Source organism: Coregonus clupeaformis, chromosome 30 (genome assembly GCF_020615455.1).
Source record: "Coregonus clupeaformis isolate EN_2021a chromosome 30, ASM2061545v1, whole genome shotgun sequence".
Lineage (NCBI taxonomy): Eukaryota > Metazoa > Chordata > Actinopteri > Salmoniformes > Salmonidae > Coregonus > Coregonus clupeaformis.
Window position 1 is genome coordinate 11,976,611 of NC_059221.1, and position 67,500 is coordinate 12,044,110.

The 67,500-nt window shown below is 43.6% G+C and overlaps 1 protein-coding gene across 3 annotated transcripts; it reads right to left on the reverse strand.

Annotated features, from left to right (window-relative positions):
* Nucleotides 1–7,045: 7,045 nt before the first annotated feature.
* LOC121545896 (fidgetin-like protein 2) lies at nt 7,046–35,724 on the reverse strand. Of its 3 annotated transcripts, none has more exons than XM_041856794.2 (3): nt 35,579–35,724; nt 31,785–31,937; nt 7,046–12,886 (listed from the first exon to the last, which is right to left on the reverse strand). In XM_041856794.2, exons 2-3 carry the CDS (start codon nt 31,807–31,809, stop codon nt 10,737–10,739), a joined length of 2,175 nt encoding a protein of 724 aa, XP_041712728.2. In that variant the 5' UTR covers nt 31,810–31,937; nt 35,579–35,724; the 3' UTR covers nt 7,046–10,736. The 3 variants fall into 3 exon arrangements, 1 of the variants encoding a protein (XP_041712728.2); XR_006657656.1 differs by lacking the exon at nt 7,046–12,886 and adding an exon at nt 28,168–28,642; XR_006657657.1 differs by lacking the exon at nt 7,046–12,886 and adding an exon at nt 30,180–30,607.
* Between the last annotated feature and the right edge of the window lie 31,776 nt (nt 35,725–67,500).

Here is a 67,500-nt window from a genome sequence, read left to right on the forward strand (position 1 = left end):
CTCTCTGTGACCCCAGGATTGGGCCTGTGATGATGTCAGAGGTCAAGGGTTAGGGGTTGTATGAGGTCAGGTCTGGTCCCTGTCACATACCACAGGACTGCAGAAGGCCACACACTCCTCAGCAGTAATTGGGATATGAGTCAAGCCAGATGGCTGTGGTTTACCCACCTCTCTCACTGTGTGTGTGCTGTGTAGCCTACAGCATGAGAAATACCACAAACAGACAAAGACTCCAGGGTCCTATTTATTAGGCACCAAATTGAAGAAAACGGGAGGGACTACTTGGACTTAATCAATAAGAAACACACATTTCCGTTACCAAACGTTTTTAAAGGTTTTCTGTTGCATGCCCTTATGAATACGGCCACATCCTCCCCCTCTTCCTCCTCCCTTCCTCTCCTTCTCCACTTGTTTGGAGCCCCTTGCCCTTGGGTCTCATCCACTCTAGTACCAGCAGCTGAGACTATACTGAGTTTGTTTGTGAGTTTGTCGTACATCATTGTAGTGTAACCATGCTTGCTTCCCTCCTCTCTGCTCCCAGTACATGTAGTTCTAAGTATTCACCAACAGATGGCAGTATTACCCTCCGAGGCTTATACTGTACCTGTACAGCCTCCAGTGCTAGGGATTTATTTATTTAACCTTTATTTAACTAGGCAAGTCAGTTAAGAACAAATTCTTATTTACAATGACGGCCTACACTGGCCAAACCCGGACGACACTGGGCCAATTGTGCGCCGCCCTATGGGACTCCCAATCACGGCCGGTTGTGTTACAGCCTGGATTTAAAATGGATTACATTTAGATTTTGTGTCACTAGCCTACACACAATACCCCATAATGTCAAAGTGGAATAAAGTTTTTAGAAATGTTTACACATTAATACAAAATGAAAAGCTGAAATGTCTTGAGTCAATAAGTATTCAACTCCTTTGTAGTAAAAATGTGCTTAACAAGTCACATAATAAGTTGCATGGACTCACTCTTTGTGCAATAAAAGTGTTTAACATGATTTTTGAATGACTACCTCATCTCTGTACCCCACAAGTACAATTATCTGTAAGGTCCCTCTGTCGAGCAGTGAATTTCAAACACAGACTCAACCACAGAGACCAGGGAAATTTTCCAATGCCTCGCAAAGAAGGGCACCTATTGGTAGATGGGTAAAAATAAAAGAAACAGACATTGAATATCACCTTGAGCATGGTAAAGTTATTAATTAAACTGGATGGTGTATCAATGCACCCAGTCACTACAAGAAAACAGGCGTCCTTCCAAACTCAGTTGCCGGAGAGTAAGGAAACCGCTCACGGATTTCACCATGAGGCCAACGGTGACTTTAAAACAGTTACAGAGTTTAATGGCTGTGATAGGAGGAAACTGAGGATGGATCAACAACATTGTAGTTACTCCACAATACTAACCTAAATAACAGAGTGAAAAGAAGGAAGCCTGTGGTGGCTGCATCATATTATGAGTATGCTTGTCATCGGCAAGGACTAGGGAGTTTTTTTGTTGTTGGATAAAAAGAAACGGCATAGAGCTAAGCATAGGCAAAATCCTAAAGGAAAACCTGGTTCAGTCTGCTTTCCAATAGACACTGGGAGACAAATTCCCCTTTCAGCCAGTGCTTGACTTAGGCAAGAGCTCACCGGAGCTGAGTACCGGCACCTCAAATGTTCTACTGCTTGAGCTCCTGTTATTAGCTCAAAAGTATTGTGGAGCTCCTGCACCCAAATATAAACAGTACCGGCACCCATATTGAGTACCGGCACCTATTTCCGTTCAAGTCAAGCACTGCTTTCAGCAGGAAAATAACCTAAAACATCAGGCCAAATATAGACTGGAGATGCTTACCAAGACGACATTGAATGTTCCTGAGTAGCCTAGTTACAGTTTAGACTTAAATCATCTTGGAAATCTATGGTGAGACTGTCTAGCAATGATCAACAACCAACTAGACAGAGCTGTAATATTTTTTAAAATAATAATGTGTAAATATTGTACAATCCAGGTGTGCAAAGCTCTTAAAGACTTACCCAGAAAGACTTCACAGCTGTAATCGCTGCCAAAGTTGATTCTAACATGTATTGACTCAGGGATGTGAATACTTATGTAAATGAGATATTTCTGTATTTCAATTTCAATAAATTTGCTAAAATGTCTAAAAACATGTTTTCACTTTGTCATTATGGGGTATTGTGTGTATATGGGTGAGAACAAACATCTATTTAACCCTTTAACAGGCACAGCAATAAATAAATATCAGGGGGAAAAAATATCAGAAAAATATGTGTATTTAGCCTTAATATAGGCCATAAATGAATATGTGTTATTTGCATTACTTAAAATTTGATAGATAACTCATTGCAAACATCTCAACCAGCTGGTTGAGTTGCCCAATTAGGGTAAACTCATTTTGTATTGGAATTTGAAATAGACTTTATAAATCATTAAAAAAAGGATACATTAATTATCATTGTCTGCTTCAGTTACATATAAGCTTGGGTTAGTAGCTGACCTCTTAAATAGTGATGAGGCCTTATTTTCATAAACATTAATACAATTTGTCTGTAAATAAACAAAAAAACAGTAGTACTGTTCCTAAATATGATATCAACTGACTTTTACTTCCTAACTGTCAAAAGATTCCATCAGTCTACCAGAGCAGCCACCTGCCAGGGTTGTCGTTCAGGTTTCAGTCTTTAGTAGCCTACACATTGAAGACAAACATACCCCACCAACATGTCAATACATATAGGCTACCTTATGTTAATTGGAATTGATTACCTCGATTTTTAGGAGCACCTCACAGTCACAGCATCACAAATTCTGATTATATTTTCTTTCATTTACTGGGTGAAATAGAATGAAATATCGATGCTGCTCTATCAAGTACAAGATAGCTATAAAATATGAGAATATGAGATTTCTTTGGGGTAAAGTTTGCGACAGATATAGTCCTATGCTCACAACCTTTACATTCTATGTTAAACATCAATAGCATTTTGAAATGCCCTCTCCTTGCTCTCTCTTATGGTTCAGCCCCATTCTTTCAGAGAATTGATGTTTACATTGATGCTTGCAGGGCTTATTTTCTCCTCTCCGCTGCCAGTTAGTCTGTAATCATTTTCGGGGTGCTCCTAGGTAAATGCCCCTTCACTGCTGTTACTGCTGGACTGGTCTGGGCTGCACATCTGGAACCAATACAGCTGTGCAGGGTAGTAGGGGTAGGGTAAAGTATCTCATAGGGTGGGGGCCTCTGGGCTTGTGGGCCAGCTAGAGTGGGGGACAGGGTAGGTGGGGGCTACGGTAGGTGGGGGCCGGGGTAGAGTGAGGGCCAGAGTGTGGGGGCTGTCAGGGTTTGGTGGCAGCCAGTGTGGAAGCTACGATGCGGGCTATAGGTGTGGAGAGGGCCACGGTAGTGGTGGAGGCTATGGTGGGGGCTGTAGGGTGGGGGCTAGGATGGTGGGGACAAGGATTGTGGAGGCTGTAGGGTGGGGGCTGTAGGGGAAGGAGTAGTGTGGGGGATAAAGGGGTTGGGCTGGTTGCTGCTTTGGCCCTGGGGGTCCCTGCGTCCCTGACTTCAAAATAGACTTGATTGCTAGCAGCTGGCAGCTCTAACTCCCCCCGTGTCAGGTCTCTCCTCTGATGGGTTGGCTTCACCTTGTGTCCATGTGCCATGTGATTTAAGGAATTACCCTTTGTTTTATTTTAGTAGTTATTGTTGTCATCAAAATGTTTCATGTTTTTGTAAGCTTGTTATGGGGCCTTATTGTGACTCTCCTCCCCCTCCATTCTCCTCCCTTCTCCTCTCCTCTCCTCTCCTCCCTTGTCCTCTCCTCTGTCAGTATTATGAGTAAATATGATGGTGGATCATTAGCATATTTTATTATCTCATTATAAACGCTACTCGCCTAATTACTTCCAATTAACAACACTGACAGGAAGATGATTGACTTCCTGCTTCTTGTTGGCCGAGAACCAATCAGAAGACAACAACAACACTTAATTAGCAGAGTATGGGAGTATAGCTATTTAAGAGTAACTTTCCAAATTTGCTAGTAGTTATCACTATAACACTTTGCAACAAGGTATATAGAGTGTTTGAAATGATTGAATAAAGGTTTCTAATTAGTTTAACAACTATATATAAACACAGTCACTGTGGCCAGATTGCAGGGACAACAGGCAGTGTTTCTGGGTGTTGTCTGTTGTACCCATCAGACCACCAACACAACAGATCTCCCATGATCCTCTAACACATCCTGTTATACATCACCAGACATAGGCCTGTAGCCTCCATGGACTAATAGTAATAAGTGGATAAAGGGTAGATTAGTAAGTGATGTCTTATACATTCTTGGTATTCTTTGGTAGTCCTTGATCGGATGAAGAAAACCACATGTTAATGCAAGGATCAACCAGGCCTATAGGCTTCATGGTACAATTAGATAAAGGGGTAGATGAGCTTGTGCTGGCTTACACATTCTTGGTGTTCTTTGGTGTTTCTTAGTACTCCTGTCTGAAGTATTCACTCCACTCTTCTACAGGAAAAGGAACACTGTCTGTCGCTGCCTCGCTCTCCAACCAAGGTGCCATTGCTGCCTCGCTCTCCAACCAAGGTGCTATTACTGCCTCGCTCTCCAACCAAGGTGCTATTACTGCCTCGCTCTCCAACCAAGGTGCTATTACTGCCTCGCTCTCCAACCAAGGTGCTATTACTGCCTTGCTCTCCAACCAAGGTGCTATTACTGCCTCGCCCTCCAACCAAGGTGCTATTACTGCCTCGCTCTCCAACCAAGGTGCTATTACTGCCTCGCTCTCCAACCAAGGTGCCATTGCTGCCTCACTCTCCAAACAAGGTGACATTATATAGAAGGGAACTAATGAGAAGAGAACATTTATCCACTCTTGGAGGACAATGGGAAGTATAACTTTGTATTATTACAAATTATAATTATTAAAACCCACACGTTCTGTGTTTTACCGTCAGCACTCTTTCTCCCACTCACCAATCTCTCACTGCCTTTCCAAGGTTATGTTACGGTCTGTTGTTTGTAAGTGTGTTTATGCTTATGACGATAATTAAAAAAATAATTATAAAGATAATTTTCTAACAGCTGGGGAAACAATTATCCTTGATGACGGACTGAAGGACAGCCACTAACCACAAGGATGTGGGAAGAAAACAGCTATACGCCATTATTAGACTATTATTAATCACACAATCAACCCACCCCCCCCCCCCCCCACACACACACACACGTTCGATTCAATCCGTATCGCTGAAGTTCAGCACTATAGTGTGATTGAAATGTAAAGACAATGTTCCGGCGTTCGCACACTATAGTGCTGAACTTCGGCGAAACGGATTGAATCGAGCCCTTATACTGTTATTGTTACTGATTGTTCCTCTATGGAATTTCTTGCCATTCAGTTTGGATTGCAGGTTCTTGAGAGATGGCTACCAGTAGCATTAATTCACTATTTCAGAGTTAACTGTAGTTGTCACTGACAGTCCCTATACATAATTTGTCATATATTCACATTCAGTCTGTTTTCTGAAAGATGTCAAGGAAGCCTAGAAATAGCAAAGTTGAGACAGTATGGGACACGGTGTTGTTTACATGGTATGACAGGGATGGAGGAGCTCAGTGCTCTGGTGCTGCTGCTCTGGGTCCTCTGGGGTCCTCTGTAATTCTTCAGCTGTCTCTGGCCTGGGTCTGCTACTGCTGCTTCTGGATCTTTGCTCTAAGGAGGTGAAAAATATCCAGCAACTCTTTGGAGAACAGTGGAGGAAACCGAGGTTTATTTTAACAGTAAATCAGTATTTTTTGAAGCAAACTTCCATTGACAGTTGCTGGATAGTTTTTTCATGTTCATGCAGCTTGGTTTGAAAGCAGTATTCCCTTTTTTCTTTGCTGCCTCTGAACCCCGAGAGCACTGAGAGGATGACCACATTCCCAAAACACAAGCACCAATACAAAACACAACCACCAATACAATATACTGTATTTTAATCCTTCCTTTGTTCTTTGTACATCATTCATTTGTAGGCTAATCTATTTCACCAGAGATGCCTGTGTGAATCAGTGGAGGCTGCTCAGGGGAGGACGGCTCATAATAATGGCTGGAACGAAGCTAATGGAATGGTATCAAACACATAGAAACCATGTGTTTGATACCATTCCACCTATTCCACTCCAGCCTTACCATGAGAAATTAACATTATATTCTCTGGCAACAGCTCTGGTGGACATTCCTGCAGTCAGAATGCCCATTTCACGCTCCCTCAAAACTAGAGACATCTGTGGCATTGTGTTGTGTGACAAAACTGCACATTTTAGAGTGACCTTTTATTGTCCCCAGCACAAGGTGCACCTGTGTAATGATCATGCTGTTTAATCAGCTTCTTGATATGCCACACCTGTCAAGTGGATGGATTATCTTGGCAAAGGGGACTTGCTCACTAACAGCGATGTAAACAAATTTGCGCACAACATTTGAAAGAAATAAGCTTTTTGTGCATATGGAAAATGTTGGGATAATTTATTTCAGCTCATAGAACGTGGGACCAACACTTTACATGTTGCATTTATATTTGTTTAGTATACAAATCCATGTTACTGCTAGTGCGAAAACGCATTAGTGTTTCGATTCATTAAATGATTAGTTAATCAATTGGAGTGACTTAACTGACCTTAACATTGGGGTCAGCCCAGGATATGGATGTAGAGTGAGGTAAGATTAACCATGCTGTCATTCCAGCACTCTCTGGAATTGGAACTTTTTAACAACCTAATTGGAATCCGAAATCAGAACTCCTCAATCAAAACCCTAATGTTGTTCAAAGCCGTGGTTAAGTGGTAACACTTCTGGAACACGCATCAAGCTCCCCACCGTAGACTGAGGTTCAATCCCCACATCTATCCTTCCCACCTGCCTGTATCCTCTTCTCAGTTTAGAACTGTCAAAAAAAAAAAAAAAAAAAATAAACACACTGATGTCATTAAATAAAAGAATGACAGGGCCAACACTCCAATATTGACATATTTCTGTTTAATATTGTGTGATAATCTTCTCTTAAAATAGTCTTTTCTGAGGTAGACCATTATTACAGTTCAAGAACATTATTACCAGTTTGAAAACAGACATAAAAAAACAGACATGACATTAATACTTTCATGTACAATATGTTGCCGAATGAGGTAGAAATTGTTACATAAAATGTACAAGAACCAAGAACAAAGTTACTGTAATATTAGATTAAAAACAGCTAACAAAAGCCTATTTTGTTGAACAAACTGTTTTTGTTTTTTTTGTTTCCTTATTGGCTTTAAGAAGACACAACCCTGATTAAACAAAGGTGTATTGTAGACATGATGGACTTCAATGATATGCATGAGTCAGACATTGTGAGGTTGTTTGGCTTTCCTTTAGGAAGTACTACCTCACCCAATCATCAATAACTCTAATGATAAGACCTATTCCCACTCATTATCTCTGATTAATACATCAAGCAGTAACATATGTAGAGTGAGGTAATCCATCAACGAAAAACAACAAAACAACAACTGACAGAATAATGAACAAAATGAGTATGTTTTTCTGAATCTACATATTTGACAAACATGGACGATTTTGGGGAATTTGAGCTCGGGGAAATAGCTAAAAGATTTTTTATTAATCACATTAACTAATGATAGTATTGATATCGGCTGCTTTTCATGAACTAAACTCCCATGACTTTTATAAACTACGACAATTTGCCTCAAACCCCAGCCCCTGCCTGATATGTAACACCTCTATCTGAAAACTAATTATAACTGCCTCTAATGATCCTTATCAATTATGTATCTTAATGTTATTACACATAAATGATTACATATTTAAACCCATCTCTCAGAGGCTCCCTAAGGCTTATTTCTCATGCTTAGTTTGAAGATGTATTTTCAGTTTCGTAGATCTATCATGCGTCCCAAATGGCACCCTATTCCCTTTATAGTGCACTTCTTTTACGATATGTGCCTCAACCTTGGGGTCAGTGTGTTTGACCCGGCTGTATGGCATGACTGAAGCCACCAGCTGTACAGGGGAGACTGGAGAGAGGCCAAAGTGGTGATATTAGGTTGCTGGACATCAATCAGAGCAATGCCACTCCAAAAGGAGGAGGAGAGGAGGAGGGAAGGGATGGAGGGAGAGGGCAGAGGGGGGCCAGCCACATGGTCACTGGGGCCAGCAGCTAGGGCTATGGGGACGATACTACCTCTATAATGACTGCATTGGGTACAGATAAAGAGAGGTAAAGAGAAGGGGAGCGAGAGAGAGATGGTGAGAGATAAAGAGAGTCAGAGGAAGAGGAAGAAGAAGAAGATTACATCATCCTCCAGTGTAACCTCCAGTCTACACGCCATGGTAACAGTCCAATAAACATGACCTCATCGCAGTACCTGCAGCTGAACTGAATGACAACATTTTTCCAGGCTGTTGTTAAACAGAGTAGTAGCGATAGCACAACCCTGTGTGTATGATTTCCTCTGGATTGTCATGTTATATCTAGGATTGTATTGTATTGTACATAATGCATAATACTGATTAACAATATATTGTTATTGTTAGACATGATTAGCTGCCTACTGCATATAGCTGATTAATCTTTAGGTCCTTGACCATTTTCTATTTTCTTTCTGCTGTATATGACAATTAAATGTATATGACAATGGTTTTACTGCTTCTTGTCTGTGTCCAGGCTTGGAATATATGTGCACATAAATGTGCACCTTTTATTAATAGATATCAATTAAGAGTAACATTAATGCATGAATAGGACATGTTAACTCACAATGCTTTGAGTTGATTTGTAAACAGTTTGTCCAGCAAAAAATGAATATTTTCTGTGTTCTACATAACACTTCATAAAGACAACCATCATTCCACCAAAAACATCTACATTAAAAATAAAAGGATACGATTTTTTTTGTATTTATGTATTCATATATAATAATAAAAACATGGATTTGATGGGATCAAATATCCTTTGAAATACCTGAATTACATTCAATGTTACTCTTTGTAGCATTTTCAAGTTTCTCCCCCGAGGCATAGCACAGACAGCTGCAGTGTGTATACAACAGGACTGTGTGAGGTCTGTTCTCCTCTTTCTCATCAACCTCTTCCTCCCCTCTCTCCACTAAGACTGAAGATTACATACATTCTTTATTTTCTATTTTTGAGGTAAAGAAATTCTTCCTGAGCATTTCAAACAAGACTACATACATACATACTAATAAAACAAGCAGATAGGTGAAAGAGACAAACAGACATCAAAGGAGCCGCCATCTTGCCTTGCTGTGCTTGTCTGTGTTATAGGGCTGTATTAAAGCAGCGTTCTCAGGAAAAACTGCACTAAATGAGGAATGTGTGATAAACCACAGTTCAAATATATGTGGATGTTATGCTCATGGCTTTGAATGATAGTGTTGTATATTCAACCACAACCCAGTCTCATGACCTTTATGTTCCATTTCAACGCTTTTGTAAAAGTTGCATATTAACGTTTTATTTTTTTGTATGTACAGTACCATTCAGGATGTACACAATTGATGAGCTATTGTAGTGGTTTTGTCTCCAAAACAGCTATGAATGAGGTGATACTGTACTATAGGGGAAAGAGGGAATATTAATTCAAAGTGATCACTATAAGACCAGATCAAATGATGATGATGCTTTTTGTTTAATTATTTCAGCACAATGACAATAGTTTACAGTAATTGTCATGATTTTGGTGAGAAGCTAAAAGTTGTGTTTTAAGTTAATAACCCATAATGCTAAGAGACAATGAGGTATTGTTGATAATTTTTGGTAAAAAAAAAACGATATAGTTGTTCAAAAAGATTCTAAGCTGTTTTCACACACCAAATGACCAATGAAAACTAAAACTGGTAATAAATAGGGTCCTGAGAGTAGCAGTCAGTCGACAGCGGTATCTCTCAAACAATCCCTGGATCATGTTCATTAGGGAACAAATGTTTGAAAATGTTTTGCGACGAAAAACGAAAAGTCCTGGTAGTCCTGCCCCATTTCAATCTGTTTTGCAACGGAAAGCAAAAAAAAGTGTTTCTTATTGGACAAGTCCAGGTTGTTCCTAATGACCCTGATGATCCATCATCTTGGACTACATCACCTTGACAACACATTACTGATTTATGTCCTGGAACATGAAAAATCTGGATCTTTGGGTGGAATCCTAACTGACTAGAGATGCACGTTGCACTCAACTCGACTTTCGCGTGATTCATGCATTGATGTCAAGAAGATTTGAGAGACAAGTTATACACATGGATCTCAAGTTAGGATTTGAACCTTTGAGAAGTAATCTCCAATGCTGCAGTTATCCCACCACATAGGTTAAACTACTATTGTAATACACTGCCCCGTCCACAAAGGCCTCATCTATCTTTTTCTTTGGGAAAAATAAAGTATATTTATATTTAATAGCAAAAACAGCACACCATGGCATGCTAACCAGGTAAAACTAATTTAAATCTGCTTCTCAGCTCTCCCAAACCTTCAATCTTGACAATCTAACTATTTTGGCTGCATAATAATAAGTAATTACAAAAAAAAAAAAAAAAAACATTCCCAAGACTTGTCATCATGTCAAAAGTGAAGACAGGGTTAAGATTCACAGTCCCCTACATTACATTACATACAGTGGCTGTCTTGCTGCCTTCTCAGTGGCTGTACACCTTGCTCCACTCCATACAAGTGTCCAGTTCTTTCGGGGTGTTGTGTGACTGCGGACGCACCTTGCAGAAGGCGTTCTCAAAGTCTTTGAGGGCTGGGGGCCCCGTAGCCTGTCCTGAGAGGCCGTGTAGGGGCCCCTGGGGGCCCGAGGAGGATGCTGATGATAGGGCCTGCTGACAGAGCTGCAGCAGCTCCCACACAGAGAAGCCCTCTGACCGCTGCAGTACAGCCCCCAGCTCCCTGTCACTGAGAGAACATCCCTGGGGTACTAGCGCCTGCAGCAGCACCCGTCTCCGCATCCCCGCGTCCGGCAGGCCCACGTGGTAGTGCTTGGCGAAGCTCCGATGCACCGCATCCTGGAGCAGGTCTGGCCTGCCAGTGGCACACACCACGATCACCAGCCCAGGGGCTCCCCCCGCCGACCCTAACCCCATCTGGGCCTTCTCCAGGGCGGATAGCAACACCTGCCTCAGCCCCTCCTCATCCTCCAGAGCCTCCACTTCACTGAGCAGCACAACAGAGGGCTGCCTCGCCCCTGCCACCTGCAGCGTGGCCCCCAGGATCCCCTCGGCATCCGCCTTGCCTTTAGAAGCTAACATGGCCCCGCTGAGCCTATAGAAGGAGGCCCCCAGCTGGGCAGCCATGGAGCGGGCCAGGGTGGTCTTCCCGCTACCCCGTGGGCCGAACAGCAGCACGGTGGCTGGGGGGAGGATGGCGGGGCTGGGCCTTAGACAGGGCCACAACAGCTCCTCCTCCAGGGCAGCCTTGACGTGGGTCAGCCCAGCCAGCTCCCCCCATAGCAGGGCCGGGCTGCAGTCCAGCACCTCCCCGTTGATTAGATCCAGAACCCTGGGGTCTGGGCTCTTCAGGCTGGCCGTCTCCCCTGGTCCAGACCCAGGCTGGCCCTGGCCGTGGAGGGAGGGGCATTTGTGGTTGTGGGCCTGGGAGGAGCGGTGCTGCTGATGTTGCTGCTGGGAGAAGCCCTGGTTCTCTGACCCTCCTCCTCCTCCTCCTCCATTCTTCCCAGTCATCCCTGCTGGCGGGCTGTTCTCCCCTGCTACAGTCACCCTATAGGGAGGGGACACCAGGGGCTGGGAGGAGGGTTTACTGGGCTTAAAAGCCAGGGAATCTGTGCTGCCTGTGGTGAATCTGTTGTTTCCTTTATCCCCCACGCTGTAGGGAGAGAGAGAGTCCCCTCCTCCTCCGGGCTTCATTGGGTCGTAGCCTGAATACTTCCTGTATCGAGAACCTTCCCCCTCCTCCTCTTCCAATGACATGTCAAATGCCTTCCTCTTCAACCCACCTCCGGACTCCTGGTAGCTGTAGCTACCCCCAACCACGGTGGGCCGGGAGGGGAGAGGAGTAGGGGCGGCCAGCCCGGAGGGTAAGTACCCTGCAGAAGGGTGGCTGTAAGCGGGGGCCAGGCTGGGCTGGTGGGGGTAGCTGCTTGGCGGGTAGTTGTAAACTTGGGTGGAAGGGGAGTAGCTGGGCACCAGGGTGGGAGTGGGCTGGAGGGGGTGGTGGAGGGAGGCGGGGGGAAGTGCTGAGCCAGGCAGGGGCCCGGGGCAGTACCCAGACGAGAGGTAGGTACCGTTGTAGCTGGGGGGGTTGTAGTCACCGGAGCGAGACCCAGAGCAGGAGCTGCTTCCACTATAACCAGAATCTGAGAGGTTACTGTTGACCCCTGATACACTGCTGGCCCCTGGGGGCCCTGCTGATGTGGCCCCGGCCTTGGGGCCCGACAGTCCATCCAGGGACACGGGGTAGGGCCCATCCGCGCTGTGGCTCAGGGGCCAGGGCTCCAGCTCAGTCTTGAGGCCGTTGAGGCCTCCGAAGGCCCCTGGCTCTGGGTAGGCCCTTACAGCGGGCCCCGGTGGAAGGTCGTAGGGCGAGTCTAGAACACCAGAGTACTTCTCTGCATAGCTCTTCAGCAGGTTGGAGGCGGTTAGGGCACCAATGTCGTCATTGGCCCAGGCGTAGCCGTGGGTGGATCCTCCTCTGCCGTGGGCGCGGCCAGCGGCGTACAGCTCGGACTTGTGGGCCGGCGAGGAGGTGGTGGAGGACACATCCAGGTGCTGCTCAGGCCACTGGCTGAGGGACTGGGCATGCTCCGGATTCCAGTGCATCTTATACAGGCCTGGAGGAGAGGAAACAGAGAGAGAGAGACACCAGGTTGTAAGGTGCTGTTTAGGACAGTGGTTCCAGTGCATCTTACACAAGCCTGGAGGAGACAGAGACAGAAACCAGGAAATATACGAGACAACATAGAACAACAAATGTGTTGAAACCAGTGGCAGTCGGTGCTGTTTAAGATGAGGGAGGACGATTTTCTTTTTTCATGAGCATGGCCTTATTTCTATTACAGCATATTGGATGACTGTCAATCATATTCCAATCACCCAGTTCAATGTAACAGCGATAGGTTTAGGCTACTACATGATACTCACATTTTCCCTATACCCATCATGAGGTTGCTACAACCTAGCCTATGAATGACAGTTTACAACATAGGTGCACACAGGCCGAGAGAAAAATTTGAGTTGACAGACAGTGACACATGGAAAGACAGTGACACATTCAATACTGCATGCACACTCTTGCCTGCATCTAGCTGATCTAGGGTGTAAAATTAGTCCAGCTGTTGCAAACGAGAGTTTGTATTGGACAAATTCAGGTATGTTCATCCCCATTTCGTTCCGTTTGCTTCTGTTTAAGAACCGTTTTTCAACAGAATCGGCGGAATGAATACACCCCTGATCACGCGTAAACACAGTTCACTTTCATAGCAGCCACAATGTATTCCTTCTCGCATCTATGCGCTCTCCTCCGCTTACCTTTTCCCTTTGCTTGTGGACTTCAATGCACAACACATCAGCAGTATGTGACCAGGCGAAAAATATAATACTAAGCCAAACCATATCACAACCGCTACACACAGCCTACATCATTGTCACCATATTAGCTAAAGTAACGTCATAGTCAACATAGCTAATAGAACTAACACGTTAGTAAATCCGCTACAATCATGCAGTAATGTTACAGTGTAGCACAATAAATTAGTAAAACAAAAAGCTTACCTTGACTTGGAAGAGTTCCAGTGTTTTTAAACTTTCCATTGAACATGCCATACAAATAAAGGCATTTTAATTAATTATATGAAGAGTGCCTTGGTCCTCCTTTCTTTTTACTGACCAATTTACCCCTTTTACAAAAGAGCACCTTCTGTCTACTAAAATCTACTATTGTGTACCTTAGCAGCGCTTCCCTACCTTCTTCTGTTCCAGTGTTGTGTTGAATAGTCATAGCCTAACATAGCATCCCTCTGTTTGAGCAGGGTGTTTGAGTAAGCTAAACTAGCTAGCTGCATTTGCTAGCTAAGTAACTGAAACTGAAAGTGACAAAAATGAAGAAATCTCTCTCTCTCTCTCTCTAACTCTCTCTTGCTTCTCCTTCATTTTGGAAGAAATGTATTTGTTCAAAACTGTTCAACTATTGTCTTTCTCTCTCTTTGAGTCAACTACTCACCACATTTTATGCACTGCAGTGCTAGCTAGCTGTGGCTTATGCTTTCAGTACTAGATTCATTATGTGATCCTTTGATTGGGTGGACAACATGTCAGTTCATGCTGCAAGAGCTCTGATAGGTTGGAGGACATCCTCCGGAAGTTGTCATAATTACTGTGTAAGTCTATGGAAGGGGGTGAGAACCATGAGCCTCCTAGGTTTTGTACTGAAGTCAATGTACCCAGAGGAGGACGGAAGCTAGCTGTCCTCCGGCTACACCATGGTGCTACCCTACAGAGTGCTGTTGAGGCTACTGTAGACCTTCATTGCAAAACAATGTGTTTTAATCAAGCATTTGGTGACATGTGAGTATATTTAGTATAGTTTTGTCAAAAAATTATAACTTTCTATGGTCCACCCCTTCCTCCTCTGAGGAGCCTCCACTGATTGAAACGCTATAGAAGCCTATTCTCTTCTACTCACAGATATTATGATAGGAAACTGTCCTGCAACCTCGCTTGTCTTTTAACATTGTAAGTCTAAAAGGACAGGTCTGAGGTTTTATTGTTAAAGAGGCGATGATGGTCTGAGGCCTTTCATCACTCCTTTTATCAAGCCTCTCTTTTTCCTCAGCCTCTTCTCCTCTTTGCTACTACTGTGTCCACAGTGACACATGGCCAGAACACCTCTTATCAGAGAGGCTGTTTGTGGGAATGACTTTCTCCTGTTTCTCCTGCTGGTAGTGGATTGTGTTTTAGTGTTACCCTCATGCATGGCAACAGAAGGAGCTCGTATTACCCAGAGAAGGGGGGGAAGGGGAAAGGGATGGAGAGAGAAGAGAGAGAGAGAGAGAGAGAGAGAGAGAGAGAGAGAGAGAGAGAGAGAGAGAGAGAGAGAGAGAGAGAGAGAGAGAGAGAGAGAGAGAGAGAGAGAGAGAGAGAGAGAGAGAGAGAGAGAGAGAGAGAGAGAGAGAGAGAGAGAGAGAGAGAGAGAGAGAGAGAGAGAGAGAGAGAGAGATGGAGAGAGATGGAGAGAGAGTGTGGTACAAGAAAGGTAAGGGGCCAGGAGGAATTGGATGGAGCTGTTTCCCAGGCTGTGTTAGTAGGTTGATGGTGATAGTAGTGATAAGGTTATACTACTACTCCCTGCACCATCAGCACTCCCAGATGACCTATTGTTATCTCCCTGCTGCATGGTGTCACCCCACCCCCTGCCCCCTCCCACCCCTTCACCCCAAACCAACCCCCTTGCGCACACCATCGCTCCAAAACAGACCCCTGGCCGGCTGGACAGAGAAAGGGGGGGAGGAGTTGAATGCTGGACAGTGGTGTGGAGAGAGGGGGAAGAGGGATGGAGGGAAGGAGAGAATGGACACTGGACAGTGTTGTGGAGAGAGGAGAAAGGAGGAGGGGTTGGGTGGGTTTGGAATCACAGAATAGTGTGCTATTCATCTGCAGCCTCCCATGGAACATTGGGAGAGTGGAATGCCTGGTCCTGTCTGTTACTCTGTACTTTGGCTGACTCTAGCTGGCGCTGTTCCTCTATATGTGTGTTTCTGTGTGTGTGTTCGTTCGTGCGCGTGTAGCACAATGCAGGGAGTCTCTGATTGATCATGCCTGTTCTATACACTGAGAGGACATACGGACAGAAGACCATCAAAAAAGGGAGAGGGGGAGCATATGGAAGAATGCAAAGGGAAAAAACAACTGATGTTAGTAGAATCAGCCGTTTCATAAATACTGACACAGGCTACTTCTTGCTGAGGCATTAGCTTGACATTCCAGGAATAGTTTGGCATTATTGAACTGTCACGATTTGGCCTGGGGAGTGGAGGACTAGAACTATAGCCAGGCAGAACAGGCAGAGGAGAGGAGGAGTGGAGGACTTGAACTATAGCCAGGCAGAACAGGCAGAGGAGAGGAGGAGTGGAGGACTTGAACTATAGCCAGGCAGAACAGGCAGAGGAGAGGAGGAGTGGAGGACTAGAACTATAGCCAGGCAGAACAGGCAGAACAGGCAGAGGAGAGGAGGAGTGGAGGACTAGAACAGGCAGAGGAGAGGAGGACTAGAACTATAGCCAGGCAGAACAGGCAGAGGAGAGGAGGAGTGGAGGACTTGAACTATAGCCAGGCAGAACAGGCAGAACAGGCAGAGGAGATGAGGAGTGGAGGACTAGAACTATAGCCAGGCAGAACAGGCAGAACAGGCAGAGGAGTGGAGGACTATAACTATAGCCAGGCAGAACAGGCAGAACAGGCAGAGGCGTGGAGGACTATAACTATAGCCAGGCAGAACAGGCAGAGGAGTGGAAGACTATAACTATAGCCAGGCAGAACAGGCAGAACAGGCAGAGGAGAGGAGGACTATAACTATAGCCAGGCAGAACAGGCAGAACAGGCAGAGGAGAGGAGGACTAGAACTATAGCCAGGCAGAACAGGCAGAGGAGAGGAGGACTATAACTATAGCCAGGCAGAACAGGCAGAGGAGAGGAGGAGAGGAGGACTAGAACTATAGCCAGGCAGAACAGGCAGAGGAGAGGAGGAGAGGAGGACTAGAACTATAGCCAGGCAGAACAGGCAGAGGAGAGGAGGAGAGGAGGACTAGAACTATAGTCAGGCAGAACAGGCAGAGGAGAGGAGGAGAGGAGGAGAGGAGGACTAGAACTATAGCCAGGCAGAACAGGCAGAGGAGAGGAGGAGAGGAGGACTATAACTATAGCCAGGCAGAACGGGCAGAGGAGAGGAGGAGAGGAGGAGAGGAGGACTATAACTATAGCCAGGCAGAACAGGCAGAGGAGAGGAGGAGAGGAGGAGAGGAGGACTAGAACTATAGCCAGGCAGAACAGGCAGAGGAGAGGAGGACTAGAACTATAGCCAGGCAGAACAGGCAGAACAGGCAGAGGAGAGGAGGACTAGAACTATAGCCAGGCAGAACAGGCAGAACAGGCAGAGGAGAGGAGGACTAGAACTATAGCCAGGCAGAACAGGCAGAGGAGAGGAGGACTAGAACTATAGCCATGCAGAACAGGCAGAGGAGAGGAGGACTAGAACTATAGCCAGGCAGAACAGGCAGAGGAGAGGAGGAGAGGAGGAGTGGAGGACTAGAACTATAGCCAGGCAGAACAGGCAGAGGAGAGGAGGAGAGGAGGACTAGAACTATAGCCAGGCAGAACAGGCAGAGGAGAGGAGGAGAGGAGGACTAGAACTATAGCCAGGCAGAACAGGCAGAGGAGAGGAGGAGAGGAGGACTAGAACTATAGCCAGGCAGAACAGGCAGAGGAGAGGAGGAGAGGAGGACTATAACTATAGCCAGGCAGAACAGGCAGAGGAGAGGAGGACTAGAACTATAGCCAGGCAGAACAGGCAGAGGAGAGGAGGAGAGGAGGACTAGAACTATAGCCAGGCAGAACAGGCAGAGGAGAGGAGGACTAGAACTATAGCCAGGCAGAACAGGCAGAGGAGTGGAGGACTAGAACTATAGACAGGCAGAACAGGGAGAACAGGCAGAGGAGTGGAGGAGAGGAGGAGAGGAGGAGTAAAGTAAAGGAATAAAGAACAAGAAGCTGTCATTATTACTAGCCTGGCCTCTTCTAGTTTCCGCCCCAGATGGCACCCTCCCCATTCCCTTTCTAGCGCAGTACTTTTGGGCCCATAAGAGTAGTGCACTATATAGGCTGCCATTTGGGATGCAGTCATAGTCTCCCTTCAGCAATAGAGAGAGGCCTAGCTGCTTGATGATCCATGAGTCATTCCTCTGTCTGACCATTTAAATCAAACTGCTAATTCTCTCTGTGCTGCTTTCCTCAGCTACTGAACTTTGGCCTCTTTCTCCCTCTCTCTTCCCCCCCTGGAAACCTCAAACCTCCCTCCAGCTTCTCCATGTGTTTTCTTCAGATTACAGCCTGCCTATTAATTCAGTCCCATCAGATCAGAGCAGCAGAGCAGATGGTTGTTGGATTATGAAGTCCTTCATATTCAAATCCACTGACTGCCTTAAGTTCCCAACGTCCACACCAGTTAATGTAATCAGTCCCCTAAGCTTGCCACACACTGCGGTCCTTCCAGAAACATTAACAACCTCTACTAGGACACCATGGTCTTTTTAGGAAACATGCGTCAGACATTTGGACATTCTCCTCTCCACACCCAGCCAGCTGACCACATATTTCTGTGGTTTGACATAGAAGTCATTGTCCAGCAGGTTGGAGAGAGAGACAGAGAGAAAGAGAGAGAGAAAACAAAGAGAAAGAGAGAGAAAGAGAGAGAGCGTTGCTACAGAGAGACTTAGCTCCATGTCCTGCAGGCCAGTCCGTGCCCATCTGCAGCAGCAGGCAGTTTGTGAGCAGCGTAAGGCCCAATAATGGAGCCAGTGTGTGACAGAGACAGATGGAAGCCCAGGGGATCTCATAAAACCTGCAGCGGACAGAGGCAGGAAGGGGGAGGGAGGGACTGGACAGCAGGCGTGAGGACCCAAAGAGGACGGAGGAGGGCGAACGGTAGGACATTAGGATGTTAGAGGACTCATTGAGGTATCCAGGGGGGGCTAACTGCTGGCCACTCCATCATCGGAGCAGTATGCCAAGAGCTATACAGACGGACCCTGTTCCAGGGAAACCTGGAACATATGGTACAGGTTGGGTGAAATTATTCTGAAAATCTGACTCACTAGCGCAGTTTATTTCTCAAATTAGAAAAAACCTCTTTCCCTCTTTTCTTAATGATGCGATCACTGGCGTAACCCAGTTTCTCTGGACCCCCCAATATGGTCGGAGTCCCCCCACAATTCAAATAAATAAATAAATAAATAATCTAATGCATCAGCCAGACAGCCACTCACAAAGTAGAGACTACCGCTCGCTGTCCATGGTGCTGAAATTGTGACATGTCTATGCGGCTGCCTATCGATGATAGGCTTTCTGTGGTGCCAGGGCATGTAGCCTATAGCTTTGCTTTAGCTAATGGATAAATGTTTATTGGTAGGCCTATTTGGTTGAAATGTTCTCATGTTAAGCCTAACATTTCACAAAGCTATACACGGTGTCGCAAGGCTGCCATTAATGTAATTACTTCTTCAGTAATTAAAGTAGGAAATTCTAACTTTTGATACAAAAGCATACTAATCAGCAACCAACTGATTTTTACAAAAAGATACAACTGTCCTGTATAGTCCTACCTGAACCTGCATGACCTGAGCCGTCCTTGCGCTCTCTCCCAGCTTGGATAGAAAGTTGTTGTGTGTAAAACCAGTCTATTAATGCCAAATAAAACAGTCAGTCCACCCTCAAAACACTAGCTTACTATGGATTGTTTCATTACGAAGGGTAGCCTACAATCTACAGCAGTGGTCACCAACCTGTCGATCGCGATCTCCAAGGCATTTGTAGTCGATCACCGAACATTTCTGTAAAAAAACAACAACGATAAAGCCTTGCGTTCCTATTTATTTGGGTCGTTTCACGCAGTTGGTGGTACAGTAGGTGCACTTGATTCAGCAGCCCTAGCCCTGGGAAGGCATGTGTCTGAAGGTAGAACTCTGCATACCCGGCAGGCTCAGAGGGTAAATCATGTGCACCTATAGGCCTATCGCTGGCCAATCAGATAGCTCAGATCACACGTGTCTGCACAGTTTCCTCAGGCCATAGGCTGTAAAAATAAGCATTGAGCGCACAGCAAAGTTGATACTATGAGATTTCAAAACTTTTAAAACCATGACTAGAGATAGACTCAATCATTAGAGAGCAAAGAGAGCTGCTGTTTTTATACGTAAGTTCATGTTTAAGTTGTTATTCAACACTGTCAACACTGTTCAACACTTGTATAAGCCATAAAATGGGCATTCTCCTTACTTCCACTCACTCTACAACCAGCACTGCAGCTGCAATGAATGAGTATAGCAAAGTGTTTCGATAAGCTTGCATTGTTATTATTAGCGGCTTGTGTCTTTTTTTAATAGGAGTAACAGCAAGAATTGGTGCATGAGGCAGAAACAATGCAGTGCGACTTGAGTTTCGCCATCAGCTGGAATAGAGCCCTGCACAGGCATGCCCGCAACGTTCAGACCCTACCCAGTCCTGATTGCTTCTGCCAAATTTAAGGCCCTGCCTGAAACACGAAATCTGAAATAATTTCCTCCATTAGTAAATCCATTAGCTGCTCCTCTCTGTCACTTGATCACTCCCTATGCGCAGCTCGCTCTGCATGCACACTGCTCATGGAGGCTCTGAGTTTGTGTATCCATAGTCATGGCTCTGCTTAGGCTGCTCTGCTAGAGATATTAGAGAAAAGAGGAGATAGGAATCCCATTGGGCAATCAATGGAGGAACCCATAACGCCCCACCCAGCAGAATGTTGAACAATCGCGTTCACGCTGTCATGATGCGTCACGCGGTTGCTAAGCTAATCGTCATGCAGTCCCTTCTCAAAGACAGATTATGAGTCGAGAAACGTGCCTATTTTCCTCGAAAGTACATAATGTCACGATTCCAAAGCTATACAATATTACAGATAGCAAATTAATTATCTGACGTCTCAGAAAATATTTGTAAGGTTGTACTTCTTGTTGATGAAATTCATGCCTAATGTTGGGTTTTTGAGCTAGCGCCCAATTGACTCCCATTCACTCCTTGAAGGAGAGCTCTACTTGTCCCAGAATCGCCCAGAATGCACCGCGCGGACTATTACGTGACATGGTCAACGTACACAATGGCCGTTAATACGATTCCAACTGAGTTTCCCATCTCCTCAAAAGTATCTCTGGCTCTCTCTGCTCAAGGAATGAAGAGACATAAGAGAGCAGATAGCTACTTTTCGTCACTCTAAACTAATTTTTTTGAAAGAATCTCTCCTGTCATATATTTGATGAGGTTGAAGCACATCCGACACCATGTTATGATCTTAGCCAGATATGATTGTACTGCGCAGCAGGGCACGAGCAAATGGTTCAGCTTCAAAATGTTAGTGATCAATTTAGTGATACCCGAGCCCTACCCGTACCCTAGTTATTGATGAAAAAACAGGCCCTACCCGGCCCTAACCCAATGTACAATGTCGGGGCCCGTCGGGCATGGGTCGGGTAGCAGAGCTCCCGTTTTCTCAGCGGAGGGATGGTGAGCTGGTTGAGAGGCAACCTCACCGCTGCTCTCCCTCCCTCCCCGCAGACTGACTGACAATCAGATGCAGGCCATCAGTCCAATAAAATAAAAAAAGCAAATTATTATGCTCACTCAGCTGTGCCTCACAAGTAATACAACAGATGATATATTACCAGTGTGATCATATACCTACAATTTTAAAATATAATTTAAAAATGGTCTGAGAAGAACATTGGCAGGGCAGCATTCAAGCATAGCCAATTTGCAGTGATAATGTATTGGGCCTTAAGCCTACTGCACAAACCTCATTGCTACAGTACTGTTTTGAATAGGTTAATGTTGCATAGGCTTATGTTTTTTTATTCATGTTTTAAAAATGATCTGAGAGGTAGATCTCGGCTTGATTTTGGACTCAGAAAGTGATCTTGACTCAGAAAAGGTTGGTGACCACTGATCTACAGTATAGATATATACTCTATTTAGTTGCTACTTAGCTGCTATTTATACACTTTTTGTAAAAATTATACATCAAATAGCCTAACAATAAGGAAACAAGTTGTCTTCATGAGGCATGAAGATAAATTTAGCCACTATTTATTGTTGAACTCAGCAGGTTTTGTCTGGCTAATAACCTACACAAATGGGCTGCAATCAAAGTAAATTAAATTCAATCCAACTTGAGAGACTCCCCTGGTCCACCTTGCTGCTTCTCTCTCTGTCTGTCTTTTTCTCTTTCTTTCTCTTTCTTTTTCTATGTAAAGGCTACAGTAAGCGACTGCATCACCTTGCATTTTTGTGTGCAAATGTTTTCACCATGGCCTGTAGGTCCAGGTGAAGAGTATTGACAACCCAGACAGTCTTTCCTGAGACATTGTGCGTTATACACTGAGTGTACAAAACATTAAGAACATCTTCTTAATAATGAGTTGCAATTAAGGAGAATGTGAGAGGCTCAATTAAAGATGTTGCAGAACTGGTGTATTTGAAGCACCACTCCCTTCTGCCCAGTTTGCCTGATGTTGCTACGGCAATCAAGCTGTTTTTAACCATCCCTATAACTGTCGCTTCTGCGGAGAGATCGTTTTCTAAACTAAAACTAATAAAGAACTACCTAAGAACGAAGCATTAGGCTCTCGGTCTGATATGCGCTTTTGAACAACTGAGTAAGCCACACTCATTACAGTGGCGCCGTTGTAGCCTTGACCACAGCATTTGTTCACCGATATCCCCTTACTTTCAATCAGTTCAATAATACATTTTTCAAGGCCTGAGGTACTTTGATGCACTTTGATCAGCCACATTCTTGAATTCTAAGAAACAAATACTTAGCTTCCTAGTACATATGGACATTAAAAAGGTTTATGAATGACTTTTTGGAGGGTTACTGTCAGAATTATTTCTTAAATTTAAAAAAAATTGACATCAATGACAGATGCATGGACCCCAGAGCTCGTGGACCCCCCTGCCTTGTTGGGGCTGCGGGGGGGTCCAGTACGCCAGTGGAGGGGATGTGTTCTCAAAAGCTTACTTCAACACCTGATAATAATTCACTATGTACAGCATAGAGTTCACACGTAGTGCACATAACGGTGTTGTTCATCCACAGTGGAAAACTATGGCAGTGTTGCTCTCTAGTTGCTCTTTAATATCCTGTAATTATATCTAGTTATGTGGGATTGTGGTTTATAGAGCAGCATCTCTATGGGGAATGTAGTACTGTGGTACTTCAGGCACAGAGACCTCTCAGTCAACTGTTCATAATCACACAGGATTATGTGTAAAAACCCACATTTAGAAAGGTTATAGGCAGTAAAAACTATTATGAAACAGAGAGATTCTCTTAGTTTCAGTTGTTTTGGAAGCTTACTGAATGAAAAGATCTGCTTTACTCTGTGAATGGGAGAGTATTTAAAGACTTCATATTTCCAACTCTGTGCTCTGTTCAACTCTCCCGAACTGCACATCAAATATGCATCGATTGTCAACTTGTAAAGAGAATATAACATTGTATTTGCGCTTTTGCCTTTGTTTACGTGTGTGAATATGCATGCGTGTCCTCTCAGCCCCTGAGAGAAAGCGAGAGAGTGACAGATGTTCCCTACTGACCGTCCTAGTCCCACTGTCTCCGAGTCTCTTCAGTCATTGTGAGAGCTGCTCGTCCACCAAACATCCTCTCTGGCCGCTCGGCCATGCAGTCCAGCTTGTGTATGTGCCGTCCATTATCGGACCATTCCGTTGGCTCTGAGACAAAGCCTAGAGGATCCTATTGTCAGCTGGCTGCCTGAGGCCTAATTATGGAAATCGTATGAATCTATGCAGCAGCAGCTAGTCCTCTGACAGCCTTTGTCCCTACCGGGGATTTATTGAGGGACCTGTGTGTGTTTGCTGCTGCATCCTTTTGTAGAGGAGAGGAGAGCTTGATGGTGGCAGACCGCTCTTTAATAGGACTTTGCATAGGCCACTGAGGAGGAGAGGGTTTTAACTCAAGTGCTTAGGAGCAGTGCTAGGGTAGTTAGGTAGCTTTGAGCCGTTCAGTGGTATTCCTCACTTTGCTATGGCATTTGAGAAGAGGAGAGGAGGATGGTTTTAACTTAAGAGCTGAGGAGCAGTGTTTGCTAGACATTTGGTATTGGCTTCGAATCGTTCACTCACTTGTATTCCTCAGTTTCCTATGGCACAATTGCTTTTCAGGTTGACTGAGTGAAACTGGGAGATTTAGAGCCGTTAGGGTGGACTAGAGCTGAACTGTCAGTCAGTGTGTTGTGGTTTTCTCTGAGGCAGAGGTTGAAATGTGAGCCTGGCAGACAGCCTAGTACTGGATGGGCCAAGGCCCCGGTGCTGTTTCACTGCTCCCCTGGGGGTCTCCCCCCTTCTCCTCCCCCTCTCCTCCTCTTCTCCCCCCTCTCCTCCCCCTCTTCTCCACCTCCGCCAATCATCTCCCCTGGCCGCACTGTTGTTTTTCTGCCCTGAGGAACAAAACTGACATGGATGCAACAAGCCTTCTGGGACGGAGTACCTATTAAAGCAGACAGATAGATGAGAGAGGATGGAGAGGGGAGGGGAGATATTCTCCCTCTCTGGATCAATCCAATCAGCCTGTATTCAGGGAGAGACAGCCACACAGTCCACCTCCACCCCCACCTAACCCAGCAAAACATGTAAACCAGCTACATACTCCACCCCTCCACCCAGGGCCGGAGAAACAAGACCCAACATAAAACGTCAGCAGCATCTATAAAAGCCATTCATTGCTGCTCGTAATAAAATGTTTGCAGACTGCATGAAGCCTCTCTCCCTACAAACTCAGTTGTGGGTTGAAGTACTGTTTATTAAATGGACAGCATCTTTCTTTGATGTACTAGCTACTTCCTCAGTACTCCAGGAGTGGAATTGATTCCTAAACATGTGCTTGTGTATGTTCTCACAAACGATGTACTCATGTGTATTCATGTTTACCTAACAATCTCAAAGTGTTATATTGGCTGTCTGAACATGATTACTCTCCTTGACAACCCTAAGCCTCAAAACACACAAACATGGTTGATAGATCACTTCTCAGACCTGAATTGAAAAGACACAGTGCATGTGTGCAGTAATAAAGCAGATTCTAGGTTAACTAAGTGCCTCCACCTTCTATCATTGACCTCAAACTGCCACTGTCTGTCTGTCTGTCTGTCTGTCTGTCTGTCTGTCTGTCTGTCTGTCTGTCTGTCTGTCTGTCTGTCTGTCTGTCTGTCTGTCTGTCTGTCTGTCTGTCTGTCTGTCTGTCTGTCTGTCTGTCTGTCTGTCTGTCTGTCTGTCTGTCTTTCTGTCTGTCAAGCAGAAGACACAGACATTCCCTGAAAGAATTCACAGCTCAAACAGGTTTCGAGACGATCTGAATTATCCTAAAAGGTTTCAGTGCTATAGCCTGTCCCCCACAGCCCCAAACAGAAAACTGCAGAGGGATAAGAGTTCAGACCAGTTCATTCAGATTGTAACACACGGTGGAAGTATGTGTGGAATTAAATTTGGACAATCTGTTTCAGAAACAGTCACGTTAAAAACCTTTGAAGCCCGGTGCTCTGAGCTCAAACTGAGTGCTGGAGATATAAATCACTTGGACAGAGATGAGATGAGATAAGAGAAACAAACACCATTGTAAATACAACTCATATTTATGTTTATTTATTTTCCGTTTTTTACTTTAACTATTTGCACATTGTTACAACACTGTATATAGACATAATGACATTTGAAATGTCTTTATTCTTTTGGAACTTTTGTGAGTGTAATGTTTACTGTTAATTTTTGATTGTTTATTTCACTTTTATTTATTATCTATTTCACTTGCTTTGGCAATGTAAACATGCCAATAAAGCCCCATGAATTGAAATTGAGAGAAAGAAAGAGAGAGAGAGAGAGAGAGAGAGAGAGAGAGAGAGAGAGAGAGAGAGAGAGAGAGAGAGAGAGAGAGAGAGAGAGAGAGAGAGCGAGAGAGCGAGAGAGCGAGAGAGAGAGAGGCTGTATTTGCACTGATAAATCACCAACGTGCGTCTCTCTACTGGAATGTTAAACAATGTTCCTCTCATTAACACCGTTCTGGTTCACCTGTATTATAAAATACTTATACTAATTCACATACAAGGAACAACAAAACAAGGAAGTAAACAAGAAAATAACAATCGAGCTCTCTGAGAATTGAGAATCTGACAGAATTTATAGGGGTGGTTTCCTGGAAAAAGTCTAGTCCTAGACAATTTTTTTTGATGGAGATTCAGTAAATTGCTTCTTAATCCAGGAAACCACCCTATGAATGTGTTTATCAGACGTATCCCTCAGTACTATTGGTACCTTTCTCTCCTCCCTCTCCTGTGTTTGATTTGTGACGCTAATATCCAACATGCTTATCTGGTTGAGGTGGTTCTTCTCCTGCATACTGGGGCTCTGCCATAAAAACACCAATCTATCAACCAAACCACAACCATGGTTCTCCATAAAAACACCAATCTACCAACCAAACCACAACCATGTTTCACCGGACGGCAGTGTCACAAAGAGAATCAGTCGGACCTCATAAAATCACTGATCTACAAATAACTTTACATCCCAGTTAACCACTCTCTTGCTCCTCTGTAGTTTGTCAGACAGTAACAGAAAACCTTGAACCTATTGGTAAGACTCTCTCTCTCTCTCTCTCTCTCTCTCTCTCTCTCTCTCTCTCTCTCTTCGTCTCTCTCTCTCTCTCTCTCTCTCTCTCTATCTCTCTCTCTCTAAATGGATAACAGCTCTGGGATTTGTTAGCACACACACACAACACAAAAAACATAAATGCTCACAATAAAATATTGTTGTGTAACTGCACAAATGTTAATACAACATTGTTACCAGTGTTATTACAATGTTACTACACAGTTATTGGAGCAACTCAATGATGTAGGTGGTGTGTTTTACAATACGTATGCTTTGGCTAACTGTATAACGATGAAGGTAGATGTGTTATTTCTCAAGTAAGGTAATTTACTAATTAGCCACCATGGTGTGAACTGTGAAAGACGGTGAGTCTCATTGTTCAGGTTGAATTCTGCTGCCTCAGAACCCTTGTGTGGATGTGAGTGTGTGTGCCTCTTAATTGGGCACTTAATGGTAGCGAAGGTCTCCATAATGAGCTGGTGAACCCAGGGAGAGAGAGGCCTGGTTGTGCTGAGCTGGGCCTAGGGACCCCAACCCCCTACCCCATCTCTGGACATACACACACTTGTATGCATGCAAGAACAAAATATAAACATATTTGCACGTAAGCACTCATTTAAGACTGCACACACACACACACTGCTGCCATCCAGGACCTCTATACCAGGCGGTGTCAGAGGAAGGCCCTAAAAATGGTCAAAGACTCCAGCCACCCTAGTCATAGACTGTTCTCTCTGCTACCGCACGGCAAGCGATACCGGAGTGCCAAGTCTAGGTCCAAAAGGATTCTTAACAGCTTCTACCCCCAAGCCATAAGACTCCTGAACAGCTAATCAAATGGCTACCCGGACTATTTGCATTGTAACCCCCACCCCCTATTTTACGCTGCTGCTACTCTCTGTTTATTATCTATGCATAGTCACTTTAACTCTACCTACATGTACATATTACCTCAATTACCTCAACTAACCGGTGCCCCCGCACATTGACTCTGTACCGGTACCCCCTGTATATTCCAATTTGTAAGTCGCTCTGGATAAGAGCGTCTGCTAAATGACGTAAATGTAAATGTATATAGCCTCGCTACTGTTATTTTACTGCTGCTCTTATTTTTTACTTATCTATTTTTTACTTAACACAAATTTTTCTTAAAACTGCATTGTTGATGAAGGGCTTGTAAGTAAGCATTTCACGGTAAGGTCTACACCTGTTGTATTCGGCGCATGTGACAAATACAATTTGATTTGATTTGCACTGGGGGCTAATTAGAGCCCATTCACACCCCTCACTAATGATCCTAGCCTCTCATTCACACAGAAACTTCAGCAGGCGCTGTGTTTATTCAAGGGGTCTCCTGGGGCCCTTCACTGCACCATCCAATACACTACTCTCTATGCTACTCCAACCCGGACAGAACAGATATATGCTGGAGACAATCTGGTCCCCTCACTACACTAGATGCCAGTAGAAACTTGTGCTTTTCCTGTGCTTTCCATTTTCAAAATGTGCCTTCCTTTCAAACGTATAATGTTGTTTGGACCAGTTTGACACACTCGCTTTATAGAGTGACTGATCTGGGGAGCAATGAGTAAGAGGGGTGCTAGGCAGATACATGTGGGAGCCATGCTCCAACCTGGTCCTTCGAGGGGGGCTTCATGACTCAAGCCAGCCCAGCTTTCATGGGTCAAGTTGTTCTTAGAGAGGGAGAGAAAATGAGAGCGAGAGAGTGAGAGAGAGGGAGAGAGAGAGAATGAGAGCGGGAGAGAGAGAACAAAATGAGAACATGAGAGAGGAAAGAGAGAGAGTGGGGTCACAGAAAGGAGAGCTATAAAATCTGCCGGATCTAAGTAGCTGCTCTAATCTACTCCGAGTCAGGCCAGGCAGGCATATGTGTGTCGGTGGGTTGAAAAGAAAAGGTATCCCTTCACCAACAGCAGTGGGGGCTCACAGCAACAAGAGTTAAGGCACTCCTGGGTTGCCGGCCTGGGACTGATTTAGGAGCCTGTTTGAAGTGCAGATTACAGATTCTTTGCACCAAATCCCTCCAGGAGTATCCATGGCCCCTGGAATCTCTCTCAGGTTTCCTTCAGGTCCGGCCCTAGCTGCCATGCCCAGCTTGGGGTCTCCTGGACAGGGGAGAGAGAGCCAGGGGTTAGGGACCACAGCCGGACGGACACACGGAGACGATGTGAGGGAAAAGAGAGGGTGAATAAAATATCTATTCTCAATCAGGAAAGATTGCATTTGTGCAGTGTGTGTGTGTGTGTGTGTGCACATGCATGTGTGTTTATATAGATCTAAGAAATCTCTCTATGGGCACAAAGAGTAGCACAGGGTGTGTGTGTGACTGTGGGTGTGTGTGTGTGTGTGTATGCTATGCTAAACAGAGTAGGCTGAAATGCCAGTGCTAGGAGTCAGAAGTAACGTTAGAAAGTAGGAATGTTCCGTCTTCTCCACCAAGAAAATTCCGACATACAGGCGAGATTGTTCACATGTACGCCACATACATTAAGCCTCCTCTTCATATCTGTGTCCTGAAGAATCATGAAGAAATGGTCAATAAAATAATAGAGAGAGAGAGAGAGAGAGAGAGAGAGAGAGAGAGAGAGAGAGAGAGAGAGAGAGAGAGAGAGAGGGAGGGAGGGAGGGAGGGAGGGAGGGAGGGAGGGAGGGAGGGAGGGAGGGAGGGAGAGAGAGAGAGAAAGAGAGAGGGAGGGAGAGAGAGGGAGGGAGGGAGGGAGGGAAACCAGGCACAACCACAGCACAACAGAGCTTCTCTTCTAATAAATGACCTAAAGCTCTACAGTCACACTACAAGAAGACCTGTATTGTGTGTGTAGAGGCAGAGCCAGCCGAGACCATTTAAGACAAATACCAATATTTGGTGTGTTGAACGAGTCCAGTAAAAGAAAGCAGTGTTCCATAGTCAAAAGGAATTCGAAGGCATTCTAAATACTCCACCAGTAGTTTGTGACATTCTTGGATCTACATGTTCTGATGCTTGATCCTAGGCCCCACACTCTTCTCAATTTACATCAACAACAGTAGGAAGCTCTCTCATCCATTTATACTCAGCTGGTCCCTCCCAGGATTTTGTGTTAAATGCTCTACAACAAAGCATTCTTAGTGTCCAACAAGCTTTCTCTGCCCTTAACCCTGTTCGAACACCTCCAAAACAAAGGTGATATGGTTTGGTAAGAAGAATGCCCCTCTCCCCACCGGTGTGATTACCTCTGAGGGTTTAGAGCTTGAGGTAGTCACCTCATACAAGTAGTTGGGAGTATGGCTAGATGGTACACTGTCCTTCTCTCAGCACATATTCAAGCTGCAGGCTAAGGTTGAATCTAGACTTGGTTTCCTCTATCGTAATCGCTCCTCTTTCACCCCAGCTGCCAAACGAACCCTGATTCAGATGACCATCCTACCCATGCTAGATTACGGAGACGTAATTTATAGATCGGCAGGTAAGGGTGCGCTCGAGAGGCTAGATGTTCCTTACCATTCGGCCATCAGATCTTCCACCAATGTTCCTTATAGGACACATCACTGCACTCTATACCCCTCTGTAGACTGGTCATCTCTGCATACCTAGCGCAAGACCCACTGGTTGATGCTTATTTATAAAACCCTCTTAGGCCTCACTCCCCTCTATCTTAGATTTGATTTGATTTGATAGCCACTGCAACCCTCATCCTCCACATACAACACCCGTTCTGCCAGTCACATTCTGTTAAATAGCTAGTAGACAAGAAAATTAGAAGAAAGAACAAGAAACTGTGAATTTCACAACAAATACTTGAGTTTCTCTAATTGCAAAGTTTGTCCAGGGTAAATTCCTATCACCACACTCCCACAAACACCACAATAAATACTACCGCTCCTCAACATACTCCAGAGCGCTAGAAAAATGATTTATTTCAAGCTATTAGAAAGTAATACTTTTTAAATTGGCCATTTTGTTCGATTTCGACCTCTTTTCTTGTGACTGTCATGCCAATAAAGCTCCTTTGGGTTGAGTTAAAGAGCAGGGAGAAAAGGAGCTCTTCAGATGCAGAGAGAAGCAGCAGCCCCATGCTGGCAGCCAAACAATGCTGTTGTGGAGAGACAGAGAGACAGGGAGGCAGAGAGGCGGAAGAGTAGAGAGGGAGAGAGAGAGAGAGAGGGAGGGAGAGTGGTAGAGAGGAGAAGAGGCAGAGAGGAAGAGAGAGAGAGAGACAGACTATTTGCACATCATTATAACACTGCACATGGCCATAATATGACATTTGAAATGTCTCTATTCCTTTGAAACTTTTATAAGTGTAATGTTTACTGTTCATTTTTTATAGTTTATTTCACTATTGTTGATCTATTTCACTTGCTTTGGCAATGTAAACACATGTTTTCCATGCCAATAAAGCCATTTGAATTGAATTGGATTGAGAGGCAGAGATGTAAAGGGGGAGGGAAACAGAGAGTGAGAGAGTGAGAGAGCAGAGGCAGAGAGAGAGAGCGAGAGTGAGAGTGAGAGAGAGAGAGAGAGAGAGAGAAACAGAGAGGTAGAGAGGGAGAGAGAGAGAGATTAAGGAAAGCTTTGACTATGTATATACTCAGTGAGCATAGCTTTGCTATTGAGAGAGGCTGCCGTAGGAAGACAGGCTATGTGCCCATTGCCCACAAAATGATGTGGAAACTGAGCTGCACTTTCCTAACCTCCTGCCAAATGGACACGTCAGTCATCAGGTCAGTGTTAAAGGAAGAGAGAGGGAGGGGAAGAGATAGAGGGAGAGGGGGAGGCAGCAGTGACCACTGTGGTAGCCTAAACTCTGAACCAGAGGAGGACTGACTGAGGTTTGTGAAATTAGGTTTGTGAAATGACAGAACCACAGGCTTTCTGCTGCTAAAGCCATCACCACTTCAACCTCTTCTCTCTCTTCCTCTTTCCTTTCCTTATTTTCCTCCTTGTGATGGAACGTTAAGACAGGGCCAATGTCCGACCGTGGCCAGGAAAGTAACACTGAGTGCATTCAGAGTGCACTAGAAGGTACAGGCAGTTGCTGGAGCCAACACACTCAAACCCTTTAATACCTAGCTACAGTATAGTACAGTGGATTCCTCTTCTGTTTACAATTACTGTACAGAGAGTACACTACACCTAGATTTTCTAAGAACACCTGAGAATTCAAAGTCTAGTCTGCTCAGGTGGGAATGTTGTGTACTTACTATTGACATGTATCACAAAAAGCAGTGTACTTACTACAATATAGGGGATAAGTGTAGGGTACTTACTATAGGGGACAATAGGACTCAGCATTCTGCGGAGCTGGTCTCAGTTAGGAGGAGAGTGGGTCTGTGAGAGAATAGCAGGTTGAGGTTAGCGTCTGTCCGCCTGTAGTCCATCACTGAGGTTTGCTGCTGTTACTGACACTACTACAACCAGCCCTGGAGAAGGAGAGGAGAGACAGTTACAGACCAGTTACAGCTGCACAATGTCTCTGGACCAACATGCACACGCACGCACAAATGTACGCAAGCAAGCACGAGACCAATACAAATCTAAAACACACAACATAAGTTGAAAAATTCCTTCTCAAGCAAAAAAAAAAATTGCAGCCTACAAGTCTAAGAAAAACACACGCACGTGCGCACTCACACACGCTGTCTCCCAAATTGAGGCACACACACACACACACACACACACACACACACACACACACACACACACACACACACACACACACACACAAGGTATTCATTAGACGGAGACAGGCAGGAAGGGAAACAGAACATTAAGCTGATTGTGAGGCTGTGGCCAGAGCTTTAAAGAGGGCTTTCTTAATCTGACTGCCTCACAAAAAGACCCAGAATACCACGCCTCTCTGTGCATTAGCGGAGAACAGTTGAGGCTGAGATGCATACAAATGCTCTGTTGCTCTGTGCATTAGCTAGGGCTGTAAAGACTGCATTCTAATGAGCCTAAACATATTCATGACAGTAGAATTAGTCAATATTATGAGGAGAAACAATGTTTCCTACAACAACATTTGACCCACAGCACGTGTTCGATTTTAACTGACTTATTTTACAGATTTTAGATCTACTTCTGATACAAAATGAAAGACACCTCACAATGCTGTTTTGTTCTAAGAGTACTCATAAATACAATCCCCCAAATGTATAAAACACATACAGATTTCGACAAAATACATTTACATTTGTTGCTTTTTAAATTTTTGAAGGTTGGAGATAATAAATGTCAAGCATTTCTAGGGAAATAATGTACCCAGAAGAATTGTATTTTAATCCTATAATTCCTGTCTTTATTGTTCTAATAGGACTTTAGCTTCTCTAACAACCGCAGGACAATATCAGGTCACAAAGAATTAAACAGATATTACAGTGCCTTCAGAAAACATTCACACCCCTTTACTTTTTCCACATTTTGTTGTGATACAGCCTGCATTAAACATGTATTACATTTAGATTATGTGTCACAGATCTACACACAATAACCCCATAATGTCAAAGCGGAACTTTGTTTGTAATGTCTTGGGGAAATTAATAAAAAATGGAAAACTGAAATGTCTTGAGTCAATAACTATTCAACCCCATTGTTATGGCAAGCCTAAATAAATTCAGGAGTAAAATGTGCTTAACAAATCACATAAGTTGCATAGACTCATTCTGTGTTCAATAATAGTGGTTAACATGATTTTTGAATGCCTACCAGATCTCTGTAGCCCACACATACAATTATCTGTAAGGTCCCTCAATCGTGTAGTGAATTTCAAGCACAGATTCAATCACAAAGACCAATGCCTCGCAAAGAAGGACACCGATTGGTAGATTCAAAAAAATTCAAAAAGCAGACACTGAATATCCCTTTGAGCATGGTGAAGTTATTAATTAGGCTTTGGATGGTCTATCAATACACCCAGTCACTACAAAGACACAGGCATCCTTCCTAACTCAGTTGCCGCAGAGGAAGGAAACTGCTCAGAGATTTCACCTTGAGGCTATTTGTGATTTTAAAACAGTTACAGAGTTGAATGGTTGTGACCTAAAACACAAGGCCAAATCTACACTGGAGCTGCTTACCAAGACGACATTGAATGTTCCTGAGTGGCCTAGTTACCAGTTTTGACTTAAAATCGGCTTGAATATCTAGGGCAAGGCAGTCTAGCAATAGAGTCCCACAGTGGAGGTGCCATAATACCCATAAAACCTAGCGGTCAAAACAGGGAAATGTTTCCAATCGTTTTTCTACCATTCATTTTTTCCCATAGGGAATTTTAGAAACACTTAAAATAAGGGCTTTGTTTCTTGTAGGCTTACCCTGGCATGACATTTTGATAACCATGTAAATCTCTCTTGGACAAGGTGAGTTTTATCAATATATTCAGCTCTATTTACTCTCAGAGTCGAAAATAGTAATTAGTGTCAAAGTAGACATCATGCACCACTGCAAATCCCTGCAAGCTGCTGCATGTCATCTCTAGCTGACACCTTTGCTAACAGGTATTGTGTCAATTTACAGCTTGCACAAGACAGTTCACAGAATTGCCAATTTATTAATTACTATTTTTAGCTAACATTAGATAGTTAATCCAGAGATTACCTTTGCCTCGATTCGGTAGTCTTGTCCTGATCATCATGGCATTTGTAGTTCTTTATGATAGCCACATTAGCAGCTAATTAGCGTTTCATTTTGGGGGGTAAATACAGGCGAATATATTGATAAAAAGGGTAAGCCTACACAAAACACACTCCTTATTTTAAGTGTTTCTATAAACCCCTATGGGAAAAATGAATGGTGGAAAAACTATTGGAACCATTTCCTTGTTTGACCGCTAGGTTTTATGGGTATAATGACTCATACTGTGGTACTCTATGATCAACAACCAACTTGACAGAGCTTGAAGAATTTTTTAAAGAATAATGGGCAAATATTGTACAATCCAGGTGTGCAAAACTCTTAGAGACTTACCCAAAATGACTCACAGCTGTAATCGATGCCAAAGGAGTTTCTAACATGTATTGTCTCAGGGGGGTGAATACTTATCTAATCAACATATATTAGTGGTTTATTTTTAATGAATTTGTTATGAAATGTTAGAATTTTTCTTCCCCTTTGACATTAGAGAGTATTTTGTGTAGATCGTTGACCAACAATGACAATTCAATCCCACTTTGTAACACAACAGAATGTGGAAAAAGTCAAGGGGTATGAATGCTTTCTGAAGGCACTGTACATAATCATGGAAAACATATTATGTCAGGTCTCAAACATTGCACATATTTGAAGAACTTGCATCTCAAAACCTAATACATAAATTCCATAGACTATTTCAAAGCAGCTAGAAGAGTACTATGCAAAATGTAGAAAAATGTCTGTTGACAGTCAGAATTAACACGTGCAATTTTACATTACAGTCATGACTAAATAACAAAATAAAAAAACGATTTTTTGAACAACTTCAAAATACAACATTCCAAAATCTGTACAAATGTGGATTTCAGCATGTTTCATGAATGCAATAAAGAGCATGAAACTACGTACAGCAGTCCATCTATTACCATCCAATCGTATGGAAGTGAATATTACGCAATAACCACAATATGGCACAACTATCCCTAACCAACAGGCTACACACGAGTTCTGCCTTAAGTGGGTTGAACTGATTTTACTTCTCCTGACACACACATCTCTAAATTAGCTTTTTCACATAGACTAATTTCTAAAAGCAGACAATTGCTTTGCACAGCGCTATAAATAGTGCTATTTATTCAATGACAAAGAATTATAGAAAGAGATATGGAGAGGTAAGAGAGAGGGCAGAGAAACACACAGGGGCTAAACAGACGGACAGACAGTAGACCAGGAGGTGTTGAGGTTGGGGGATGTGGCCAGTGGCCAAAGACAAGTCAACACTTCCTTCACTTCACTCATTTACAACTCTAGAGATAGGGCCAAGTCAAACACACAGACAGCAGCCGCCACCTACAACACTACAGTATAAACAACACAGTGCAGTCACAACACCACAACACACTGAGACAGAGGAGAGAGAAGCTGTTCTTACCTATTCATGTCTGCATGTCCTCTTTCTATCAGATCTGAACACAGCAGTTAGATAATCCTGTGGAGCAGAGAGCAGAGTGAGTAGACCGTGTGTTCACTGCTAGGCTTTTTTTCCACAACTCAACTCTCTCTCTCTCTCTCTCTCTCTCGCTCTCTCTCTCTCTTTCTGCCTGCCTGCCAGTGACAACAGAGTGCGCACACCATTCCCCTCCCCCATCCCCCCTCTCTATGTTAAAAGTATTTAAGCAGGGCGAGAGAGAATGAGAGGGGGGCAGAGGGGAGTTGACCAATCATGCTTTGAGAGAGAGGGCTTGCATTCTATAGCCTTGTCCCATATAGAGAATGAGAGAGAGAGAGGGAAGGATAGAAGAAGAGAAGAGAAGAGGAAAGAGGGTTGGAGGGAAATAACCAGATTGAGTTTGGCCCCAGGAGAATTAGCTAGGGGTACACTCTTAGAAAAAGGGTGCTATCTTGAACCTAAAAGGGTTCTTCGGCTGTCCCCATAGGAGAACCCTTTGAATAACCCTTTTTGGTTCCAGGTAGAACTCTTTTGGTTCCAGGTAGAACCCTTTTGATTCCAGGTAGAACTCTTTTGATTCCATGTAGGACCCTTTTGGGTTTCATGTAGGACCCTTTTGGGTTTCATGTAGGACCCTTTCCACAGAGGGTTCTACATGGAACTCAAAAGGGTTCTACATGGAACCAAAAAGGGTTCTCCCTGGAACCAAAAATGGTTATCCTATGGGGTCAGCCGAAGAACACTTTTGGAACCCATTTTTTCTAAGAGTGTAGGGGGGTAAGGGGGTAAGGGGAAGATTTATTACAGATTTTGGTGGAAACACTCATTTACCCCCCCTCTGCATTGTGTCCAAAAATTAAATACTTAAAGATTCCATTATTTAAAACTTATTCCACAGGTATGACAATTAATGTAATTGACTGACAAATCTCCTTTGTCAAGAAAGCAATCTGATTTACCAAACAAGACAAATCACAAATATCTTCAAACACGAATTTCCAAATTAGTTTTACTGTAGTACCCACGCTATATTCCAACTAAGCGCCACAGTTGTCGCTCTATGTGGAGGAAAGAATGATAGATGGATGTGATGTTGATGACGTAAGCTGTTCCTGTGTTCTGGGTTCCATCCCCATGGTCACTGGTCAGGTGATGCTGTCCCAGTTTATTGCTGGCAGTGAAGTACAAGAAACTCCAGCACACTGGTATTCTCTCTCCCTCTCTCCCTCTCTCCCTCTCTCTCCCTCTCTCTCCCTCTCTCCCTCTCTCCCTCTCTCCCTCTCTCTCCCTCCCTCTCTCCCTCTCTCTCTCTCTCCCTCTCTCCCTCTCTCCTCTCTCCCCCTCTCCCTCTCTCTCTCTCTCCCTCTCTCCCTCTCTCTCTCTCTCTCTCTCTCTCTCTCTCTCTCCCTCTCTCCCTCTCTCTCTCTCTCTCTCTCTCTCTCTCTCTCTCTCTCTCTCTCTCTCTCTCTCTCTCTCTCTCTCTCTCTCTCTCTCTCTCTCCCTCTCTCCCTCCCTCCCTCTCTCCCTCTCTCTCCCTCTCTCTCTCTCCCTCTCTCTCCCTCTCTCTCTCTCTCTCTCCCTCTCTCCCCCTCTCTCCCTCTCTCTCCCTCTCTCCCTCCCTCTACCTCTCTCTCCTTTCTGTCACTCTCCCTGTCTCGCTTTCGCTCTCTCACCCTCTCTCTCTATCAGAGCACCAGCTGTGTGTCTGTTTATAGAGTCACTCCAAGGGCCACACGACTAGCACCTCCTGTTACACACTGAACTCCTCTCCTCTCAATCACACACATCCATCCACACCACGTTACTGCACAATTTATCTCCCGCCTTGCCTTACCACACAACACACACACACCGACAATGACCCCGACACACAACGATGCACACACCATGCATACCTACGCAAACAAACATACAGTGTGAGTGGTCGTGGCTGGAGATAGAGGGGGATACAGCGATATCATATGCTTCATCATGCCTTTAACATGGACAGTACTTGTTTACCGCAAAGGCACTGCGTTATTGTGAAATGGCATTATCACATGACATTGTGACATTGTGTGTTCATCACATGACATTGGTCCCTCTGGCCTCATTTATACAGGCCAATTTGTGTTTGACTCCCAACATGAACCTCATAGCCGGTTAAAAGGGCTTCCCTTTCAAAGATGTGACCTGAGTTCTTTTTGGGGAGGCTGGAGTAGTCAGTTAGCACAGCTCAAATTGGAATGTAGGCTAAGAAAGTCACAATTCATTTTCTGTTGAAAACAAAGTAACCTCACAAAACAATCTACTTACCAAAGCTGTACCAAAACATTTGGCAGCCAATGCATTCCAATGTCCATAGCCTACCATTTAATATGAAACAATGTATTCTAAGTGGAACATAATCTTTCTTTTGTTTCTCCCCTGGCTGAGCTGATTGAACCTCTATGGGCCTAAAAGGTGTGTTTTTTTGTGAATTGGTGAGGATGTTGAAAACACAGCATTGCCTCTCTACTCTCCTCCTCTATCACTCTACCCCCCCCCGTCTCTCTATCTCTCTCTCTTCTATCACTCTATCCCTCTATACTCTCCTCTATCCTTCTATTGCCTTCACAGTGCTGAGGCTGCAGTCTGGACACAGGCAGCATGCTGAGCCCAGCACTACTGGTGCACAAAGGAGGACTATAGGCTACTTCACAACAGAGACAAGGGAAAGAGATGAGAGATGGAGAGAGAGACACTCCAAATCAAATCAAATCAAATGTTATTTGTCACATACACGTGTTTAGCAGATGTTATAGCGGGTGTAGCGGAATGCTTGGGCTTCTAGCTCCGACGGTGCAGTAATATCTAACAATTTCACAACATATACCCAATACACACAAAAAAGTAAGGAATGGGATTTAAGAATATATACATATATGGACAAGCAATGACAGAGCGGCATGGACTAAGATACAGTAGAATATTATAGAATAGAATACAGTATATACATATGAGATGAGTGGTGCAAGATATGTAAACATTATTAAAGTGACTAGTGTTCAATTTCTTAAAGTGGCCAGTGATTTCAATAGGCAGCAGCAGCCTCTAATGTCTAATGTTAGTGATTGCTATTTAACAGTCTGATGGCCTTGAGATAGAAGCTGTTTTTCATTCTCTCGGTCCCAGCTTTGATGCACCTGTACTGACCTCGCTTCTGGATGATAGTGGGGTGAACAGGCAGTGGCTCGGGTGGTTGATGGCTTTTGGCCTTCCTGTGACATCGGATGCTGTATGTGTCTTGGAGGGCGGGTAGTTTGCCCCCGGTAATGTGTTCGGCAGACCGCACCACCCTCTGGAGAGCCCTGCAGTTGTGGGGGGTGCAGTTGCCGTACCAGGCGGTGATACAGCCCGACGGGATGCTCTCAATTGTGCTGACAAGCCAGTGTGTGGTTTGAAAGAGTGAGTTTCACAGATGTCAGTCCCAAAAAGTCATTCCTCACCTCACGTCAGCACATCACACAATAATATGAGACTGCCCTGAAACTCCCCAGAGTCGAAAAGCGCTGCTTAAAAGTCAAGACATTAAGAAAGGGCTCAGAGGCCTGCTTTGGGGTGTTTGGCTTAATAGAGGTAGAGATATGAATCCAAACTAAAGCACTGTGTCAGGTTGAAAATGACTCCTGAATAGACTAGAGGCTACAGGTCAACATGCTTATGTTATGATCTCTTACTGCAGTTTATGTGAACTCAACACCTCCACAGCAGGTTGGCTGAGTTCTCTCTGAACTGTGTTAGAGGGTCAGCGTGTGTGTGTACAGTGTGTGTGTGTGTGTACTGTATTTGCGTGTGAGTGCGTGTGTGTTTTAATTGAGTTAGCAGGTCAGCTGGCTTAATCATCCGGGATCTGATGAATCTGATGAATAAGGGTATATTTCATTTGGTTAGATGGAAACCTGCAAGACAAGCACTGCATACCATGTACTTCCATAGGCTGATTAGCCTATCTGGGCACAATAATATGTCTATTGTGTGGTTTCTCATTTGACGTAACTGGACAAAGATCTCCTAGTTGTGGATGACTGGAAATGTAGACCTAGCTGGTTTAAAGTGTGGTTTCTAATCTGAGATGGGTGTGTAATAAAAGGAAAGATCTCCAACTTGTGAATTGTTGAGAATATTGGCCTGGTTAAAAAATTATTGGTAGTCTTTTTGGCTACAGACAACAGCTGAGCACCAGAGGGGGGATGCCGGTGGCCGGAATAATGTCCTGCTTTCTTCCAGGCCTGTCCCAAAATAAAAGGCACCTATTATTAGAGCTGTGTGGTCGGGAACTAACAGAGAATGACCTCTGAGTCCGACCCACTGATCGTAACTGACCATGCTTAAAACCCTTTAACTGCCTAGCAACTAAACATCCCCACTGGCCATGCCTCAAACTGGCCATGCTTCAAACTACTATAGATAAAGACTATGCACAGTGTGACCAACTCAATTATGTTTATTCAAAACAACACGTTTTGAAAACATACAAGGTGTGAAACCATAACTTATGTCTTGCATGTAACCTGAAGCAAACTGTGTGTGTGCATGCAAATGTGTGTGTGTTGGGAGGGGGGGGTGATAATCAGTTCCAGGCTGCTAGGGTTGGGTGATATGATTTCAATAGAGCTATGCAGGCGAGTGGCTGGGGCTTTACCAGAGTTTAGGGTAAGAGGGGGGTGAAACCCTACCCCAGCCCTGGTTGCCCTGCCCAGGGGGGTGGGGGTGGAGGTGGAGGGGAGACACACACACACCGAGTAACTCACAAACCGCGCATGCACACACCCTGTAATACACACACACGCACGCACGCACGCACAGGAGGAGGAGTAGGAGGAGGGGTGGGTCATTGGGATTATTGCTGGGAGGTTCAGCTGTTTATTATTCCAATTCTATCTCTAACAGCTGAAAATGGGAGAATGAGCGCTGTGCCCGGAGCATGCCTGGGATCAATGCAGTGGGGTTAAACCCTGTGGTGCAGCTCAACAGAGCACAGAGAGACGACTTCAGAAACTGACGCAGCACTATGCACTGTGCGTGTCTATGTGTGTGTGTGCTACAGGCTCAGAACAGATACACATCAGGTGTCACTCACACAACTTAACAGACACATCAGATTTACTGCTGCCTAAAGTGATAAGGGTGGTTCACAGATTGATGCCTATAGCTTAGCTTCACACTTCTAATAGATGACAAGCATATAAAGAGGTGGTTAGCTTAGTTGGTTACCATAGCTTTTATTTGAGGTTTTGTGAGGCACTTGGTTTCTTTTCTCTTTGAAAACATAGGCAGTAAAGTGTATGGTAGTGGCAAAGTTTCAGGCGCATTGTTGGTAGCATTTCATGAAACTTTATAGACAAGCTATGGAGAGAGAAGAAAGCTTTCTATGGTTTCTTGCTTTTTTCTTTCTTTAAAAAAAAAAAATCTTACTGGCAACTGTGATGATTAAAATGGCAGAGAGAGAATGATTATCTATGGTTACAACGTAAATTATATTCAATTCAATTAGCAGCACAATGATGCACATTGCCTTGTTGCACCCACACAATGACTATCTCTATATTATTTTATAGTTTGAAGATGCCAATTGCGTTTCAGCGTTGGGATGTTTTTAAGACATCCATGTACGTTGTTAATGTGTAGAGGGACATATGGGACATGTGACACAGAAGGCTGGGAAATCTGAACGATCCATGTCATGCAGGCATGCAGCTCTGGGGCCACAGAAACAGGTCCTGCCACACTTACAAAGGTTACCCATGTTATATTTAGATTTAATGGCCTTCTGTTTCAAATACCAATTCATAGGAGAATTCTGACGTGGGTTAGGCAATGGCAAAATGCTATGGAGGAGTTTTCTAAAGCTGAGGCCAGTGGTGTAAAGTATGTACAGTAAGTAAAAATACTTTAAAGTACTACTTCAATCGATCTTTTGGGGTATCTGTACTTTACTATTTATATTTTTGACAACTTTTACTCCACTACATTTCTAAAGAAAATAATGTACTTTTTACTCCATACATTTTTTCCTGACACCCAAAAGTACTCCTTACATTTCGAATGCTTAGCAGGACAGGAAAATTGTCCAATTCACTTACTTATCAAGAGAACATCCCTGGTCATCCCTACTGCCTCTGATCTGGCGGACTAACTAAACACAAATGCTTCGTTTGTAAATTATTGCCTAAGTGTTGGAGTGTGCCCCTGGCTATCCGTAAATTTAAAAAACAAAAATATGGTGCCGTCTGGTTTGCTTAATATAAGGAATATGAAATGATTTATACTTTTACTTTTGATACTTAAGTATATTTAAAACCAAATACCTTTAGACTACTCAAGTAGTATTTTACTGGGTGACTTTCACATTTACTTGAGTCATTTTCTATTAACGTAACTTTACTTTTACTCAAGTATAACAATTGGGTACTTTTTCCACCACTGGCTGAGGCTGATATCATCAAGTCCGTTTGTGTGTGTGTGCATGTGTGAGAGTGTTTGCAATAATTAAAGACAGGGGTGAGCTAATCTAATCCACTAGCTACTATGAACAAGACTCACCCTTACACTCCCTCTGAGTGCCTCCACTCATCCTCCAAGCTCAATTGATTGAGTTGTATTAAGTTCTACAAATAACAATTTTTATTTGAAACTTCACACCACAAGTCACTGACATTAATTTACAAAAATGCTTACTTAATGAACATGATTTCCTGGAATAATATCATGCATTTATTTACTGTGGTCAGCTACAAATTGCATGAATGTATTCATTATTTCAGACAGACATCTTTCTATGGATTCTCTCTCATGACCCAAAGACTGAACAATGACTTTCAGAACTTAGCTAACTAATTTTAGCCAGCTCAGCCTATTGAAAACTTTCTGCCAGCTATTCCTGACAACGCTGCATGACGGCAGGAATAATATCATGCAGTGCATTCACAAGGTGTTTGGTAAGTCAGATAGAGAGAGACAGACAGGCAGACAGACAGAGAGAACAGAGTGTGTATGCCTTCAATTACAAGCAAATACAACCAGCATCGGTCAGTTTTTATTACTCCACAGTATTAGTCACTATAGTACTAGCACATACTAGCTACAATGGTTGCTTGCTTATATTTTGCACACGGAATAGGGGTTGTCAATGGGATTTTGTATTCTATTATAAACAATTACAAACATCCCAGCAAACTGGGAGCATTTCCAGAACATTAGCAAAGATTCCCATTAAGTTCTAGTTAGGGTTTTATCTAACATTAGGATCAGAGAATGTTTTTGATTAAATCTATCTATTTATCAAAATCTAAATTGTTTTAGATGAAATTTCCTTGGAATGTTTTCCTAACATTCACCAAAATGTTGTGCACAACATCTGTAACAACTACCACAGAACATTCCCCCAAAATGTGTATGTTTGTATAAAACATTCGCAAGATGTTGCAAGAACGTTTGTATAACACATTTAATCTGTTCTTTAAAGGTTCCCAGAATGTTTCATTAGGTTGTGGGAACATTCTGGTGGGAACACAATGTTCCCACGACCTAATGAAACATTCTGGGAACCTTTAAAGAACTGATTAAACGTGTTCTAGGAACATTCTTGCAATGTCAGGTGAATGTTTTATACAAACATTCTATAATTATCACCACGACTGGACAGTTTTTGTGTTATGAGAACATTTGCCGCGACCCAACAAATGTTCTGGTAACCTTCACAGAACCAATTTTGATTAAAAAATAATTGCCCTCATACTAACCCTCCCATCCGAATGGTTTGGAGTAGACCTACATACTACAGAAGAAAACCTTGGATGTGTTCCAAACGTCACCCTGTTCCCTACATGGTCAAAAGTAGTGCACTATAAATGGAATAGGGTGCCATTTGGGACACAGCATCTTCATCACTACAATAATCAACACTCTACCTCACCATGACTGATTGTATCAGGCCAGAGAGGACTTCTGGGAAATTGATCAGAAATTGATTTCATTCTTAAAAAGACAATTCATATCTATGCAATCTAACAGATTAATAGATCCCTCTGCTCCGCATGGGAAATCAATGTTGGTCAAGAGAAGGAACGCAGGCAACCAGTGAGAAGCAATATCCAGGGATATGGTAGTATCTTACACACACGCACACACACACACGCGCGCTAGTGAGAGCATCCTGTGACACTGTGTGAGAGAGAGTGATGAAGAAAGGGATGAGAGAGAGATGAAAGGAGCCTGCAGGGGTAATAAAGCAAGAGGCCACACTGAGCCCAGCGGAGCCATGATGGGAGAGGCAATACTGTGTCAGGATGAAGAAAGAGGAGAGCGAGAGGGAGGTAGCGCTAAAGGGAAGAGAGAGGTGGGTATAAACAAGAGACAGGCATCACTATATATGACGGATGATGGGTTGGGTGTGGGTTGCAGCATCCACAATATTGGATGGACTGGGACAGTAGGGCGATAAGGGTAACTATCAAAATAAATGAAACACTTGAGTAAATGATGGATACAAAGTACAGTGCATTCGGAAAGTATTCAGACCCCTTCCCTTTTCCACACTTTATTACGTTACAGCCTTATTCTAAAATGGATTAAATTAATTATTTCCCTCAATCTACACACATTACCCCATTACATTAATGACAATGCGAAAACTGGTTTTTATAATTTCTTTTGCTAATTTATCACAAATAATAAACAGAAATACCCTATTTACATAAGTTTTCAGACCCTTTGCTATGAGACTCGAAATTGAGCTCAGGTGCATCCTGTTTCCATTGATCCTCCTTGAGCTGTTTCTACAACTTGATTGGAGTCCACCTGTGGTCAATTCAATTGATTGGACATATTTTGGAAAGACACACCTTTCTATATAAGGTCCCACAGTTGACACTGCATGTCAGAGCAAAAACCAAACCATGAGGTCGAAGGAGTTGTCCGTAGAGCTCAGAGAGAGGATTGTGTCGAGGCACAGATCTGGGGAAGGGTACCAAAAAAGCTCTGCAGCATTGAAGGTCCCCAAGAACACAGTGGCCTCCATCATTCTTAAATGGAAGAAGTTTGGAACCACGAAGACTCTTCCTAGAGCTGGCCGCCCGGCCATACTGAGCAATCAAGGGAGAAGGGCCTTGGTCAGGGAGGTGATCAAGAACCCAATGGTCACTCTGACAGAGCTCCAGAGTTCCTCTGTGGAGATGGGAGAACCTTCCAGGAGGACAACCATCTCTGCAGCACTCCACCAATCAGGCCTTTATTGTAGAGTGGCTAGACGGAAGCCACTCCTCAGTAAAAGGCACATGACAGCCCGCTTGGAGTTTGCCAAAAGGCACCTAAAGACTCTCAGACCATGGGAAACAAGATCACGTTTGGAGGAAACCTGCCACCATCCCTACGGTGAAGCATGGTGGAGGCAGCATCATGCTGTGGGGATGTTTTTCAGCGGCAGGGACTGGGAGACTAGTCAGGATCGAGGGAAAAGATGAACGCAGCAAAGTACAGAGAGATCCTTGATGAAAACCTGCTCCAGAGCACGCAGGACCTCAGATTGGGGTGAAGGTTCACCTTCCAACAGGACAACAACAGGTCAACGACCCTAAGCACACAGCCAAGACAACGCATTAGTGGCTTCGGGACAAGTCTCTGAATGTCCTTGAGTGGCCCAGCCAGAGCCCGGACTTGAACCCGATCTAACCTCTCTGGAGAGACCTGAAAATAGCTGTGCAGCAACGCTCCCCTTCCAACCTGACAGAGCTTGAGAGGATCTACAGAGAAGAATGGGAGAAACTCCCCAAATACAGGTGTGCCAAGCTTGTAGTGTCATACCCAAGAAGACTTGAGGCTGTAATCTCTGCCAAAGGTGCTTCAACAAAGTAAAGGGTCTGAATACTTATGTAAATGTGATATTTCAGCTTTCTATTTTTAATAAATTAGCAAAGATTTCTAAAAAACTGTTTTTACTTTGTCATAATGGGGTATTGTGTGTAGATTGATGAGGGGAAAAAACAATTTAATCCATTTTAGAATAAGGCTGTAACGTAACAAAATGTGGAAAAAGTCAAGGGGTCTGAATATTGAAACTGTATATTGAAAGCAGGTGCTGGTTCCTCAGTTAATTAAGCAATTAACATCCCATCATGCTTAGGGTCATGTATAAAAATGGCTGAGTTACCCATTATTTTGGAACTTTGAAACTTGAACTTACTTTGAAAGAGTGGTCTCAAAGGAGCATAGGGGGTTCAACCCAATTGAACACTTACTGGAGAATCTGGAGCGGTGCCTGAGACAGCGTTTTCCACCACTATAAAAAAAACACCAAATGATGAACATTTTCATCGAAGAATGGTGTCGCATCCCTCCGATAGAGTTCCTGACACTTGTAAAATCTATGCCAAGGTGCATTGAAGCTGTTCTGGCCCAACGACCTATTAATTCACTTTATGTTGGTGTTTCCTTCATTTTGTCAGAAAAGCAGAAACCCCAGTGAAAGCTGCCTCTTGTTTAACTAATCCCATCTATGTCTCCAATGACAAAGTAAGCACAAACAATGGCCTCTTTCAAGAGCTGCATGGTTTCCTCACCAATACACCAATAAAGTCATATATCGGTATGTGACTTTTCTCTAACGTTGAGTCCAACGATAAAAATATGTTGGCACATAATGGAATCAGAGATTCGTCCCATATTAATAAATACAATAAACTGTAGCTATGCATAGACAGAGGTACAAAACACAGACAGTCGAATGATTTCTCCTCTTGTTCAGTTTTATTTGTTTCTTTCCCTTTTTCTTCCTCTTTGAGCACTTTTCTGACCAACAGAAAGGAGAAGATGAATGCTTCAGCTCCCTCTCCTCCTCCTTCAATCCGCATCTCACATTAAACTTGTAATAGCCTTCTACCCTGGAAGGCATGATTCCAATTCAAGCGGCCATGTTATATGAATGAGATTTGAAGAAATGCCAATATTTATGCACATACATTCCCCTTCTGTCCGTCTCTCACACCATGGTGCCTATTTCAGCTCAGGGGGAAGAGCAGCTGCCTCTGATAAATCAAATTACACCGGTAATATAGGAAAGAGGAAAAACACACACACGCAAGCATGCACACACACACACCACACACACAGGCATGCAAACAAATAAAATAATGCAATACCAGCAATTGTGTTCCACACTAATGAAATGACATTTGTGTGTCATAGAAAATACAGCCTATATCTTATTATGCAGTGGTATATATTGAAATGGTCTATTCTAGATGTTATGGAGAATAGCTTCAGTAGAGCAGCACTGCTCTCACACACACACACACACACACACACTCTTTCTCTCTCTTTTTCTCTTCCTCGCTCTCAGTTAAAAAACAAAGGTCATAGCCTATATAAAGGGCTGAACTAGGCCTGTGTGTATTCACGATCCCCAGGAGGTCTGGAGAGAGAGGTAGAGAGGCGTCTCTGAAGGACACTTTCCCTCCTTCTCCTCGACCTTAATTCAATCTATCTGACAGTCTCTCAGTGGCCTAATGGCCCAGTCTCTGCTGCTCTGCTCTGCTCCCTCAGCCTAGTCCAGCCTCATTCCCAGTAATCTCCACATAATTGAGTTCCCAATCAGCCATCCATCAAGAATTAATCTGTTCCACCAGGGCAGTGAGACGGACTAGGAGACTTACTGCATACATATACTGTATACTGGGCTGGGATCAGAGACAGAGACAGAGAACCACATATACTGACCAGAGCCAGAGCAGAGAGACACACTACAGACATATATACTGGTCTGGACTGGGCAACATTGGAGCCTGCAGTCTGATGGAAGACTTCCTTTATTACTTCCTGGATCTCAAACTAAAGCACTCTCAGGGTGTGTCACATAGCACCCTATAGTGCACTACTACCATAGGGCTCTGGTCAACAGTAGTGCACCTGTATATAGGGAATAGGGTGCCTTTTGGGACACAGACACACTGTTTCCTCTGAGCAGGCCTCTCCCTCCCCTGGCCCTGCTGTAGTTGTAACATGGATGGTACGTATGATGGTTGGTGGATGTGGTGCACACTGCACACAGTTTTTTATTGTTGTATACTACTGTTGTGTAGTAATGAAATATCAATAGAAGCATGGAAAACGCAACAAAGTTTGGGGAATAAAAGAAAAATTTCCGCACTCTCTATCTTCCTCTGTTTCTCACTTTCTATCGGTATTGTAAACTGTCAAAAGCCAGCCACACAGCAATCCAGTATTTTAACACACACACACACACACCATGGCTGACCCCGGCACACATTCCCCAACCTTACACACACACACCCACACCCCTGCACACACATCTCCCAACGCCCACCCACACAAGCCCATTCTCTTTTCAATTGCTGCTGCATGCCAAGCCATCAATTAGCACTAAGACCATGTTTCTCCAAGGTTAAACTGTACAGCTGTCTCAATGATTTTCAATTATACAGCCAAGAAGCCCCCGACACCCAGCACAGCCAACTCTCTGGCTCACACACACTCCCTGGCTGGATGGCCTTACAGGGTCAACTATAATACGCAACACCTCCATGGATAATTGTATTTTACCACCTTCCTTCCTCCCTCTTCCTTCTACAGCTCCGCTCTGCCTTTACAAAGTGATTTTATCTCTATTTTCAATTTACGATCTCAGTCAGTTGCACCTGGGGTGGAATCTCCCTCCCTTCCATTCCAGTCTGCTCTGTGTCATCCCTTGCCATATTTGCTAAATGAATACAGTGCATTTTCAGACAATTGCAGAAAAGGCTAAAATGGTGAGACTGAGAACAAAGTATATACCCGGACCCAAAAAATAAAAAATAAAGGAATTTCAACAGCTAAATGCATGAATTTGGTGCACTTTGAGATGAGATTAGATCACCTTCCCACTGCAGACACTGCCAGTACTCAATTACAGTAGCTACTGTCATACTCTCTACTCTGGAACACTCTCTACTCACTACTCTGGAACACTCTCTACTCTGGAACACTCTCTACTCTGGAACACTCTCTACTCTGGAACACTCTCTACTCACTACTCTGGAACACTCTCTACTCTGGAACACTCTCTACTCTGGAACACTCTCTACTCTGGAACACTCTCTACTCACTACTCTGGAACACTCTCTACTCTGGAACACTCTCTACTCTGGAACACTCTCTACTCTGGAACACTCTCTACTCTGGAACACTCTCTACTCTGGAACACTCTCTACTCACTACTCTGGAACACTCTCTACTCTGGAACACTCTCTACTCTGGAACACTCTCTACTCTGGAACACTCTCTACTCACTACTCTGGAACACTCTCTACTCTGGAACACTCTCTACTCTGGAACACTCTCTACTCTGGAACACTCTCTACTCTGGAACACTCTCTACTCACTACTCTGGAACACTCTCTACTCTGGAACACTCTCTACTCTGGAACACTCTCTACTCTGGAACACTCTCTACTCTGGAACACTCTCTACTCTCTACTCTGGAACACTCTCTACTCTGGAACACTCTCTACTCTGGAACACTCTCTACTCTGGAACACTCTCTACTCTGGAACACTCTCTACTCTGGAACACTCTCTCCTCTGGAACATTCTCTACTCTGGAACACTCTCTACTCTGGAACACTCTCTACTCACTACCCTGGAACACTCTCTACTCTGGAACACTCTCTACTCTGGAACACTCACTACTCTGGAACACTCTCTACTCTGGAACACTCTCTACTCTGGAACACTCTCTACTCTGGAACACTCTCTACTCTGGAACACTCTCTACTCTGGAACACTCACTACTCTGGAACACTCACTACTCTGGAACACTCTCTACTCTGGAACACTCTCTACTCACTACCCTGGAACACTCTCTACTCTGGAACACTCTCTACTCTGGAACACTCACTACTCTGGAACACTCACTACTCTGGAACACTCTCTACTCTGGAACACTCTCTACCATGGAACACTCTCTACTCTGGAACACTCTCTCACTCTGGAACACTCTCTACTCTGGAACACTCTCTACTCTGGAACACTCTCTACTCTGGAACACTCTCTACTCTGGAACACTCACTACTCTGGAACACTCACTACTCTGGAACACTCTCTACTCTGGAACACTCTCTACTCTGGAACACTCTCTACTCACTACTCTGGAACACTCTCTACTCTGGAACACTCTCTACTCTGGAACACTCTCTACTCTGGAACACTCTCTACTCACTACTCTGGAACACTCTCTACTCTGGAACACTCTCTACTCTGGAACACTCTCTACTCTGGAACACTCTCTACTCTGGAACACTCTCTACTCACTACTCTGGAACACTCTCTACTCTGGAACACTCTCTACTCTGGAACACTCTCTACTCTGGAACACTCTCTACTCTGGAACACTCTCTACTCTCTACTCTGGAACACTCTCTACTCTGGAACACTCTCTACTCTGGAACACTCTCTACTCTGGAACACTCTCTACTCTGGAACACTCTCTACTCTGGAACACTCTCTCCTCTGGAACATTCTCTACTCTGGAACACTCTCTACTCTGGAACACTCTCTACTCACTACCCTGGAACACTCTCTACTCTGGAACACTCTCTACTCTGGAACACTCACTACTCTGGAACACTCTCTACTCTGGAACACTCTCTACTCTGGAACACTCTCTACTCTGGAACACTCTCTACTCTGGAACACTCTCTACTCTGGAACACTCACTACTCTGGAACACTCACTACTCTGGAACACTCTCTACTCTGGAACACTCTCTACTCACTACCCTGGAACACTCTCTACTCTGGAACACTCTCTACTCTGGAACACTCACTACTCTGGAACACTCACTACTCTGGAACACTCTCTACTCTGGAACACTCTCTACCATGGAACACTCTCTACTCTGGAACACTCTCTCACTCTGGAACACTCTCTACTCTGGAACACTCTCTACTCTGGAACACTCTCTACTCTGGAACACTCTCTACTCTGGAACACTCACTACTCTGGAACACTCACTACTCTGGAACACTCTCTACTCTGGAACACTCTCTACTCTGGAACACTCACTACTCTGGAACACTCTCTACTCTGGAACACTCTCTACTCTGGAACTCTCTCTACTCTGGAACACTCTCTACTCTGGAACACACACATCTCAAATCAAATCAAATTTTAATTGTCACATGCTTCGTAAACAACAGGTATGGACTATCAGTGAAATGCCCTTCCCAACAATTCAGAACACAATAACAAATAAATAACAATAATAACAATAGAGCAAATAAATAGTAACACAAGGAATAAATGAACAATGAGCCATGAGCCATGATAGCTTGGCTATATACATGGGGTATCAGTACCGAGTCGTTTGAGGTAGATATGTACATATAGGTAGGGGTAAAGTGACTAGGCAACAGTATAGATAATAGACAAGGTAAGGGTAGGTAACAACACATCTGCCACACTGATCCTCAACACGGGGGCCCCTCAGGGGTGCGTGCTCAGTCCCCTCCTGTACTCTCTGTTCACCCATGACTGCATGGCCAGGCACGACTCCAACACCATCATTAAGTTTGCCGACGACACAACAGTGGTAGGCCTGATCACCGACAACGATGAGACAGCCTATAGGGAGGAGGTCAGAGATCTGGCCGTGTGGTGCCAGGACAACAACCTCTCCCTCAACGTGACCAAGACAAAGGAGATGATTGTGGACTACAGGAAAAAAAAGAGGACTGAGCACGCCCCCATTCTCATCGACGGGCTGTAGTGGAACAGGTTGAGAGCTTCAAGTTCCCTTGGTGTCCACATCACCAACGAACTATCATGGTCCAAGCACACCAAGACAGTCGTGAAGAGGGCACGACAAAGCCTATTCCCCCTCAGGAGACTAAAAAGATTTGGCATGGGTCCTCAGATCCTCAAAAAATTCTACAGCTGCACCATCGAGAGCATCCTGACTGGTTGCATCACCGCCTGGTATGGCAACTGCTTGGCCTCTGACCGCAAGGCACTACAGAGGGTAGTGCGTACGGCCCAGTACATCACTGGGGCAAAGCTCCCTGCCATCCAAGACCTCTATACCAGGCGGTGTCAGAGGAAGGCCCTCAAAATTGTCAAAGACTCCAGCCACCCTAGTCATAGACTGTTCTCTCTGCTACCGCACGGCAAGCGGTACCGGAGTGCCAAGTCTAGGTCCAAAAGACTTCTCAACAGCTTCTACCCACAAGCCATAAGACTCCTGAACAGCTAATCATGGCTACCCGGACTATTTGCACTGCCCCCACCCCATCCTTTTTACGCTGCTGCTACTCTGTTAAGTATTTATGCATAGTCACTTTAACTCTACCCACATGTACATATTACCTCAACTACCTCAACTAGTCGGTGCCCCCGCACATTGACTCTGCACCGTTACCCCCCTGTATATATAGCCTCCCTACTGTCACTTTATTTTACTTCTGCTCTTTGTTTTTCTCAACACTTTTTTTTTGTTGTTGTTTTATTCTTACTTTTTTTGTTTAAAATAAACGCACTGTTGGTTAAGGGCTGTAAGTAAGCATTTCACTGTAATGTCTGCACTTGTTGTATTCGCGCATGTGACCAATAAAATTTGATTTGATTTGATTTGACAGTAGCAGCAGCGTATGTGATGAGTATGAAAGTGTGTAAGTGTCTGTGTGGCGAATGTGTGCCTGTGTTGTGTGTGTGTGTGTGTGTGTGTATGTGTTGGAGTGTTAGTGTAAGTGTATGGGTAGAGTCCAGTATGTGTGCATTGAGTCAAAAAGAGTTTGTCCGGGTAGCTATTTGGTTAACTATTTAGCAGTCATATGGCTTGAGGGTAAAAGCTGTTCCGGTTCCTGCTTGCAGAGAGAACAGCCACTTGGGTGGCTGGAGTCTTTGACAATTTTTAGGGCCCTTTTTTTTTTTTTTTTTACCTTTATTTAACTAGGCAAGTCAGTTAAGAACAAATTCTTATTTACAATGACAGCCTACACTGGCCAAACCCAGACAACGCTGGGCCAATTGTGCGCCGCCCTACGGGACTCCCAATCACAGCCGGTTGTGATACAGCCTGAAATCGAACCAGGGGGTCTGTAGTGACGCCTCAAGCACTGAGATGCAGTGCCTTAGACCGCTGTGCCACTCAGGAGCCTTCCTCTGACACTGCCTGGATTAGAGGTCCTGAATGGAGGGAGTTCGACCCCGGTGATGTACTGGGCCGTACGCACTACCCTCTGTAGCGCCTTGCAGTCGGATGCCGAGCAGTTGCCATACCAAGCGGTGATGCTCTCAATGATGCTCTCAATGGTGCAGCAGTAGAACTTAAGGATCTGAGGGCCCATGCCTAATCTTTTCAGCCTCCTGAGGCGGAAGAGGCGTCGTGCCCTCTTCACGACTGTATTGGTGTGTTTGGACCATGACACACACTCGCTGTGCAGTAATTAGAATCCATAGAGCAGCTTTAAGTGATACAGTCTGTGTGCTCACCCCTCCTCTGCCTCTCTACCTTGCTTTCTCTGTGTCTTGTCTGTTGCTGTCTGTGTCTTGTCTGTTGCTGCCTCAGGTACTTGTTTTTTACTGTCTCCTATCCTCTTCTGTTATGGCCTGTTCTGTTCTTCTGGTGTCCATTTACATTTACATTTTAGTCATTTAGCAGACGCTCTTATCCAGAGCGACTTACAGTTAGTGAGTGCATACATTTTCATACTGGCCCCCCGGCTCTTGTTTTGTGATCCAAAACGGTCAATTGGATACTGGGGTAGCTTAACTTGTTTTGGGCCTGTGTCTGGCTCACGTACAGCATCCTCTTCCCTACCACTTGCCCCTGCATGCTGGCCTATTCTATGCTGGTCTGTTCTAAGTGCTCTACTGGCCTGCTGTTCTCATCTGTCCTCCTTGGCTCATCTGCAAGGTAGCAAGGTAGAGGTGCAACATGTCATTAGTTTTAAAGTGACTTTATACTGACAAGACCAGGGCAACTAAACTGTAAATAATAATTCAAGTATAATATAAATATAATATGCCATTTAGCAGACGCTTTTATCCAAAGCGACTTACAGTCATGCGTGCATACATTATTTATTTTTTTGTGTATGGGTGGTCCCGGGGATCGAACCCACTACCTTGGCGTTACAAGCGCCGTGCTCTACCAGCTGAGCTACAGAGGACCTCAAGTGTCCGCATAACAGAGCAACACAACTCCAAAGATGACAGATAAGAAGCTACATTGCCCCTAGGATATATGAATATACAGAGTCATGAGCCCAAAAAATTACCCATAGAATGGAATAAGTTTTAAGCCCTCTATAATTAATTTCATTTCGTCAGTTCTACCAGCTAATGTGAGATTTCTTTAGATCACATAACTTAAGGGCCTATGTATTTTCCCCTATCTTTCTGGCTGCCCTCCCCCTTCGCTTCTAGGTTCAAGTTCATTTATTTACAGTGCATTCGAAAAGTATTCAGACCCCTTCCCTCTCTCCACATTTTGTTAAGTTACAGCCTTATCCTAAAATGGATTAAATAAAAAAATATCCTCATCAATCTACACACAATACCCCATAATGGCAAAGCGAAAACAGGTTATATAATTTTTTGCAAATGTATTAAAAATAAAAAAACAGAAATACCTTATTTACATAAGTATTCAGACAATTTACTCAGTACTTTGTTGAAAATGTGGTCAGAATACCTCATTTTAAACAGGGTTAAATATCTAATTGTAGTAAAGTTCAGCAGTCCCCAGGGGGGCACTGTGTCACTGTCAGAAGATATGTGCCTCAGTCAGAAAAACGTTCTCTCATGTCTTCGGTCTCAGCTAGCTAGCCAGCCAGTAGCTACCGAAGCTACTCAGCAAAGCTAGCTACAGAAACAAAAACCATCAAATACACTTGCTGGAAATAAACACTTTCCTAATATCTTCCATTACTTATATCAACATCCTTAGCTTGTCCATTCACTAAATGTACTGTTAAATAACTGGCTGACATTCAATATCTTAAGGATGCTGAGTGCTAACACTAGCTTATTAGCATTAGCCAACTCATGCTGAGGGAGACAAGCTAGTTAGCTACCATCAACCCTGCAGAAACCTGTGGCTAACTCTGCTGCTGCTGCTGAGCTTAGACTTTCTGGCTGTTCTGCCCCCCCTCCTCATTCACTGCTGCCTGCTCCTGCTCAAACTGCTCACTTTTGTTGCCCCTCTTTAGGAAGAAGTTCTGAATATCCATATTTGCTCTGTTCTATGCTGCAGACTGACTGAGTGACAGGCGTTTTGCAGAGTGATGACATTGACATCTAACCAGTGCTGTAGGGGTGGGGTCAAGGGACGTGAGCGGTCCACTTGTGAAATCTCAACCAATCACAGCAGGCACCGCATCACTCCAGGGGCTTCTAGCAGTGCCTGCTACTGCCTAGTGGAGTATATTGTATTGTGTATTTTGTTCATATTTTTTTTTCATAGTGCAAGTGATGTGTGGTTATGGAAACTCATATCAGACTGAAATTATTATTATAAAAAACATTTGACCATCAAAAGGTTTGGGGGTGAACCAAAAACAGCCGGGGCCAAAGTCCCGGAAGCCCTAATGATGCCACTGGTTGGGATGAAGGCAGGACTCTAAAACGTCTGCTCCCAAATTACTGGAATGGCATGTAGAGAGAGCGAGAGAGAGCCTGTGTGTGTGTGTGAGAGAGAGTGTGTCCTTCCAAATTACTGGAATGGCTCTGTTATCACATTCCCTGTGTCTCTGTCCCTTTACCCTTGAGCCAGCCTGAATGGATAGCTTGTTTAAGTCTCCATTACATCACATTACAGCCACACACACACACTCACAGTACACTCCCCAGATAATAAATCACATAATGAAAATATAAATCAATCCCAATAAGCGACTTCAAGTTCAATGTAAGAGGGTGGGACAATGGTTTATCCCCACAGAGATGGGCAATACTAGGCCTAATAGCCCCATTCAGTTGGGCCTATATTAAGGCTTGCACACATCGCACCGAATGTGGATCTAGCGTTCGTTCTGTGTTTTCAGTGGTGGAAAAAGTACCCAATTGTGATACTTGAGTAAAAGTATAGATACGTTAATAGAAAATGACTCAAGTAAAAGTTAGTCACCCAGTAAAATACTACTTGAGTAAAAGTCTTGAAAATATACTTAAGTACAGTGGGGAAAAAAAGTATTTAGTCAGCCACCAATTGTGCAAGTTCTCCCACTTAAAAAGATGAGAGAGGCCTGTAATTTTCATCATAGGTACACGTCAACTATGACAGACAAAATGAGAAAAAAAAATCCAGAAAATCACATTGTAGGATTTTTTATGAATTTATTTGCAAACTATGGTGGAAAATAAGTATTTGGTCAATAACAAAAGTTTCTCAATACTTTGTTATATACCCTTTGTTGGCAATGACACAGGTCAAACGTTTTCTGTAAGTCTTCACAAGGTTTTCACACACTGTTGCTGGTATTTTGGCCCATTCCTCCATGCAGATCTCCTCTAGAGCAGTGATGTTTTGGGGCTGTCGCTGGGCAACACGGACTTTCAACTCCCTCCAAAGATTTTCTATGGGGTTGAGATCTGGAGACTGGCTAGGCCACTCTAGGACCTTGAAACGCTTCTTACGTAGCCACTCCTTCGTTGCCCGGGCGGTGTGTTTGGGATCATTGTCATGCTGAAAGACCCAGCCACGTTTCATCTTCAATGCCCTTGCTGATGGAAGGAGGTTTTCACTCAAAATCTCACAATACATGGCCCCATTCATTCTTTCCTTTACACTGATCAGTCGTCCTGGTCCCTTTGCAGAAAAACAGCCCCAAAGCATGATGTTTCCACCCCCATGCTTCACAGTAGGTATGGTGTTCTTTGGATGCAACTCAGCATTCTTTGTTCTCCAAACACGACGAGTTGAGTTTTTACCAAAAAGTTCTATTTTGGTTTCATCTGACCATATGACATTCTCCCAATCCTCTTCTGGATCATCCAAATGCACTCTAGCAAACTTCAGACGGGCCTGGACATGTACTGGCTTAAGCAGGGGGACACGTCTGGCACTACAGGATTTGATTCCCTGGCGGCGTAGTGTGTTACTGATGGTAGGCTTTGTTACTTTGGTCCCAGCTCTCTGCAGGTCATTCACTAGGTCCCCCCGTGTGGTTCTAGGATTTTTGCTCACCGTTCTTGTGATCATTTTGACCCCACGAGGTGAGATCTTGCGTGGAGCCCCAGATCGAGGGAGATTATCAGTGGTCTTGTATGTCTTCCATTTCCTAAGAATTGCTCCCACAGTTGATTTCTTCAAACCAAGCTGCTTACCTATTGCAGATTCAGTCTTTCCAGCCTGGTGCAGGTCTACAATTTTGTTTCTGGTGTCCTTTGACAGCTCTTTGGTCTTGGCCATAGTGGAGTTTGGAGTGTGACTGTTTGAGGTTGTGGACAGGTGTCTTTTATACTGATAACAAGTTCAAACAGGTGCCATTAATACAGGTAACGAGTGAAGGACAGAGGAGCCTCTTAAAGAAGAAGTTACAGGTCTGTGAGAGCCAGAAATCTTGCTTGTTTGTAGGTGACCAAATACTTATTTTCCACCATAATTTGCAAATAAATTCATAAAAAATCCTACAATGTGATTTTCTGGATTTTTTTCTTCTCCATTTGTCTGTCATAGTTGACGTGTACCTATAATGAAAATTACAGGCCTCTCTCATCTTTTTAAGTGGGAGAACTTGCACAATTGGTGGCTGACTAAATACTTTTTTCCCCCACTGTATCAAAAGTAAAAGTAAAAGTACAAATCATTTCAAATTCCTTATAGTAAGCAAAGCAGACGGCACCATTTTCTTGTTTTTAAAATGTACAGACAGCCAGGGGCACACTCCAACACTCAGACATAATTTACAAATTATGTATTTGTGTTTAGTGAGTCCACCAGATCAGAGGCAGTAGGGATGACCACGTGTTCTCTTGATAAGTGCGTGAATTGGACCATTTTCCTGTCCTCCTAAGCATTCAAAATGTAATGAGTACTTTTGGGTGTCAGGGAAAATGAATGGAGTAAAAAGTACATATGTAGTGAAGTAAAAGTAAAAATTGTCAAAAAAATAAATAGTAAAGTAAAGTAGACACCCCAAAAAACTACTTAAGTAGTACTTTCAAGTATTTTTACTTAAGTACTTTACACCACTGTGTGTTTTAGGGACCACCCACTGTAGAAGTCTGACTGCTGACATTTTACACCCAATTCTACATGTAAAATCGATGCGCATTCGGTTTGCAAATTACGTTGAGGTAGTAAGTACTCTCGGCCAGCAAGGAGAGACACCAACGCGATTGGTGTCTCTCCCCTTATTAATGCATCCCAAATGGCACCCTAGTCCCTATATATGGTCCTCTGTAGCTCAGCTGGTAGAGCACGCCGCTTGTAACGCCAAGGTAGTGGGTTCGATCCCCGGGACCACCCATACACAAAAAAAAAAACAAAAAAAAAATGTATGCACGTACGACTGTAGGTTGCTTTGGATAAAAGTGTCTGCTAAATGGCATATTATATTATTTATATATATACGGCACTACTTTTAACCAGAACATAGGACTCTGATCAAAAGCAGTGCACTATATAGGGAATAGGGTGCCATTTGGGACACACCCATAAGGCTACAGGATCTCCATTCCACCTCCGGGTTTATACATCAATGACTGTATATGAAGTGTTACACAGAGAGAGAGGAAGGAAGAACATGTGAAGCTGTGCTGTGACATAACTAGGAATGGGTGTGTCATCATCACAGTCAATGTTCAAAGCCATTTCCCTCATACTTCTACAGTACCACGCAATGACATTGTGCTACGTGATGGTAAAGGCCACACATATTCTGCCAAGCACTATCAGGAAAACAATATGTTTCTCCATACATGTATGACACTGTTATAATGTCAAGGCACACCCACACCACACCCACTAATCTAATCTGTTAGCGCTCCATTCTGAAGCTGCTGTCAGACTGTCAGGACTATATGATGCTGCTGTGACATTGTGTGTTGGATGTAATGGTTTTTTTATGAGTGAAAGAGACTCAGCGTCTATTCATTGGCTACTGCTGCTGTCACAAATACAGCAAATAATCTAAACAAAACCTAACTACAGCCACTAGAGGAATGTCCAGTGCCGGTCTGTGGACAGAAGCATGAGAGGAGTGACCTAACTGCTCTAAATAGTTGCTTTCTTTCAAAATGCTTGACTTACCTTGCCCTGCTAATGGAACCACTGGAACGTAATTGACCCAAAAGTGTAATCCCGCCCACTTATTATGATAATAATGATCTACTAAATTTTTGTGATTGGTCAAGCATGATTTTGTGTCACTGGCCTACACACAATACCCCATAATGTCAAAGTGGAATTATATTTGTATATATTTTTAAAAACAAATTAATACAATATGAAAAGATGAAATGTCTTGAGTCAATAAGTATTCAGCACCTTTCTTATAACTAAACATTTGCATAACAAGTCACATAATAAGATGCATGGACTCACTCTGTGTGCAATAATAGTGTTTAACTAGATTTTTAAATGACTACCTCATCTCTGTACCGCACACATACAATTATCTGTAAGGTCCCTCAGTCGAGCAGTGAATTTCAAACACATATTCAACCACAAAGATAAGGGAGGTTTTCCAATGCCTCACAAAGAAGGGCACGTATTGGCAGATGGGTAAAAAATTATTAAAAAGCAGACATTGAATATCCTTTTGAGCATGGGGAAGTTATTAATTACACTTCGGATGTTTTATTAATACACCCAGTCACTACAAAGATACAGGCGTCCTTGCTAACTCAGTTACCGGAGAGGAAGGAAACTGCTCAGGGATTTCACCACGAGGCCAATGGTGACTTTAAAACAGTTACAGATTTTAATGGCTGTGATAGGAGAAAACTGAGGTTGGATCAACAACATTGTAGTTACTCCACAATACTAACCTAAATGACAGAGTGAAAAGAAGGAAGCCTGTACAGAAGAAAATATCCCAAAACATGCATCCTGAAGTCAAATGTGGCAAAGAAATGAACTTCATGTCCTGAATAAAAAGTGTTATGTTTGGGGCAAATCCAACACAACACATCACGGAGTACCACTTTTCATATTTTCAAGCATGGCGGTGGCTGCATCATGTTATGGGTATGCTTGTCATAGACAAGTCCTAGGGATTTTGTTTTAGATAAAAATAAACAAAATAAAGCTAAGCACAAGCAAAATCCTAGAGGAATATCTGGTTCAGTCTGCTTTCCAACATACACTGGGAGACAAATTCACCTTTCAGCAGGACAATAACCCAAAACACAAGACCAAATATACATTGAGTATACCAAACATTAGGAACAACTTCCCCCTCAGAACAGCCTCAATTCTTTGGGGCATGGACTCTACAAGGTGTCGAAAGCTTTCCACTGGGATGCTGGCCCATGTTGACTCCAATGCTTCCCACAGTTGTGTCAAGTGTCATCAATAAGGGATCATAGCTTTCACCTGGATTCAACTGGTCAGTCTATATCATGGAAATAGCAGGTGTCCTTAATGTTTTGTATACTTGGTAAGCAACTCCAGTGTACACTAAGACGAAATGTAATGTTCCTGAGTAGCCTAGTTACAGTTTTGACTTAAATCGGCTTCAAAATCTATGGCAAGACTTGAAAATGGCTTTCTAGCAATGATCAACAACTAACTTGACAAAGCTTGAAGAATTTTTTTAAGAATAATGTGCAAATATTGTACATCCAGGTGTGCAAAGGTCTTAGAGACTTACCCAGAAAGAGTCGCATCTGTAGTCGCTGCCAAAGCTGATTCTAACATGTATTGACTCAGGGCTGTAAATACGTATGTAAATGAGAAATGTCTGTATTTCATTTTCAATACATTTGCAAACCTTTCTAAAAAAAATGTTTTCACTTTGTTATTATGGGGCATTATGTGTAGAAGAAAAAAAAAACAATTTAATCAATTTTGTGGAATAAGTCAAGGGGTATGAAAACTTTCTGAATACACCGTATGTCTCGTGACACAGGGTGACATGGGGAAGAAATTGCTCAGTGCAATCCTACTCCAAACATTTTGTGACCGGGGCCAACATGGAAAGGTGATGTAGAGAGTCATGAGGATACCTATTGACACCTGTGGGTATTTTACATACGGGAGAGCACGCAGGAAGTCAGGAACATACACACACGTATGGGAACATACTATATACGTACTGTACTCATGGGAACACACACGCACACGCACAGGAACATACTTAGTCCACACATACATGCACAAGAACATACTTAGTCCACACATACACACATGGGGACATACTGTACATACAGATGTTCTCCTTGAAATATACTATGACATTTTACAGGAAAATAAACAATTTTAATTAGATCTACAGTTCTTGAACAATTTTGACATTTGAGCATTGTGAAACATTTTAGTGAGACTTTCACTGGCTAATCCACTTTGCTACACAGTTTACACCGTTTCTATGCCGACGTTTCACGAGGCTGCCTGACCAATCACATTCAATGATCATTTACAGCTTTGCTGTTGTCCTCAGTTCATGGTGTGTGTGTGTGTGTGTTTATGCTCCTGTGCGTGCCATCGTGTGTGTCCTCTCCTCAGCAGTTCATGTGTGGTGCTGTACTTGTCCATGGGGTAGTATTGATCAGGGTCCTGCTGAAACTTGTGACTAAAGCTTAAGTCTGTCCCAAGAGAAGAAATCACAGTATTGCCCCTTTGCTTATCAATAAGGAAGTGTGTGTGTGTGTGTGTGTTAATCAATAAGGGTAATGACAAATCATGGCCCCACCTCGACAGAGGCTGCATCCCAAATGGTACCCTATTCCCTACACAGTGCATTATTTTTGACTAGAGTCCTATGGGAATAGGGTACCATTTCGGACACACCCAGAGTCCTACTGGCAGGAGTCCAGCATTGGCTACTCATGGATTGGCTTGATCTTTCTTAGTGGGAACCTACTCTTTACTATGTAAATGAGAAAAGATAAATGCAGTCACAATCTAGAGACTAAGCAGGATTTCTATTGAATGGTGTCAGGGAAAAAAGGCGAAACACCTAATAATAAAATCTCTAAAACCTCTACATTCTGTTGAGTGAGTTTCACTTCACAATGAGCCTGTTTGGACTTGACTATGATTTAGGTATCTCCATTGAGAAACTGTGACAGTGTATGTGTACTGTATCTCTGTCAAGCCTGGAAGGACTAAGTGAGGAGATCAGATTTAATCATTGTGAGTCCACAGAGATCTAGAGATGTGCTGAGCTGGTGCTTTAGGACGGACAGACAGACAGACAGACAGACAGACAGACAGACAGACAGACAGACAGACATAGCAGAGGCAGCAATATGTCCTATCCTAGCCTGCATGGCCTGGGCTGGGCTCTAGGCTATCTGGGCTCTCTGGTCTCTCTCTGGCAAAACTGGTTGCAATGATGTCATGTCATTCTGTCAATTTACCTAAATAGACAAAACAAATTCAAAGAGGGAAAAGACATAAGGTAGTAGAGAGACTCAGTAGTTATTTTCCTAGAAAGATAGTGGGTCGGGAGGAGGGAGGCCCAGCCAGTGAAATATTATCTGTGGTGTCTCATAAAAGCCAATCAAATGTCTCCAGGTTTCTCTTTCCACCCTGATGATTCCTGTTGGGTCTCCACTTCATTAAGTGGATGGAGAACAACACAATGAAGAGGTTGACTCGTAAAGCAGGGCCTGGCTGATTAACTCATACTCACGCGTGCACGCACTAACGCAGGTAAAATCACTCACTCACGCACGCGCACGTACACACATGCACAGAAACACAGGGTTTACTAGTACCAATTCATTATGACAGAGTTTAGGGCTTATGGTCTTCCCTTGGATCAACTCATTTAAACTGCAATAGGATCCCCACACCACACGCTTAAGTATGGTGACAGTGACACATTCAATCCCGCCTTGCACACTCTTGCCTGCATCTAGCCAATCATCGTAGTTACTAGATCTAACGCATTAGTAAACCCGCTAAAATCATGCAGTACAGTATACAGTCAGCAAGGAGTTTAGCAGTTACACCGGCAGGCCCCAGTGGCAATAAATTAATACAACCAAAACCTTACCGGGTGTTGAGTAGGCTAAACTAGCTAGCTGCATTCGCTAGCTAAGTGAAAGTGAAAGTGAACAAAAAATAAAACGAAATATAGCTAGCTCTCTCTCTCTCTTGCTTCTCCTTAATTTTTTAAGAAATGCATTTGTTAAACTGTTCAACTATTGTCTTTCTCTCTCGGGGTCAACTACTCACCACATGTTATGCATTGCAGTGCTAGCTAGCTGTAGCTTATGCTTTCAGTACTAGATTAATTCTCTGATCCTTTGATTGGGTGGACAACATGTCAGTTCATGTTGCAAGAGATCTGATAAGTTGGAGGATGTCCTCCGGAAGTTGTCATAATTACTGTGTAAGTCTATGGAAGGGGGTGAGAACAATGAGTCTCCTAGGTTTTGCAGTCAATGTACCCGGAGGAGGATGGAAACTAGCTGTCCTCCGGCTACACCATGGTGCTACCCTACAGAGTGCTGTTGAGGCTACTGTAGACTTTCATTGCAAACAGTGTGTCTTAATAATTTATTTGGTGATGTGAATATATTTAGTATAGTTTTATCTAAAAAGGATAATTTTTTTAATGTTTCACAATTTTTATGAAATTCACTGAGGACAATGGTCCTCCCCTTCCTCCTCTGAGGAGCCTCCACTGACACACTCTCTTGGACAAAACACATTCTCTTAAAAAATGACGTATGCAGACTGATTGCCTAAATCAGTCACATGCAGCAGTGTGTTGCCCAAGTGGCGAGGTAACAGCACAGCGTGGACACACACACACTGAGTGCATGCAGAAATGTAACTGTGTCTGTCACAACTCACACCCACCCACCCTGTGTACAATGTTTTATCAGAATGCTAACAGAATGTAGGCCAAGCATGGAACACATGGAAAAAGCTTGGCTAGATCAACCTGCTACAGACCGACAGACAGAGTCTGAAATAGAACTCTGTTCCCTTTTTACGGCACTACTTTTGACCATGGCTCATAGGGGTCTGGAAAAAAGTATTGCACTATATAGGGAATAGGTTGCCATTTGGAACGCAGGATCCAAAGTAGCAGCCACATAGCATTGCCTGGCTACAGGATTAGAAGATGGTTTACAGATCAACAAGACAAGTCACGCAGGTATTAAAATAACTACAGTGACGTACAGTAGCTGGTGCCTTTGCTCTTTATCGCACGACAACATTACAGCATTATCTATCTGAAGTCTGGACCACAGAAACACAACACATCGAACACTTGGATTTAAATCTTAGGCATTGTTCCAAATTAGTTTGTGTGCCCTTACAAAAAGAACCCGTCATATTTGCATAATCGCATTTTCACATGTGGAATAGCTGTTTTCACATGTTGAGCTTAAATTTCACATGTGAAACCATATTTTCACATATATTAACACCACCTTTGCAGTTTCACATGTAAATATGTTTGTAAACAAAGTAAATGTAAACAAACACTGTATAGCCTAAAAACATAGTTAAAATTATAATTTTGATATTACGGATGGTCAGTCCTTGAATAGAGAGTGGTTGCTTTTCTTGAGCCCCATCCCTCAGCTTTTTACCAAAACTGTGGCAGGGAGTACACTTTGTTAATGTTTCATTTAAACCGGCAATCAGCAGTTGAAACAATAACAAAGCATTCTCCCTACCCCTTTCGGTAAAAAGCTTATTATTATCATGTCCACGTGTACGAAAAACATGTTTTTTTCAAAGTAATTTTGTAAGGGTGAGACATGACTGTAAACTGTCTGTAAACAAAAACAATGGACTGTCTTTCTCTCTCAATGTAATCCAATGCTTACTGGAATCAATTGGTGTGTTTTTTTCACAAGACAAATTGTGTGGTTTTGGTGAAGGGGGGGAAAGTCAGCATCATAAAGTCTTGTGAATGTTATTTTTCATTTACGGGAAGAAAGAGAGAGGCAGTCCGGGCAGTGCAGAGCAAGGCAGTATAAATGGGCCTCCCGCTCCCAGCCTCCAACCCTACCTCCCCTCCAATCCTGTTATTGTGGGGATTTGTTCTGCTAGCCCTATAATAGATTACTCCTCGAGGAAAGAGAATGTACTTGATTAGCTAGACAGCAATTTAATGGGATTGTCAGAGCAGGCAGCGATAAATCAGCTTTTGTGATTAAATGGGATCTCCAGTAAAAGTTGTACGTCTGTCTCCAAATCAATAACTATTGAATATTCTCCATTTGTTCCTATGTAGTGGAGGAGAGTGAGAAAAACCCCAGAGAGAAACAAACCCAACATTTCCGACAAGCTAATGATCTCCGCCAGGCGCCGGTGGTGCGTTGCGGCTTTCTTGTTCTACAGGGAGGGAGGGAGGAGAGAGAGCGGGTAGGGGAGACACACAGACTGGAGGCAGAGATATGAGAAAGGGAATGATAGAGAAAGAGTTAAAAAGAGAGAGAGAGACAGAGAAAGAGAGAAAAGGGGCAAAAACATTTGTGTTTGAGATATGGAGTGCAGCATTGAGGGAGAATTGGAGAATTGGAATAGTAAAGCAAAGCCACATTTAATTAAAAACAATATTTATTTCCATGAACCGATGCAGTCAAATAATTATATTGGCACCCTTGCACTTTACTGGTTGAAGGGCTATTTTGTTCATATAGGTCACTGCAACTTACCACTGGTGAGATAAATTACACAATAAAAAAGAATCATTGCCTCTAACCAAATTAATTAGAATTTTGAATAATTTAGTCCTGTCCATTTTATTTATCTGAAGTGAAAAATCTCACTTTCAGCTTTGATATTTATTTCTTGGTCCTGTGCAGTTGTAAATTAAACAAAAACGTGTAAACACCTAAAGTTGTTTCAATTTCAACTTATTCTAGGATAAATAGTGAATCATGCAAGGGTGCCAATACATTTGACCGCATCTGTTATTGGTCTGATATAATTTCCTGCTGCCTCTACAGCAGTATAATGGACAGCCATAGCTCTGCTACTGTGAGTGAATGCATATGAGTGTTTCTTAGACTGAGTGGAGCAGCAGAGAAATACACCATTAGATTGTTACGAGGTGTCTCTCTCAATGTGATTTAACACTAGTGGGAAGCAGACCTTGCTTGGTCTATTAGAGAGAAATGAAACTGGACTGTGGACTGGAGGCTAGAGGCCAAATACTGCCAGCTAACCTACAGCCCATGACCCCACGCAATGATGGAGTGCTGCCCTGTTCAATTAGCCAGTGCTTCCCACTGATTGGCTCATAGAGACTGAGAGACCAACGCCCAGGCAGTGGACTGAACACACATTCTACAATATATTGGATCTTCCCACTAAATAGATTTAGACTTTTCATTTTGCAGAGGTCATCACAAGGTTATGGCAGAAATAACAATGGACTTGTATATAATCAGATGCCATATCAATACATACTGTGGCTACATGCAGTGAACCGTGTAAGTCAACAGAGATATTGCAGGTTAGCCTATTCAGTGTCACTTTAGAAAGAATCTTTCATGTTAAATGTTAACTAATAATCTTCCAGAGCCAATTGAAACCATATACTTTTTAGTGAAAGTGTAATGGTTGTATGTGTGATTTGAAGGTCAGTAGGCTGTACACTGTGTAGGTGTGGTATACAACTGCATGGATATGGTCTGCTATGTGTCCTCTGCTGCTGTGTCTCACTACTCTACAGATCAAACAGACAGACAGAGACAGACAGACAGACAGAGAGAGAGAGAGAGCAGGGCTATAATGAAGCCTGGTAGGAGGCTCAGAGGTTCCAGGTCCCACTGGTCTCCTGCTCTACATTCCTGCTGCTTTGATACTGGGGGGTTCCCCCATGTCTGTCCATTATCATCATCATCATCATCCTAGCCACCACACACACACGCACACATGCATGCACACCCACACACCGCCCTTTCCTCCCCCAATTCAGAGGAATTCAGTATCTCTGGACAGTGTTCCATTTCTCACAGGCCACATCCTTGATAGCTTAATGGCCCCTGGCTGAGGAGAACATGGAGCTGGGATAGACAGGGGCTGCATCCCAAATGGCACCTTATTCCATTTATAGCGCACTATGTAGGAAATAGGGTGTCATTTGGGATGCAGTTACAGAGGGAGAACCAGGGAGCCAAAGTCCTCTTCTATATTAAACACAATTAAAACCCAGGGAATGTTGAGTTTAGCTATGATGTGTTTGTCAGATGATGTTACAAAAAAAGCCACGGTGGGTCTGTTGAAGGGGACAGTGGCTTTCTTTCAACACTATCCATGAGTGCATAGCACTTTCAGAGAGGGCTTTAGAAGCAAATTAAAGTGGATAAAACACTTTTATCTCAATTAAGTTTAAAGCCAAAGAATGTTGGATTATGGTGTTTTTGTCAGATGATGTTACACAGACCATGGTGTCGGTGTGTTGGAGGTTAGAGGTCAGAGGACACTGAGATATGATGGATAGAAGGTCCATCAGTCTGTCTGCCCTCTTCGGTTTACCTGGCAATACAACCCTTTCTCTCTGTTAGGTACAAGAGGTTTATTTTGGCTACAGAGGAGCAAGACCTTACTTTTCATAGGCTGTAGTGGTGCAACACAAGGCCAACAGACAGAAAAGGGTCCTCTGCCTCAAACGTTAGAGAAAAACAAAAACACAGAGAGTCAATGCATTGCATGCATGCTGCAAACAATGTTTCAATGCATTCTGTTACTCTGAAATGTACACAAGAGTGGACCCGGATCCAATTCAATCTCTCACTTTCTATTCA

Bases quoted from the DNA above. Each gene is read 5' to 3' on its own strand.
- LOC121545896 (XM_041856794.2), bottom strand. From the start codon at position 31,809: ATGCTGAGTCCTATTGTCCCCTATA. The intron at 12,887-31,784 runs GTAAGTACCCTA...CCTCTCCTCCAG, and splicing joins GAGTCCTATTGTCCCCTATA to GCCTGTATAAGATGCACTGG.